The sequence below is a fragment of the Coregonus clupeaformis genome, chromosome 12 (assembly GCF_020615455.1).
Source record: "Coregonus clupeaformis isolate EN_2021a chromosome 12, ASM2061545v1, whole genome shotgun sequence".
In the NCBI taxonomy this organism is placed as follows: Eukaryota; Metazoa; Chordata; class Actinopteri; order Salmoniformes; family Salmonidae; genus Coregonus; species Coregonus clupeaformis.
This window is the reverse complement of record NC_059203.1, coordinates 54,561,405-54,633,493: the sequence shown is the minus strand read 5'-3', so window position 1 is coordinate 54,633,493 and position 72,089 is coordinate 54,561,405. Positions and strand designations below refer to the sequence as shown.

General features: G+C 44.2%; 1 protein-coding gene across 1 annotated transcript; it reads left to right on the top strand.

The window, feature by feature from the left end:
• The first annotated feature begins 38,419 nt into the window (after positions 1-38,419).
• Positions 38,420-45,388, top strand: LOC121577669 (prolyl 3-hydroxylase 1). Its single transcript, XM_041891439.1, has 15 exons — positions 38,420-38,964; positions 40,170-40,322; positions 40,635-40,824; positions 40,930-41,061; positions 41,217-41,356; positions 41,550-41,639; positions 41,750-41,802; positions 42,078-42,199; positions 42,299-42,426; positions 42,596-42,691; positions 42,957-43,107; positions 43,337-43,454; positions 43,624-43,699; positions 43,827-43,967; positions 44,155-45,388. The coding sequence occupies exons 1-15, from the start codon at positions 38,500-38,502 to the stop codon at positions 44,800-44,802; spliced, it is 2,703 nt and encodes a 900-aa protein (XP_041747373.1). The 5' UTR covers positions 38,420-38,499; the 3' UTR covers positions 44,803-45,388.
• Positions 45,389-72,089: the final 26,701 nt, after the last annotated feature.

The window sequence follows — 72,089 nt, the reverse complement described above, 5'->3', positions numbered from 1 at the left end:
AACCCAGACCTGGCGCCAGAACAAATCAGTTGAAGCGGAATTTGATTTCCATAGGCGGGTCCGTTTTTTCACGAGACCTCCTATGTGTGCACACACTTGCACGCATTTTATAAATGGGTGTAATAGTAAAGACCATAGCCAGCTCATGCGTTTCACATTTGGGAAGCTTACAATTTATCCTACAATACCATTTCTACCGATCTGCATGCCAGTTATGAATATTTATATATGCACATTTTCGTGGAACTGTTTCATTTCAAATATAACGTTTTCGTTTCTCAACATCATTGTCACGTGGTTAGGCCTAATCATACAAATCTGAAGGAAAATGATAAAAATCGAAAAGTTCAAATTCAACTATGGCTAGAGCACAAGCCTCTGCCATATGGACACATTGATACACTGTGATCCATTGGCGGCTAAAGAAACGAGAGCATAGAACTCAGAGATAGCATACAGGCCAATGCAGCAGTAGGCCTATAACTTCCATCATCAACTAAGTAAAATACAGTGCATTCGGAAAGTATTCAGACCCCTTGAGTTTTTCCACATTTTGTTATGTTACAGCCTTATTCAAAAATTAATTAAATGAATTTATTTCCTCATCAATCTACACACAATACCCCATAATGACAAAGCGAAAACAGGTTTGTATACATTTTTGCAAATTTATAAAAAAACTAAACAGAAATACCATATTTACATAAGTATTCAGACCCTTTGCTATGAGACCCGAAATTGAGCTCTGGTGCATCCTATTTACATTGATCATCCTTGAGATGTTTCTACAACTTGATTGGAGTGCACCTGTGGTAAATTCAATTGATTGGACATGATTTGAAAAGGCAAACATCTGTCTATATAAGGTCCCACAGTTGACAGTGCATGTCAGTGCAAAAACCAAGCCATGAGGTTGAAGGAATTGTCCGTAGAGCTCCGAGAATGGATTGTGTCGAGGCACAGATCTGGGAAGGGTACCAAAACATTTCTGCAGCATTGAAGGTCCCCAAGAACACAGTGACCTCCATCATTCTTAAATTGAAGAAGTTTGGAACCACCAAGACTCTTCCTAGAGCTGGCTGCCTGGCCAAACTGAGCAATCGGGGGAGAAGGGCCTTGTTCAGGGAGGTGACCAACAACTCGATGGTCACTCTGACAGAGCTCCAGAGTTCCTCTGTGGAGATGGGAGAACCTTCTAGAAGGACAACCATCTCTGCAGCACTCCACCAATCAGGCCTTTATGGTAGAGTGGCCAGACGGAAGTAACTTCTCAGTAAAAGGCACATTACAGCCCGCTTCGAGTTTGCCAAAAGGCACCTAAAGGACTCTCAGACCATGAGAAACAAGATTATATGGTCTGATGAAACCAAGATTGAACTATTTGGCCTGAATGCCAAGCGTCACATCTGGAGGAAACCTGGCACCATCCCTACGGTGGTGGGAAAGATGAACGGAGCAAAGTACAGAGAGATCCTTGATGAAAACCTGCTCCAGAGCGCTCAGGACCTCAGACTGGGGCGAAGGTTCACCTTCCAACAGGACAACGACACAAAGCACACAGCCAAGACAACGCAGGAGTGGCTTCGGGACAAGTCTCTGAATGTCCTTGAGTGGCCCAGCCAGAGCCCGGACTTGAACCCGATCGAACATCTCTGGAAGACCTGAAAATAGCTGTGCAGCGACGCTCCCCATCCAAACTGACAGAGCTTGAGAGGATCTGCAGCGAAAAATGGGAGAAACTCCCTAAATACAGGTGTGCCAAGCTTATAGTGTCATACCCATGAAGAATCAAGGCTGTAATCGCTGCCAAAGGTGCTTCAACAAAGTACTGAGTAAAGGGTATGAAAACTTATGTAAATGTCATATTTCAGTTTTTTTTTCTAAACCTGTTTTGCTTTGTCATTATGGGGTATTGTGTGTAGATTGATGAGTAAAAACAAAACAATTTAATCAATTTTAGAATAAGGCTATAATGTAACAAAACATGGAAAAAGTCAAGGGGTCTGAATAGTTTCCGAATGCAGGCCTAAAGCTGATAAATAAAAACAGTAGAAAATATCCAGATGAAAATTCCGGTTCTTTCAATCCCATTCAAATCTCTTCTCTGCCTGACTGCCTCCCTTTCTATCTTTCTTGATTTGAGCTATTGCTAGTGAAGTTCAACAATGTATCAAATTATCACAGGGTCCGTTCCGAAGCTGTCTCTAATGAACATGCAACATTGTAGGCTATCAACTAGCCTATTCCAGACCCTCTAAGTTTCCTGCGCCAGTGAGCTTGGGACAGAAGGCTGTTTTTTATGACGTTTCCACTGGATAAATGGGATCATCAGATCATTATATTTTGCTCTTCCACACCGAGGCTTGGTGATTATCGAGGCCGGGAGTGTTGGAAAGATTTTTCAAATACTGAGGAACTATCGTTCGCAATGGATGTTAGAAAAACAGACTTTGCTGACTTGTGTGAGGCGAATAAAAAATGAGTGGTGTAGCCTACGTGGTGAGTTAAGACAATCAGAAATAAGACAGTGCCAAATGGGCACTTTCCTACATAAAGTTGAAGTCGGAAGTTTACATACACTTAGGTTGGAGTCATTAAAACTTGTTTTTCAACCACTCCACACATTTCTTGTTAACAAACTATCGTTTTGGCAAGTCGGTTAGGACATCTACTTTGTGCACAACACAAGTCATTTTTCCAACAATTGTTTACAGACAGCTTATTTCACTTAAAATTCACTGTTTCACAATTCCAGTGGGTCACAATTCCTGTAGCACACTAAGTTGACTGTGCCTTTAAACAGCTTGGAAAATTCCAGAAAATGATGTCATGGCTTTAGAAGCTTCTGATAGGCTAATTGACATCATTTGAGTCAATTGGAGGTGTACCTGTGGATGTATTTCAAGGCCTACCTTCAAACTCAGTGCCTCTTTGCTTGACACCATGGGAAAATCAAAAGAAATCAGCCAAGACCTCAGAAAAAAAATGATAGACCTCCAAATGTCTGGTTCATCCTTGGGAGCAATTTCCAAACGCCTGAAGGTACCACGTTCATCTGTACAAACAATAGTATGCAAGTATAAACACCATGCAGCCATCAGACGCGTTCTGTTTCCTAGAGAAGAACGTACTTTGGTGCAAAAAGTGCAAATCAATCCCAGAACAACAGCAAAGGACCTTGTGAAGATGCTGGAGGAAACAGGTACAAAAGTATCTATATCCACAGTAAAATGAGTCCTATATCGACATAACCTGAAAGGCCGCTCAGCAAGGAAGAAGCCACTGCTTCAAAACCGCCATAAAAAACCCAGACTACGGTTTGCAACTGCACATGGGGACAAAGATCGTACTTTTTGGAGAAATGTCCTCTGGTCTGATGAAACAAAATATAACTGTTTGGCCATAATGACCATCGTTATGTTTGGAGGAAAAAGGGGGTTGCTTGCAAGCCGAAGAACACTATCCCAACCGTGAAGCACGGGGATGGCAGCATCATGCTGTTGGTGTCACGATCGTCGAAAGGATTGGACCAATGCGCAGCGTGGAATGCGAACATACTTTATTATATATTCACCACACGAACAAAAACAACAAAACGATACGTGAAGTCCTTGGTAACAAACACAAACCAACACGGAACAAGATCCCACAATACACTGTGCCAAACAGGCTGCCTAAGTATGGTTCCCAATCAGAGACAACAAGCAACAGCTGATTCTCGTTGCCTCTGATTAAGAACCACCCCGGCCAACATAGATACACATGAACTAGATCCTAACATAGAAACACAAACACATAAAATCTACTCACCCTGGCTCAACATATAAGAGTCCCAGAGCCAGGGCGTGACAGTACCCCCGCCCCCAAAGGCGCGGACTGCGACCGCGCCAAACATAAACCGAACAGGGGAGGGCCGGGTGGGCATTCCTCCTCGGAGGCGGATCCGGCTCCGGGCGTGACCACCACCCTCTAATAACCCCCCCGTAGTGCCCCTGGTCTGGTCTGGCCCCGCTGGCTGGAGCTGGACTGGACATCGGTGGAGCGGATTGCTTAGGCTCCGGTGTGGAGCAGCTGACCGGTACCTGACCAGGCACCGGTGAACCGGGCACGGGCTGTGCCGGACTGACGACACGCACCCCAGGCTTGGTGCGGAGGGCAGGAATGGGCCGGACCGGGCTGACGACGCGCACCCCTGGCTTGGTGCGGGGAGCAGGAACGGGCTGGACCGGGCTGACGATGCGCACCACAGGCTTGGTGCGGGGAGCAGGAATGGGCCGGACCGGGCTGACGACGCGCACCCTTGGCTTGGTGTGGGGAGCAGGAACGGGCCGGACCGGGCTGGCGACGCGCACCATAGGCTTGGTGCGGGGAGCAGGAACAGGCCGGGCCGGGCCGGGCTGGCGACGCGCACCATTGGCTTGGTGCGGGGAGCAGGAACAGGCCGGGCCGGGCTGGCGACGCGCACCATAGGCTTGGTGCGGGGAGCAGGAACAGGCCGGGCCGGGCTGGCGATGCGCACCATAGGCTTGGTGCGGGGAGCAGGAACAGGCCGGGCCAGGCTGGCGACGCGCACCATTGGCTTGGTGCGGGGAGCAGGAACGGGCCGGACCGGACTGGCAACACACTTCAGTACCTCTCGCCGTGCCTCTACACTTTCCCTCCCTCTAATCACCAATGGCTCCCGTAACCCGGTGGCCTTCTCTCCTCGTCCACAAACTCGCCCCTTATCTGCCTCCAGCAGCCCCGTCGTCCATGCCATGTGCCCCCCCCTAAACATTTCTTGGGGTTGCCTCTCGCCTGTCCGACGACGACACTGTTGGCGCCGTACCTCCTCTCTCGCCAAGGCTTTAACCTTTGCCCATGGTCCTCTGCCCTCGAACATGTCCTCCCAGGACCACCATTGGCCCACCTGGGCCATCGCCAACTTCTCCATCTCCTTACCCGGCGTTAGCTCCGAAACACGCTGCTTGGTCCAGTATTGGTGGGATCTTCTGTCACGATCGTCGAAAGGATTGGACCAATGCGCAGCGTGGAATGCGAACATACTTTATTATATATTCACCACACGAACAAAAACAACAAAATGATACGTGAAGTCCTTGGTAACAAACACAAACCAACACGCAACAAGATCCCACAATACACTGTGCCAAACAGGCTGCCTAAGTATGGTTTCCAATCAGAGACAACAAGCAACAGCTGATTCTCGTTGTCTCTGATTGAGAACCACCCCGGCCAACATAGATACACATGAACTAGATCCTAACATAGAACACAAACACATAGAATCTACACACCCTGGCTCAACATATAAGAGTCCCAGAGCCAGGGCGTGACAGTTGGGGTGCTTTGCTGCAGGAGGGACTGGTGCACTTCACAAAATAGATGGCATCATGAGGAAGGAAAATTATGTGGATATATTGAAGCAACATCTCAAGACATCAGTCAGTAAGTAAAAGTTTGGTTGCAAATGGGTCTTCCAAATGGACAATGACCCCAAGCATACTTCCAAGTTGTGGCAAAATGGCTTAAGGACAACAAAGTCAAGGTATTGGAGTGGCCATCACAAAGCCCTGACCTCAATCCTATAGAAAATGTGTGGGCAGAACTGAAAAAGCGTGTGCGAGTAAGGAGGCCTACAAACCTGACTCAGTTATTGTCATGAACCCTGCATCCTGAGTCGGTTCCTGCCTGTGTTGCCATTTTTCTGCTCGGAATCTCCAGTTTCCTGAGGGTTCTTGAACGCTCCCGGCCTGGTTGCCGGGCGACGTTGCTAGGCGGGAGATCTCCCGATTAACCGCACCTGCATCTCATCAGCGGTCTGCACACCTGGTCCTGATCATCACCCTTCTTAAGCCCTGACCTGACATCCATTCCCTGCCGGATCGTTAGCCATGAACAGTATGTTTGTCAGAGTATCAGCCTTGGAGTTTCTAGCGTTAGTTTTGTTGTTTTGCACCTTGTTGGCTTGCCGTGTACTTACCTCCGTTTTGTTTCTATCTGCAGTCAATCTCCCGGAACCTTCACCCAACCCCTGCCTGGTTGTCGGCGGCTGCCGAGCCATTCTTGGATCTACCACTGCACCTCCACCAACTCATCTCCGCCGTCCGCTCTGTCCCCTGGATTATTCTACATCGTTTTTTGAATCTGTTAAATAAATACTCACCTTCGTTTCAACTCACCTTGTCCTGGTCTGCTTCTGGGTTCTGGCTTAGTAAACCGTGACAGAACGATCCGGCCAGAAATGACCCAGCGGACCTGGACTCTGTTCGCCATGCCATTACCCATCAGGAGAAGATGTTGGGACAACATAGCACGGCGCTACAGGAGATAGCTTTGTCCGTTCGGAACTTTTCTACCAGTCTGACGAAGATCCAGGCTCAGCTCAGTTTGCCGGTGGAGAATCCACGACCGGTTTCACCCATCTCGCCTGCCGCTTCTGGAGCTGTGCCCTTCCGTGAGCCCAAGGTTCCGACGCCTGATAAATATGAGGGGGAGTTGGGAAGATGCCGTTCTTTCCTTATGCAGTGTGGATTAGTGTTCGATCTACAGCCCCACTCTTATGCCACAGACAAGGCTAGGATAGCCTTTGTCATTGAGTTGCTGCGTGGTCGAGCTCTGGAGTGGGCTTCAGCCGTTTGGGAACAACAGGACACCTGCATGGCCTCATACCAGGAGTTCACGGCCGAGATGAGGAAGCTATTTGACCATCCCGTCTGAGGTATGGACGCAGCTAGGCGCCTGTTTCGCTTCGCCAAGGAACTCGCAGCGTTGCCGACTTCGTGATCGAGTTCAGGACTTTGGCTGTGGAGAGTGGGTGGAATGAGGAGTCTCTGCAAGCGGCCTTTACCAGGGGCTGTCGGAGCAGCTCAAGGATGAGTTGATCTCCTATCCGGAGCCTAGTGACCTGGACAGCTTGGTAGCCTTGTCTATTCGGGTGGATAACCGAGTTCGAGAGAGAAGGAGGGAGAAGCAATGGGGCCCGTCCACTTGTTCCCGGCGGTCGTCAAACTGCTCGGCTCGCTAAAGTTGGGAGGACTTTTAGCGAGCCAGTTTCAACCTCTCAATACCTCTGTCAGACCCCGTTTCCCGGCTACCCTCATGAACAGGAATCAGAGTCTAGCGATTAACGCTTTCGTCGATTCAGGTGCCGATGGAAGCTTTATTGATGCCGAAGTGGTGGAACAGCTGGGGCTTTCCAAGGAGCGATTACCGGAAGCCATTGAAGCTACCACTCTGAACGGCAGTAGTCTGGCACGTATCACGATGAGGACTGAACCGGTTAAGATGCTGTTGTCAGGGAATCATTCTGAGGTGATCTCATTCTTCATTCTGCCTTCTTCCCATGTTCCTCTGGTCCTTGGATACCCCTGGCTGAAGGAACACAATCCCACGTTCGATTGGGTGACTGGCAAGGTAACTAGTTGGAGCCTTGAGTGTCATGCTAACTGCCTCAAGACTGCCTGTTCCCATTCTGTTCCCAGTCAGGTGATTGAGGCTAGACCCCCAGATTTGTCCCTGGTTCCCGAGACCTATCACGATTTGGGGGAAGTGTTCAGTAAGCAGAGGGCTCTGTCACTCCCTCCCCACCGACCATATGACTGTGCCATAAACCTGTTCCCTGGAGCTGTCTATCCCAAGGGACGGTTATACAGCATCTCCCGACCTGAACGTGAGGCTTTGGAGACCTACATCAAGGAGTCCCTCGCGGCTGGTCTCATTCGTCCCTCATCATCACCCCTGGGGGCAGGATTCTTCTTTGTGGGTAAGAAGGATGGCTCTCTTCGACCGTGTATTGATTATCGGGGGTTGAATGATATCACGGTCAAGAACAAGTATCCCCTGCCCTTGATGAGCTCTGCCTTCGACTCCTTACAGGGTGCTACTGTGTTCACCAAGCTAGACCTACGCAATGCGTATCACCTGGTCCGGATCAGAGAGGGGGACGAGTGGTTGACGGGTTTCAATACACCGATGGGTCACTTCGAGTATCAGGTGATGCCGTTTGGACTGACCAATGCTCCAGCAGTGTTCCAGAGTATGGTGAATGATGTCCTGAGAGATATGATCGGTCTCTTTGTGTTTGTTTACCTGGATGACATTCTTATCTTCTCGAAGGAACCTTCCAGCCACGTCCAGCATGTCAGGCAGGTTCTGCAGCGATTGTTGGAGAATCGCCTGTTCGTGAAGGCCGAGAAGTGCGAATTTCACGCCCACACTACATCCTTCCTCGGGTACATCATCTCCAGGGGAGAGATCAGGATGGACCAGGAGAAGGTTAGGGCGGTTCTGGAATGGGCCCAGCCCGGTACGAGATTGCAGCTCCAGAGGTTTCTGGGGTTTGCGAATTTCTATCGCAGATTCATCCGGGATTACAGCCGTGTGGCCGCTCCTTTAACTGCCCTGACTTCCAGTACCAGGACCTTCAGTTGGAACCCTGAGGCGGACCGAGCGTTCCTGGATTTGAAGAGGCGATTCACCAACGCACCGATTCTCTCTCAACCTGACACGGCCCGTCAGTTCGTCGTGGAAGTGGATGCGTCTGATGTGGGGGTTGGCGCCATCCTGTCCCAGCGATGCTCCACTGACGGGAAACTCCATCCCTGCGCCTACTACTCTCGCTGCCTTTCGTCTGCGGAGAGGAACTACGATGTGGGTAACCGGGAGCTTCTCGCGGTGAAGCTTGCCTTGGAGGAGTGGCGCCACTGGTTGGAGGGGGCGGAGCAACCGTTTATTGTCTGGACCGACCACAAGAATCTTGCTTACGTGCAATCGGCTAGACGTCTCAACTCCCGCCAGGCCAGGTGGGCTTTGTTTTTCGGACGCTTTAATTTTTCCCTGACGTTCCGACCTGGGTCTAAGAACGGCAAGGCGGGACGCCTTGTCCCGGATGTTCTCCAAGACGGAGGAGAGTGGGGCCAAGACCGAGACGATTCTTCCCCGGAACTGTGTCGTGGGAGCAGTTATGTGGAGGATTGAGGAGGAGGTTATGGCGGCCCTTCGGACGCAGCCCGGTCCTGGTAACGGTCCACCCGGTCGTTTGTTTGTGCCTGAGTCGGTTCGTTCTGCTGTCCTCCAATGGTCCCACGCCAGCAAGATGGCTTGTCACCCTGGCGTGGCCCGGACGATGGCGTTACTTCGCAGACGATTTTGGTGGCCGGCCATGGGAGAGGATACTCGGAGGTTTGTTGCTGCCTGTCCAGTGTGTGCGCAGAATAAGAGTGACAACCGGCCCAGCTCTGGACTACTTCACCCCCTCCCTATTCCCCGGCGACCATGGTCGCATCTGGCCCTGGACTTTGTCACTGGGTTGCCCTCTTCTGAGGGGAACACGGTCATTCTGACTATCGTGGACAGATTCAGCAAGTTCGCCCACTTTGTGCCCATTTCCAAGCTTCCCTCGGCCTCTGAGACGTCCGAGATCCTGGTTAGGGAGGTTTTCAGGGTCCACGGGTTGCCCAGTGACATAGTTTCCGACCGTGGCCCTCAGTTTACCTCTGCTGTCTGGAAGTCTTTCTGTTTGGCCATTGGAGCTACAGTCAGTCTCACATCTGGTTTTCACCCCCAATCTAATGGTCAGGCGGAGAGAGCCAACCAGAAGATGGAATCCACGCTACGCTGCCTTGTCTCCTCCAACCCCACCTCCTGGGTCTCTCAGTTGCCTTGGGTTGAGTATGCCCACAATACTCTCCCTACATCTGCCACTGGGATGTCTCCCTTCCAGTGCCTGTATGGCTACCAACCTCCCTTGTTTCCTTCTCAGGAGAAGGATCTCTCAGTGCCCTCTGTTCAGGCCCACATTCGTCGTTGCCACCGGACCTGGCATCGGGCCAGAAAGGCCCTCCTTAGAGTTTCTGACCGGTATCAGCTCCAGGCGAATCGTCGCCGGATTCCCGCCCCCACCTATACCATCGGAGATAGGGTCTGGTTGGCCACACGGGATCTTCCTCTGCGGACTGAGTCTAAGAAACTGTCACCGAAGTTCATTGGTCCGTTTGTGGTGGAGAAGGTGATCAATCCTGTGGCGGTTCGACTCAAGTTACCTAGAACGCTCAGAGTCCATCCCACCTTTCATGTCTCCTGCCTCAAGCCTGTTCTCCTCAGTCCTCTGTTACCCCCTCCGCCTCCTCCTCCTCCCCCTCGGATGATCGGAGGTGGTCCTGCCTACACGGTGCGCCGCATTATGGATTCCAGACGGCGGGGCCGGGGTTTCCAGTATCTCGTGGACTGGGAGGGGTATGGTCCTGAAGAGAGGAGTTGGATTCCTCGGCGCCAGATCCTGGATGCTGACCTCCTTCGTGACTTCTACCGCCTCCATCCTGGCGCTCCGGGTAGTCCGCCCGGTGGCGTTCGTCGGAGGGGGGGTACTGTCATGAACCCTGCATCCTGAGTCGGTTCCTGCCTGTGTTGCCATTTTTCTGCTCGGAATATCCAGTTTCCTGAGGGTTCGTGAACGCTCCCGGCCTGGTTGCCGGGCGACGTTGCTAGGCGGGAGATCTCCCGATTAACCACACCTGCATCTCATCAGCGGTCTGCACACCTGGTCCTGATCATCACCCTTCTTAAGCCCTGACCTGACATCCATTCCCTGCCGGATCATTAGCCATGAACAGTATGTTTGTCAGAGTATCAGCCTTGGAGTTTCTAGCGTTAGTTTTGTTGTTTTGCACCTTGTTGGCTTGCCGTGTACTTACCTCCGTTTTGTTTCTATCTGCAGTCAATCTCCCGGAACCTTCACCCAACCCCTGCCTGGTTGTCGGCGGCTGCCGAGCCATTCTTGGATCTACCACTGCACCTCCACCAACTCATCTCCGCCGTCCGCTCTGTCCCCTGGATTATTCTACATCGTTTTTTGAATCTGTTAAATAAATACTCACCTTCGTTTCAACTCACCTTGTCCTGGTCTGCTTCTGGGTTCTGGCTTAGTAAACCGTGACAGTTACACCAGCTCTGTCAGGAGGAATGGGCCAAAATTCACCCAACTTATTGTTGGAAGCTTGTGGAAGGCTACCCGAAACGTTTGACCCAAGGTAAACAATTTAAAGGCAATGCTACCAAATACTAATTGAGTGTATGTAAACTTCTGACCCACTGGGAATGTGGTGAAAGAAATAAAAAGCTTAAATAAATCATTTTCTCTACTATTATCCAAACATTTCACATTCTTAAAATAAAGTGGTGATCCTAACGGACCTAATGTCACGATCGTCTAAGGAGGAGGACCAAGGCGCAGCGTTGAAGGTGAACATATTATTTATTATACTGATCACACGATCAAAACAACAGACGATAACGTGATGTCTACGGTTTAACACAAACCAAATAAGAACAAGAAACCACACACAAAGGAAAAGACAGACAGTTTAAATATGGCTCCCAACCAGAGACAACCAGCTGACACTCGTTGCCTCTGATTGGGAGTCACTCAGGCCAACATAGAAATACAAACTAGACCCACAACCTACAACACAAAACATAGAAACTAACGCCCTGGCTCAACATACGAGAGTCCCCCGAGCCAGGGCGTGACAGTACCCCCCCCCTAAAGGCGCGGACTCCGACCGCGCCAACCAAACACAACAGGGGAGGGACCGGGTGGGCACTCCGCCTAGGCGGCGGATCCGGCTCCGGGCATGATCCCCACTCGCTCTCTAACCCCCCAAAGTACCCCTGGTCCGGTCTGGCCCTGCTGACCGGAGCTGGACTGCACACTGGTAGAGCGGATTGCTCTAGCTCCGGCGTGAAGCAGCTGACCCGTGCCGAACCAGGCACCAGTGGAACAGGCACGGGCTGTGCCGGACTGACGACGCACACCACTGGCTTGGTGTGGGGAGCAGGAGCGGGCCAAACCGGGCTGACGAAACGCCCCACTGACTTGGTGCGGGGAGCAGGAACGGGCCGAACCGGGCTGACGAAACGCACCACTGACTTGGTGCGGGGAGCAGGAATGGGCCGGACTGGGCTGGCGACGCGCACCACAGACTTGGTGCGGAGAGCAGGAACGGGCCGGACAGGGCTGACGAAACGCACCACAGACTTGGTGCGGAGAGCAGGAACGGGCCGGACTGGGCTGGCGACGCGCACCACAGACTTGGTGCGGGGAGCAGGAATGGGCCGGACTGGGCTGGCGACGCGCACCACAGACTTGGTGCGGAGAGCAGGAACGGGCCGGACTGGGCTGGCGACGCGCACCACAGACTTGGTGCGGGGAGCAGGAATGGGCCGGACTGGGCTGGCGACGCGCACCACAGACTTGGTGCGGAGAGCAGGAACGGGCCGGACCGTACTGGGAACACACACAACTGGCCCTACGTGGGGATCAGGAACAGGCCGGACCGGACTGGCAACACACGCCAGTACCTCTCGCCGTGCCTCTACATCTTCCAGTGGCCCCCGTAACCTGGCGGCCTCCTCTGCCAATCCGCTGGGCCGCTCTGCCGCGGTCTCCTGCTGGCCCGTCGTCCACGGCGTTAGCCCCCCCCTAAAAAATTTCTGGGCTTCACTCCTACCCGTGGCCAAGGTCTCCATGTCCCTCGCCAGCCGTTCGCCCTTCTGCCACAATGTCAAGCCCTTCTCTTCCTCACTCGGCTTGACCCAGTCGAGGAGGCGAAGGAGATCTGTTAGGGATCTCCCTGGCGATGGCTCCTGGACACGCTGCTTGGTCACATCTTGGTGGTTTCTTCTGTCACGATCGTCTAAGGAGGAGGACCAAGGCGCAGCGTTGAAGGTGAACATATTATTTATTATACTGATCACACGATCAAAACAACAGACGGTAACGTGATGTCTACGGTTTAACACAAACCAAATAAGAACAAGAAACCACACACAAAGGAAAAGACAGACAGTTTAAATATGGCTCCCAATCAGAGACAACCAGCTGACACTCGTTGCCTCTGATTGGGAGTCACTCAGGCCAACATAGAAATACAAACTAGACCCACAACCTACAACACAAAACATAGAAACTAACGCCCTGGCTCAACATACGAGAGTCCCCCGAGCCAGGGCGTGACACCTAAGACAGGGAATTTTTACTAGGATTAAATGTCAGGAATTGTGAAACACTGCGTTTAAATGTATTTGGCTAAGGTGTATGTAAACTTCCGACTTCAACTGTATGAATGCATTCTGGAGACGCACCATATCTTCGCCACACTCCCCTTCTTGATGCAACATTTTAAATTATACTCAAGACACATTATCAACACACATAGGCTATTTTAGACGCTTTTCACGGACAGCCGCAACTCAATCAGCTAGACCTATTGCCACGCGCACTACCCAAATTGTGGGCTTCCCAAACACACATAAAAAAAAAATAAGCTAATGATCCTCTGTGGCTAAGTCATGCTCCCTGGTGAAGTATTTTTTATGATTTTATTTAGACAGGAGTAATTATATAATTTTGGCGAAACATAAATTTACTTTAGGGCAATCCAGCATCTTAACAGTGCACTGTGCACACGCCAACTTTCCTTTCCAATTCGCAAGAGGCTTAAACCAGAGCTCTGTATATAACGATGAGATGCTCATGTCTCCTCCCTAACAATAGGAGTATTTGTCCCAAAGGCAGTAAGGCAGGCGACAAGCTTAGGTCTGCATATTATTCCAATAGAAACACATTGGGCTTATACTGGACAGATTTTGGCGAGAGTGAGCCCTCTCGCTTCGCCTCTTCGTCTCTGCTGAAACTACAGTACCAGTCACAAGTTTGGACACACCTACTCATTCAAGGGTATTTCTTTATTTGTACTATTTTTTTTATTGTAGAATAATAGTGAAGACATCAAAACTATGAAATAACACATATGGAATCATATAGTAACCAAAAACGTGTTAAACAAATCAAAATATGTTTTATATTTGAGATTCTTCAAATAGCCAACCTTTGCCTTGATGACAGCTTTGCACACTCTTGGCATTCTCTCAACCAGCTTCACCTAGAATGCTTTTCCAACAGTCTTGAAGGAGTTCCCACATAATGTTGCTGCTACTGTCTCTTATGACCGAAAAGAGCTTCTGGACATCAGAACAGCGATTACTCACCTTGAACTGGACGAATAATTTTTATTTAATGAGTCGGACAAGAGGGATTTGCTCGAGACACCCGACAGGGCCCTCATCCCCGTGCTTGGTAAGGAGCCGGCGACGAGTGGCTAATCCACAGATGATGCAATCTCTATTGCACTCCACACTGCCCTTTCCCACCTGGACAAGAGGAACACCTATGTGAGAATGCTATTCATTGACTACAGCTCAGCATTCAACACCATAGTGCCCTCAAAGCTCATCACTAAGCTAAGGATCCTGGGACTAAACACCTCCCTCTGCAACTGGATCCTGGACTTCCTGACGGGCCGCCCCCAGGTGGTAAGGGTAGGTAACAACACATCTGCCACACTGATCCTCAACACGGGGGCCCCCTCAGGGGTGCGTGCTCAGTCCCCCTCCTGTACTCCCTGTTCACCCATGACTGCATGGCCAGGCACGACTCCAACACCATCATTAAGTTTGCCGACGACACAACAGTGGTAGGCCTGATCACCGACAACGATGAGACAGCCTATAGGGAGGAGGTCAGAGACCTGGCCGTGTGGTGCCAGGATAACAACCTCTCCCTCAACGTGACCAAGACAAAGGAGATGATTGTGGACTACAGGAAAAAAAAGAGGACTGAGCACGCCCCCATTCTCATCGATGGGGCTGTAGTGGAACAGGTTGAGAGCTTCAAGTTCCTTGGTGTCCACATCACCAACGAACTATCATGGTCCAAACACACCAAGACAGTCGTGAAGAGGGCACGACAAAGCCTATTCCCCTTCAGGAGACTGAAAAGATTTGGCATGGGTCCTCAGATCCTCAATTTTTTTTACAGCTGCACCATCGAGAGCATCCTGACTGGTTGCATCACCGCCTGGTATGGCAACTGCTTGGCCTCCGACCGCAAGGCACTACAGAGGGTAGTGCGTACGGCCCAGTACATCACTGGGGCTAAGCTTCCTGCCATCCAGGACCTCTATACCAGGCGGTGTCAGAGGAAGGCACCCTAGTCATAGACTGTTCTCTCTGCTACCGCACGGCAAGCGGTACCGGAGTGCCAAGTCTAGGTCCAAAAGACTTCTCAACAGCTTCTACCCCCAAGCCATAAGACTCCTGAACAGTACATATTACTTCAACTACCTCAACTAGCCGGTGCCCCCGCACATTGACTCTGCACCGGTACCCCCCTGTATATATAGCCTCCCTACTGTTATTTTATTTTACTTCTGCTCTTTTTTTCTCAACACTTTTTTGTTGTTGTTGTATTTCACTTTTTTATTAAAAATTAATGCACTGTTGGTTAAGGGCTGTAAGTAAGCATTTCACTGTAATGTCTGCACCTGTTGTATTCGGCGCATGTGGCCAATAAAATTTGATTTGATTTTAATCTGCCTTTGCCATCGATACTATTGGCCAACTTACAATCGCTTGATAAAAAAGTGGACGAACTACAGGCACGAATATTCTACCAATGGGACATTAATAACAGTCCCCTCTGAACAGTTGATGTTGAGATACTCTGTGAAGCATTTATTTGGGCTGCAATTTCTGTGGCTGGTAACCCCACACACACACACACACACACCTTTGTCACAACCCAACTGATTGGCTCAAACGCATTAAGAAGGAATGATATTCCACAAATTAACTTTTAAGAAGGCACACCTGTTAATTGAAATGCATTCCAGGTGACAACCTCATGAAGCTGGTTGAGAGAATGCTAAGAGTGTGCAAAGCTGTCATCAAGGCAAAGGTTGGCTATTTGAAGAATCTCAAATATAAAACATATTTTGATTTGTTTAACACGTTTTTGGTTACTATATGATTCCATATGTGTTATTTCATAGTTTGAGGTCTTCACTACTATTCTACAATGTAGAAAATAGTAAAAATAAAGAAAAACCCTTGAATGAGTAGGTGTGTCCAAACTTGTGACTGGTACTGTATATCACGGGAGAAAGCATCTGTACGAGCGAAACAGCACCCCTCTATATGTAGCCCATGTACAGTGAGGGAAAAAAGTATTTGATCCCCTGCTGATTTTGTATGTTTGCCCACTGACAAAGACATGATCAGTCTATAATTTTAATGGTAGGTTTATTTGAACAGTGAGAGACAGAATAACAAAAAAAAAATCCAGAAAAACGCATGTCAAAAATGTTATAAATTGATTTGCATTTTAATTAGGGAAATAAGTATTTGACCCCTCTGCAAAACATGACTTAGTACTTGGTGGCAAAACCCTTGTTGGCAATCACAGAGGTCAGACATTTCTTGTAGTTGGCCACCAGGTTTGCACACATCTCAGGAGGGATTTTGTCCCACTCCTCTTTGCAGATCTTCTCCAAGTCATTAAGGTTTCGAGGCTGACGTTTGGCAACTCGAACCTTCAGCTCCCTCCACAGATTTTCTATGGGATTAAGGTCTGGAGACTGGCTAGGCCACTCCAGGACCTTAATGTGCTTCTTCTCGAGCCACTCCTTTGTTGCCTTGGCCATGTGTTTTGGGTCATTGTCATGCTGGAATACCCATCCACGACCCATTTTCAATGCCCTGGCTGAGGGAAGGAGGTTCTCACCCAAGATTTGACGGTACATGGCCACGTCCATCGTCCCTTTGATGCGGTGAAGTTGTCCTGTCCCCTTAGCAGAAAAACACCCCCAAAGCATTATTTTTCCACCTCCATGTTTGACGGTGGGGATGGTGTTCTTGGGGTCATAGGCAGCATTCCTTCTCCTCCAAACACGGCGAGTTGAGTTGATGGCAAAGAGCTCGATTTTGGTCTCAGCTGACCACAACACTGTCACCCAGTTCTCCTCTGAATCATTCAGATGTTCATTGGTAAACTTCAGATGGTCCTGTATATGTGCTTTCTTGAGCAGGAGGACCTTGCGGGCGCTGCAGGATTTCAGTCCTTCACGGCGTAGTGTGTTACCAATTGTTTTCTTGGTGACTATGGTCCCAGCTGCCTTGAGATCATTGACAAGATCCTCCTGTGTAGTTCTGGGCTGATTCCTCACCGTTCTCATGATCATTGCAACTCCACGAGGTGAGATCTTGCATGGAGCCCTAGGCCGAGGGAGATTGACAGTTATTTTGTGTTTCTTCCATTCGCGAATAATCGCACCAACTTTTGTCACCTTCTCACCAAGCTGCTTGGCGATGGTCTTGTAGCCCATTCCAGCCTTGTGTAGGTCTACAATCTTGTCCCTGACATCCTTGGAGAGCTCTTTGGTCTTGGCCATGGTGGAGAGTTTGGAATCTGATTGATTGATTGCTTCTGTGGACAGGTGTCTTTTATACAGGTAACAAGCTGAGAGCCAGAAATCTTTCTGATTGAGAGGGGGTCAAATACTTATTTCCCTCTTTAAAATGCAAATCAATGTATACAATTTTTGACATGCGTTTTTCTGTTTTTTGTTGTTGTTGATACTCTGTCTCTCACTGTTCAAATAAACCTACCATTAAAATTATAGACTGATCATTTCTTTGTCAGTGGGCAAACGTACAAAATCAGCAGGTGATCAAATAGTTTTTTCCCTCACTGTATCTGATGCTGTCTGGCCAGAAATAGTATGACATGCCATACTCTTTTGGTCCAGACAGCATCAGATACTTTACATGGTCTACACGTACTGAGACATAGGGGCGCTGTTTCGCTCGCTCAGATGCTTTAACTGAGATTAATGTCAGTCAAATAAATGATCAATATTTCAATATTTTCTTTGGATGGACAAGGAGGTACAGTAGGGCGGACCAGGTCCCATAAGGCCCGCCCATAACGCCCTGGGGGAACCATGCAGTTTATTAGGCTAAATAACACAGCAGTTGTAACTCACGAAACAGCATTTGTGTGACAAACTGTAATTGTATTCATACAGAGAGCTTACTCTTATGCTGATGAACTCTGATCCACCAACAATGGGATCCAAGAACAACACTGACAGTGTCCAGTGATCTATCAACTTTTCCACAACCATTCTGGAGACATCAAAACACAGCTCCTGGTCGAAGGCATCAATAGAAAGTTGGTTTGCAGGGAATGCTGCATGTATACAGAGTAGAGCTTATCTCCCAGCTCAGAGTCAACCTGGCGCAGGTTCTCTTCACAATCAGGACATTTCTTTAAGGCTCGCAGGAGAGCCTTGCTCTTTGGAGCGTTGTCAAACTTGTCTTGGATAACAACCCAAAGATAATGTGCCAAGCAGAAGTGCTGATTTCACATCTTCAGCATTCACTGGCATGGGCAGGGTTAATTGGAAAGATGTTATACATAAAGGTGTCAATGATGTGCATATAGAGGGCATTAGGGACAGTTCCAGTGGACATTATGGTCCAGTAGTTCAAAGTTTTGTGCTCTTCCACTCTGCAGTGCTCTCCACAGTCACCAAGTCTCACAGGGAATCTTCCAGAGTAGCCACTGGGAAGGAGCTTCATCATGGCTCTCATAATCAGACAGGCGATGTCTCTGGACACCATTTGGCTCTTAGAGGAGACATTGTACTGAAGGATCATCTTGTATGCTGAGGGCCTCACCTCTGCTGGTTTCAAGTAGAAATTGGCCTCTGTCTCTCCACTGTCCACTGACATTCTGAGGACGGCAGACAGGTGGTTCTAGATCAGGAGTGTGTCTGCAGGTTTTTGTTTTTTGTTTTCAATTAAGACAACCAGGTGAGGAGAGTTCCTTTCTAATTGGTGATCTTATTTCAGCAATCAAGTACAAGGGAGGAGCGAAAACCCGCAGACACCCTGCCCTCTGTGGAATGAGTTTGACACATGTTCTAGATCATCCAGAAAGGGCCAGTCCTTCAAGAGGAGTATGGCATCCTCGTTTGGTGCATCAGAGTATTTGGCCTAGCAGTTTAGTCAAAATGGTATGCAGGGTTGTAGAACCGATCACAAGAAGTTCTCCATGAAGAAGAGGGGACTTACTGCCAAGATGTGACTCAGAATTCTGGATAAAGCAGAAGTTTACGCAGGAGAAGTGTCCAGTCACGCAGTTACAGTGGGGAAAAAAAGTATTTAGTCAGCCACCAATTGTGAAAGTTCTCCCACTTAAAAAGATGAGAGAGGCCTGTAATTTTCATCATAGGTACACGTCAACTATGACAGACAAATTGAGAATTTTTTTCTCCAGAAAATCACATTGTAGGATTTTTAATGAATTTATTTGCAAATTATGGTGGAAAATAAGTATTTGGTCACCTACAAACAAGCAAGATTTCTGGCTCTCACAGACCTTTAACTTCTTCTTTAAGAGGCTCCTCTGTCCTCCACTCGTTACCTGTATTAATGGCACCTGTTTGAACTTGTTATCAGTATAAAAGACACCTGTCCACAACCTCAAACAGTCACACTCCAATCTCCACTATGGCCAAGACCAAAGAGCTGTCAAAGGACACCAGAAACAAAATTGTAGACCTGCACCAGGCTGGGAAGACTGAATCTGCAATAGGTAAGCAGCTTGGTTTGAAGAAATCAACTGTGGGAGCAATTATTAGGAAATGGAAGACTTACAAGACCACTGATAATCTCCCTCGATCTGGGGCTCCACGCAAGATCTCACCCCGTGGGGTCAAAATGATCACAAGAACGGTGAGCAAAAATCCCAGAACCACACGGGGGGACCTAGTGAATAACCTGCAGAGAGCTGGGACCAAAGTAACAAAGCCTACCATCAGTAACACACTACGCCGCCAGGGACTCAAATCCTGCAGTGCCAGACGTGTCCCCCTGCTTAAGCCAGTACATGTCCAGGCCCGTCTGAAGTTTGCTAGAGTGCATTTGGATGATCCAGAAGAGGATTGGGAGAATGTCATATGGTCAGATGAAACCAAAATATAACTTTTTGGTAAAGACTCAACTCGTCGTGTTTGGAGGACAAAGAATGCTGAGTTGCATCCAAAGAACACCATACCTACTGTGAAGCATGGGGGTGGAAACATCATGCTTTGGGGCTGTTTTTCTGCAAAGGGACCAGGACGACTGATCCGTGTAAAGGAAAGAATGAATGGGGCCATGTATCGTGAGATTTTGAGTGAAAACCTCCTTCCATCAGCAAGGGCATTGAAGATGAAACGTGGCTGGGTCTTTCAGCATGGCAATGATCCCAAACACACCGCCCGGGCAATGAAGGAGTGGCTTCGTAAGAAGCATTTCAAGGTTCTGGAGTGGCCTAGCCAGTCTCCAGATCTCAACCCCATAGAAAATCTTTGGAGGGAGTTGAAAGTCCGTGTTGCCCAGCGACAGCCCCAAAACATCACTGCTCTAGAGGAGATCTGCATGGAGGAATGGGCCAAAATACCAGCAACAGTGTGTGAAAACCTTGTGAAGACTTACAGAAAACGTTTGACCTATGTCATTGCCAACAAAGGGTATATAACAAAGTATTGAGAAACTTTTGTTGTTGACCAAATACTTATTTTCCACCATAATTTGCAAATAAATTCATTAAAAATCCTACAATGTGATTTTCTGGATTTTTTTTTCTTATTTTGTCTGTCATAGTTGACATGTACCTATGATGAAAATTACAGGCCTCTCTCATCTTTTTAAGTGGGAGAACTTGCACAATTGGTGGCTGACTAAATACTTTTTTTCCCCACTGTACATGTGATAATGTGACAGACACTAAGAGTGACAGCTGTCATGACAGTCCCAGAAGCCTCACCATCTCCAGCAGTCAAGGGTTTTCTCAGGGCAGTGGGGCCACATGCCACACTCAGCAGTTCATCAAGTAAGGAGCACACATTCCTGACCCCACAGGCCTGGAGTAGAGAATCTGCAGATGCTTTGTATCAGTGAATTTCATAAAAATAGTGAAACATAAAAAAAGTTATCATTTTTAGATAAAACAATACTAAATATATTCACGTCTCCAAATAACTGATTAAAACACACTGTTTTGCAACGAAGGTCTACAGTAGCCTCAACACTACCCTCCAGGGTAGCACCATCGTGTAGTCGGAGGACAGCTATTTTCCTTCCTCCTTTGGGTATATTGACTTCAATACAAAACCTAGGAGGCTCATGTTTCTCACCCCCTTCCATAGACTAACACAGTCTGGGGGCGGCAGGTAGCTTAGGTGAAAAATCTGTCGATGTGCCCTTAAGCAAGGCACTTAACCCTAATTGCTCCTGTAAGTCGCTCTGGATAAGAGCGTCTGCTAAATGACTAAAATGTAATGAGGACGACCTCCAACCTATCAGAGCTCTTGCAGTATGAACTGACATGTTGTCCATCAAATCAAAGGATCAGAGAATTACTCTAGTACTGAAAGCATAAGCTAGCTAGCTAGCACTGCAGTGCATAAAGTGTGGTTAGTAGTTTACTCAAAGAGAGAGAAAGACAATAATTGAACAGTTTTAACAAATACATTTCTTCACAAATTAAGTAAAAGCAGCAGAGAGAGAGAGCTATTTATATTTCATTATATATTTTTTCTTCTTAGTTTACCTTTCACATACTTAGCTAGTGTCGTGTATTGGGATTATGCCTTTGTTAAATGTTTTTAAATGGAACTGAAAGAATGTTGATTTTAGTATCAAGAGGGAATGTTTTAGTGTAACGCCACATACAACAGACAGGAAGTGTGTTGTAGACAGGGGATTGGACAGTAGAGGGAGCCACCCACATCTTGGGAGTTTATATATACTGGGGGAAAAACGAAGAAGGGTCAGGAGCATTCAGATTATTTTGGACGGTGCTCCTCCAGACACCGCGGGTCTGTAACTTATGCTGTAACCTCGTGATTTTAATAAAAGCCTCTAACACGGTGCAGCCTAAGCGGACTCCTTGATTGACAGCAATAATTGCCACCATTCACCCGATACGACAAATGGCGCCCAACGTGGGGCTGGTCTGCATCTCTCCTTTGCTCATTCGTAGCCGCCAGGCTAACTCAAGCTAACTCGGTCTGAAGTCATGACCGGACAAGGGTGAGTGTTCCTCACAGCTTGGTTTGGATACTGCGTGTGTACACTGGAGGGGTGTACCAGAAATGTGCCTCATGTGGCGTTATTGCTGTCGACTAGGAGGCTGCCTAAAATGTTATTCCATTGGAAACGGCAGATAATTGGAATTTTAGAGCATAAAACGGTAGGAATTAAGTATTGAAGGTGTACAATTAAGGCAGATATGCGCATTCATTAGGGCACTGTACCGCTTAAAGACCCCAGGGGGGCCATTTTAGACAATGGGCCGACAAATCCGCTTGCACGATAGAATGTGCAGTCGGTGGGTTTTAAAGAAAACTCGGTTTGATGGGGTTTATCTGATTGTGATTATGGTTCGACTTTCGTCCGACGGGGGGTTTGATTGGGTCTAATTTCTCGGTGAAATGGTCATTAATCCACGGTAGCACAAAATGGTAGGAAAATATGTTAAAAAGAAAATGGGCAGTGCAGGATGCTTATGTGTGTGGTAGGCCGCAGTTAGCTAAAGGCTAAGGCTAATGTTAATGCTAAATGCTGGAGTGTGGGTCATGCCACATTATACATAGCGGCTAATGCTAAATGCTAATGCTAAATGCTAATTGTGTTGCGTGCTACATGCTAACGTATCCTTAGAGGTCCTATTGCGATAGGATAAGCCTCTTAAACTTGTTTGTGTGTGTGTAGAATTCAAAGTTCTACGCAAATGTGAGCTCTGTTATGTGTAATTGTGTGAGTATAAGGTATAAAATAGTGAAGCTGTAGCGTAATGCTATCGTTCTATTGTTTGGGAATCGTATCATTGGATGCATTTGCGCATATGCGTTTAATTTTATGACACTACAAAACATGGGAGTTGTAGTTTATGGCACGAGATTAGGACACGTTTTGGGTTACGGTACTAAACTACAACACGTTTTTGCTAATGGGTCATATTTCTGTTGGGGGCTGCAGGAAGACAGAGAAACACACAGACAAAGAGATATTTGGACACGAGTCTTCTAGTTGTAAAGCGGCGGTTGGTTAAAGATGAAACTTGGTTTGTGACGTATTGAATTGATAAATGAGAGAGATATATTGACGGATTATAATAAATTGAATTAGAAGACGATTAAAATTAAATAAAATGTTTTTGAGCGATCGATAATTAGTTCTGAGTTTAGTCTTAGAGTGAATAATGGGTGAACGAAGGAATGTTGAATATGGTTGAGATAACTCAGTGATTGCATTAACTACTAAAATCTTTTCCTGTGTCTCTGTTCTTTTGTCGTATGAGAGGAACAAAGGAGAGAGAGAGAGGAGGGGCTAACGTGTGACTGACGTACACGTCTCGTGACGCGGCAGAGGATCAAGTCAAAAAGGTTTTGAGACTGGTCTGGTTACAAAATATTTGATGTTATGACAATTTCACATAGGCTTGGCAAACTGATTCATTAAAAATTGCATTTTGGAGGCTATGTGCATCACTTGGGTTAATTACAGATGTGTTGGGAATCAAGGACTGACATTATTCTGTAAAATTAAGATAAGGGTTTATGGGAATTGTAGTGTTGAAGGGTTAGAGGCTTTGTTTTTGGGATTGCTTTGAAGTTGACTAACTTACATTTGCATTTGATGGGTTGTGGTAAGATAGCCACTAATTGATAAATTGGTGACATAGGATATAGGAATAAAAATTGGTTTTAATTATTCATGATTTTTAATTGATTTATAAAAAAAAAAAAAAAAAATTGGGTTGTTTGGGTTATATTAATAATTGAAGGGGGGAAGCCATAGGCTATATAGTCTAAAATAAAATAATTCACGATAAAGGAATATAAAAGGGTTGTTACAATGGGGAGAAAGGACAGCAAGGCTATAAAAAGTCAGTACACCGGTTGATATAGTACAAAATGGTAATCCTTTAGTTAAGAGTATTGCTAGGTTATCCGGCAAATGAAACAAAAGTTGCCCTTCATTCTCAAACAAAAACTGATAAAAGATTCCAGCGATAAGATAAACAACGGTATAGAGAAGGCGACAGAAAAACTAATGGCAGAAGTTAGTACACCTTTCTCACATACGGATTCAGCGAAAAGACACCCACCTTACGAGAAGGAAGTAGAGCTTAGGGATGTTTATCCTCAGCTTCCAGGGATCATCCAGGAGGGTGATTGTTGCATCCGAGATGAAGATGAATAATAGATAGAGGACAAGCAGAAACGACAATGAAGATGAATCCAAAACTCCAGAAGGAAGAAAATGAGATGTCTGAAAGAGAAGAGTGAGGTTAAGGAAGAAGATGATGAAGATGAAGATCAGAGTGATTGAGAAGAGATCATGGGTGGATATGACTCTGTGATCAGAAGGAAGTTGGCAAGAGAGGAAAGAAGGATACTAGAGATTTGATCTCTGATGGAAGTTGAAGGAAGAAGGATACAAGAGATTCGAGTTCAGATGAAGACAGCGAGAAAGAGGAGACTGAAGGTGCTGTGTATTCAAAAGGAGTTTGTCCTACAAGGACTGGCACAGAAGAAATAGAAGGAGATATAGACCGATGCTTATCAGGCCTGGAGGAAGCAAGGACTTTGGGAGAGGTAAGAGAGCTAGAGGAACAGCTCGAGACGCTGAAGAGACAAGGAGAAAACCTGCTGAGAAAATAATCCCAAGAATTGGAGGAGAAGAAGAATACATTGAGGCCAAGATGCTGAAGAAAAGTAAGAAGATGATGGAAGATGATATTTCGAGGACAGTGCTTAGAATATAAGCTGTTGAAGAATCCTGATATGTCAACAACAAAGAACAGGACGAAGAAACTCTCAGAAAACTCAATCATACAACTGGTGGAGAAGAGAAGCTTTGGTTATGAAGAATCAGAGTGAACCAAATCAACAATCACTGTTACAGCTTCAACTGAACAATATCAAATGCAATTGTACCAGCCAAGGGGGGTACCAGGTGTTCCATATCCACAGACAGTTTTTGGACAGACACAGAATTGGAGAGGAAGAGGACGAGAAGGCTTAGAAGGAGGAGGAAGATTTCAGCTACACTTCCAGCAACTTTCAGAAGACTGTTATAATTATGGACAGGTTGGTTACTTTACCTGTGAGTGCAATGGGCCAGGAGGAAACAACAGAGAACATTTTTAAGGAAGATACAGGGGCCATTCAAGATCACCTGTTCTCCAGGTGAACCCTAAGGATTCTAGAGTGCCTAGAAGATACGAAGGGGGGTGTCAGCTGATAGCACCGATTAGAGAAGAAGAGAAAATATCCAACAATTGAAGTAAAACCAGAGGACTATGAGAAGTGATAGTGAATAGTGTAAAAGCTTTTATCTGTGTTGAGCCTAAAAGAGGTTAAACATCTCACTATGTAAAATTAACTAATTAGGATAGGGATTTGAGGTAATAAAACAGTTAATTACTCTTAGGGAACCAATTGAGCTATGCTATAAAAAATCAAGGAGAAATTAAAATAGACATACTAATATTAGAGCATATACCTATTGCAGTGTTGGGAAGAGATGCATGGTGTAAATTGAACTGTACAATAGGATGTACACTAAACGGCTGTCTGGTAGAAGTTTTTAAAAAGTAGGGTTTTTGGGAATCATATTTGCTTAAAAATATAATATCATAGGAAGGATGATAATCTATTAGACTGCCTATTAGACAATCTGTCTGAAAAATAAAGTTAAAAGGGGTGACTGTTATTCTGGGTTACATTCTTACACTAAGAGATTTCAGGCTAGGCTAAAAGGTGTTTAGTCGTTTGCCAAGTCTGTGTGTAAAGAAGTCAGAAGCAGGGGGACTTTCCCAATCACATATCCTGAAAATTGGTGGTAAAGGGATTTTGTGAATAAATCAGTGGAAAAGGTTTTTAAAGGTTAGGAGAAAAGATTAGATTAAAAAGTTAGGAGAACTAGGTTGAAGGAACTCTAAGACAGTAAGCTAAGTTTCAAAGTTAGTAGTAAGAGAGAGAACAATGGTGAAGGACACTTTAGAGTAGGAAGATCAAGGTAATTGTAGGTGTATTTTTATAATCAAAAGTTTGAAAGTCAGGGATTAGAAGTAGGACTGAGAGTTGGAAAAAGTGACACTAGTGGTGATAGATGGAAGTACAAGTAAAGAGTTCAAAGCTTTGGGGAAATGGATGAAGTAACTAAGGACATTAACACTTCAGTCTATTAAAACAACAGTGAGAAGCAATTTAACTCTTTCAACATTGATAGTTATTAAAGCCATAAATATATCGCATTTGATTATAAGGGAGCCAATGGCTTCAGCACCAATTTTAGAGGAAAAATACTTATTAAGGTTAGGATGGGGACGTTCCTCCCACATGGAGAGATAATTATGGAGAAGAAGTATACTTATCTAGTGCAAGCATTAGAATTTGTTCCGGTTAAGAATTATTGGTTAAAAGGCTATGTAATTCATAAAGTAACGCTTATAATGGAAGAGTTGAGGTCTGTTGTAGCCTCCACAGTCATTGAGGGAGTTCAGGAAGAGTAGATTACAGTAGCCACTCCAACAGTAGATAATACACAGAGGATAACGGGAACTTTCGCACTAGAAGTAATTAAGGTTGATACATCAACTAAATCAACTACTTTAATGGTAACTTTGGAAGGGATTAATGATACGATGGCAATAGCAAATGTAGGAAGTATGACACCGACAACAACTTTTCTGAAATTAAAGGGGTAGCAAGAAGGACTCAGGGGTTTGAGAGTGCTGTCAATGATAGTACGAATAGGGTTAAAATAGGAAAGCAGATAGTAGTAGAGAGAATATAGATTCATCATAGAGGTACAGGATGAGGTCTTTGATTTTAATGACAGACAAGGAGAGGTATCTGCAGTACCGCTCGTTAGGGAAGAGAGAAACTAAATGGATGGGTTTGATTCTTCTGTTGTGAAAATTAGAGATAGATGGGCAGGTTCCAGCAGCTCATTCTGTAAGATCAGTGAGGAATCTTGAGGGTCCATGTCTGGTGAGAATTCCAGCACCAAACATGTTAGAGACGGTCGCTCGACCTCTATCAAGTATGTGTCAATTTTATGCTTTGTCATGACTGTGGTATCAGCAACAGTCAGTAACAGATAAAATAATGTCGTTGTCAAAACATTTGTTTAAGCCTAGGTTTAGGTGTTATTAGGTTAAGTGAATTAACTTGTGTGCATTTGTTAGATGGGAAGGAAACTCAGGTAACAGCGTAACTGAAGCATTTGAGGTGAAACCAGTGAGGGCTAAAAGTTGTTTTTGTTCTAATAAAACATATGATGGAAAGGGTATGTTTATGGGAATATCAGATTGTGATGATTATATGATGACTTTGGATAAGCATGAACATAAGGTTAGAGATGACAAATATAATGTAATTTTTATGTTCCAGTTAGTAAGAAGAGCAGGACTTTGATGGTTAAAAGATTAGCTTTTGCCTGACAATGTGACTATTGGGAATGTTAAAGATATTTAGAGGGTTTGTGGTGATAAAGCATATATATTCTTACCCTATGGATGGACAGGATGTTGTTACATGTCAACGTTGAAGCTTCCATATGAGGTTTCTACCATTAAAAGAGGGGTTGCACCGAACACAGATAAATCTGAAGCTAGGTTTGAAATTGGATGGAAAGAGACATGGCTACATGTTATAGTCTTCAAGCCTATCATTGAAGGATAAATCTAAGGGAGAAGGGGGGACTTTTTCCATGGTATGGTGTAACATTTGGGAAGATCATATTGATAATATTAGGTATACTTTGAGTCCAGATAGTTCAGATATTATCACTAGGGTTATATATGCATTGAAGAATATAAGGGATGCATTTGGGAGATCTGAGGGAGCTGGATGGTCAGCGAAGTCTTGGTTGCAAGATCAATTAGGCCCAGTAGGGGCAGTGATGGTTCAGATTCTAGTTGCAGCTTTGATAACACTGTGTGTGATGTTTGTAATTTGTTACTGACCTTTGAGAAAGCTATGATATTGAGATAGGTTGGAGAGTGATGCCTGGAGACAACACTCAGATGCCGGTGTTGACTGTTCCTGATCTGGATGAAGATGGACAAGTAGAACTGAATAGATAAATATCCTTTTTGATTATTTGATCATTTTTCAAATTTTTTTTTTCAATATTAGTGTGATTTTGGTATGATTTTATGAATCAAAGGGGGGAAATGGGTTAATGTGATTCATACATCATTTATATATCATTTCTATATTCTTAGTTGATATTGATGGTCAATTTGAAAGTGTTGTTTTGCAAAAGATACTGTTTGGTCTTTCCTTTTCTTCCAGAAGCATTTGGGGGACATGTGGAGATTGAAATACTCAAACAAGGACAATATGAAAGGACAATGACTGGAGGAGATAAAACAAGGAGGGGTGGAAAGATTCCGATTCCATCATCAACAGTCCATTGGAAGAGGAGACTACGGGGAGATGAAGTGTAGTGGACTACATTCCAGTGTCTGCAATGAAATATAAACATGTGTAATACATAATTTGTGTCATAGCCTTAGGGATTAATTTTTGTAGAAGGATATTTGATGTTATTGAATACATGTGAGGATCTTAGATGTTTTTGTTTATTTCAGTGATGTTTAGGGACAGGGAGTCTAGGCAGGGAGAGGTCCACTGTAGGGTCCAATGGGTTGACCAGCCTTAGAGTGGATATTTTTTGGATAGGATTTTGTTTGCAGGGGCTTACATGTGTATTTAATTGCATCATAGTTTCAAATGCATTTACATTGTTTATGAGTTTATCGGGAGTACCGAGGTGGTTGCCTGGGGCAGAGGGACCGTGAGAGAATTTTACTGTCTTGATTGATGGATGGATTTGGAACGAAGGTTGCCGGACAGTTTTTCGCTCTTACACTCCATAAAGATTTGTTCATATTTCATAGTAATGTATTCACACTTCATAAACAGTTATTCATATTTCATAGAAAGGTATTTACACTCTAGAGGAGAATGTTTTTTTGGTTTAATGTTAAAGATACTCAATAAGATAAATTGTTACTTGTCATAATCCTATTCTGTTTGTTTTCGAGACTTTTAGTTCGTCTCGAAGGGGGGATATGTCGTGTATTGGGATTATGCCTTTGTTAAATGTTTTTAAATGGAACTGAAAGAATGTTGATTTTAGTATCAAGAGGGAATGTTTTAGTGTAACGCCACATACAACAGACAGGAAGTGTGTTGTAGACAGGGGATTGGACAGTAGAGGGAGCCACCCACATCTTGGGAGTTTATATATACTGGGGGAAAAACGAAGAAGGGTCAGGAGCATTCAGATTATTTTGGACGGTGCTCCTCCAGACACCGCGGGTCTGTAACTTATGCTGTAACCTCGTGATTTTAATAAAAGCCTCTAACACGGTGCAGCCTAAGCGGACTCCTTGATTGACAGCAATAATTGCCACCATTCACCCGATACGACACTAGCTAATGCAGCTAATTTAGCCTACTCAACAACCTGACTCCAACAGAGACGAATGCTGTTTATGTTAGCTAGCTAGCTGGCTAAGGCTATCCAACAGTGCAACTCTTCCAAGTCAAGGTAAGCTTCGGTTTTATTAATTTATTGCCACCAGGGCCAGACGGTGTAACTGCTAAACTGCTTTCTGTACACTGTACTGCGTGATTGTACACATGGATTGGATTGTGGGTTTGCTAATGACTGATGATGCTGTATGTGGCTGCTATGAAAGTGAACTGTGTATGTGGGTGATCAGGGGTGTATTCATTCCGCCGATTCTGTTGCAAAACATTTCTTAAACGGAAGCAAGCGGAACGAAATGGGGAGGGACCTACCTGAATTTGTCCAATATAAACTCTTGTTTTAGTAACGAGTGGCACAGTGGTCTAAGGCACTGCATCGCAGTGCTAGCTGTGCCACTGTGCCACTAGAGATCCTGGTTCGAATCCAGGGTCTGTCGTAGCCGGCCGTGACCGGGAGACCTATGGGGCGGCGCACAATTGGCCCAGTGTCGTCCAGGGTAGGGGAGGGAATGGCCGGCAGGGATGTAGCTCACTTGGTAGAGCATGGCGTTTGCAACGCCAGGGTTGTGGGTTCGTTTCCCACGGGGGGCCAGTATGAAAAAAACAAAAAAAAAACATGTATGCATTCACTACCTTTAAGTCGGAAGAGTGTCTGCTAAAATGACTAAAAAAAATTGCCGATGGTCTTGTAGCCCATTCCAGCCTTGTGTAGGTCTACAATCTTGTCCCTGACATTCTTGGAGAGCTCTTTAGTCTTGGCCATGGTGGAGAGTTTGGAATCTGATTGATTGATTGCTACTGTGGACAGGTGTCTTTTATACAGGTAACAAACTGAGATTAGGAGCATTCCCTTGAAGAGTGTGCTCCTAATCTCAGCTCGTTACCTGTATAAAAGACACCTGGGAGCCAGAAATCTTTCTGATTGAGAGGGGGTCAAATACTTATTTCCCTCATTAAAATGCAAATGAATTTATAACATTTTTGACATGCGTTTTTCTGGATTATTTTGTTGTTATTCTGTCTCTCACTGTTCAAATAAACCTACCATTAAAATTATAGACTGATCATTTCTTTGTCAGTGGTCAAACGTACAAAATCAGCAGGGGATCAAATCCTTTTTTCCCTCACTGTACCTTAACACATACTTTAAAATTATATTATGTGAGCTAAACATAAAAGAATATACAGTACAAGTCAAAAGTTTGGACACACCTACTCATTCAAGGGTTTTTCTTTATTTGTACTATTTTCTACATTGTAGCATAATAGTGAAGACATCAAAACTATGAAATAGCACACATGGAATCATGTACAGTCGTGGTCAAAGGTTTTGAGAATGACACAAGTATTGGTCTTCACAAAGTTCGCTGCTTCAGTGTTATGAGATATTTTTGTCAGATGTTACTATAGTATACTGAAGTATAATTACAAGCATTCCATAAGTGTCAAAGGCTTTTATTGACAATTACATTAAGTTTATGCAAAGAGTCAATATTTGCAGTGTTGACCCTTCTTTTTCAAGACCTCTGCAATCCGCCCTGGCATGCTGTCAATTAACTTCTGGGCCACATCCTGACTGATGGCAGCCCATTCTTGCATAATCAATGCTTGGAGTTTGTCAGAATTTGTGGGTTTTTGTTTGTCCACCCGCCTCTTGAGGATCGACCACAAGTTCTCAATGGGATTAAGGTCTGGGGAGTTTCCTGGCCATGGACCCAAAATGTCGATGTTTTGTTCCCCAAGCCACTTAGTTATCACTTTTTCCTTATGGCAAGTTCCTCCATCATGCTGGAAAAGGCATTGGTCGTCATCAAACTATTCTTGGATGGTTGGGAGAAGTTGCTCTCGGAGGATGTGTTGGTACCATTCTTTATTCATGGCTGTGTTCTTAGGCAAAATTGTGAGTGAGCCCACTCCCTTGGCTGAGAAGCAACCCCACACATGAATGGTCTCAGGATGCTTTACTGTTGGCATGACACAGGACTGATGGTAGCGCTGACCTTGTCTTCTCCGGACAAGGTGTTTTCCGGATGCCCCAAACAATCGGAAAGGGGATTCATCAGAGAAAATGACTTTACCCCAGTCCTCAGCAGTCCAATCCCTGCACCTTTTGCAGAATATCAGTCAGTCCCTGATGTTTTTCCTGGAGAGAAGTGGCTTCTTTGCTGCCCTTCTTGACACCAGGCCATCCTCCAAAAGTCTTTGCCTCACTGTGCGTGCAGATGCACTCACATCTGACTGCTGCCATTCCTGAGCAAGCTCTGCACTGGTGGTGCCCCAATCCCGCAGCTGAATCAACTTTAGGAGACGGTCCTGGCGCTTGCTGGACTTTCTTGGGCGCCCTGACACCTTCTTCACAACAATTGAACCTCTCTCCTTGAAGTTCTTGATGATCCGATAAATGGTTGATTTAGGTGCAATCTTACTAGCAGCATTATCCTTGCCTGTGAAGCCCTTTTTGTGCAAAGCAATGATGACGGCACGTGTTTCCTTGCAGGTAACCATGGTTAACAGAGGAAGAACAATGATTTCAAGCACCACCCTCCTTTTAAAGCTTCCAGTCTGTTATTCTAACTCAATCAGCATGACAGAGTGATCTCCAGCCGTGTCCTCATCAAAACTCTCACCTGTGTTAACGAGAGAATCAATGACATGATGGCAGCTGGTCCTTTTGTGGCAGGGCTGAAATGCAGTGGAAATGTTTCTTTGGGATTAAGTTAATTTTCATGGCGAAGAGGAACTTTGCAATTAATTGCAATTAATCTGATCACTCTTCATGACATTCTGGAGTATATGCAAATTGCCATCATCAAAACTGAGGCAGCAGACTATGTGAAAATTAGTATTTGTGTCATTCTCAAAACTGTTGACCACGACTGTAGTATCCAAAAAAGTGTTAAACAAATCAAAATGTATTTTATATTTGACATTCTTCTAAGTAGCCACCCTTTGCCTTGATGACAGCTTTGCACACTCTTGGCATTCTCTCAACCAGCTCCATGAGGTAGTCACCTGGACAGTGGCGGCTCCTGAAAAAATTCTCAGGGGGGGGCAATTTTTCTGATGATTTAGGTGACCTACACACATTTTTAAAAAGATATGTCCAGCAACAACATGAAGACAGGGGCAGCATATAAGTCAATACCAGAAGCATTTATTGACTGATCTCAAAAGTGTTGGCTTACAAAATCAAAATAAGTTATCACAGTAAAAATAATCAAGGGTGTTCTTTCACATTCCTCAACACTGCATAAACAATATGCATTTCCATAAACAAATGAAATATCAGCTGAAAATACAGCATCTTGGTATTTGTTCAGATTGCAGGATCAACAAGAGCTTTTACCACATCTTTTGCCTCATGGTTGAATTGGAAATATGTGCACCTGAGCATAATTCACAACAAGCAAGCAGGAGCTTTTGATAGAGGCTACTGAAAACATTGATGCAAGTTATTGGTAATAAGACATTTTTATAGACTTCCATATTCTGCCCTCTTGTATAGATTTGTGAAAATGAACAGTGATAGACATTTTGCCTGAAAACAGAATTTGAAAGTAATTTCTAGAAAAGGTAAACACAGCTATCTGTATGGCTTTGTAAAAATTAACAACCATATTCTGGCCAATTGTATAGATTTGTAAATATGAACAACCATATTCTGGCCAATTGTATAGATTTGTAAAAATGAACATTGAGAAAGATCGAATGATATTGTTTAATCTTACCTTATGGCCTGCACACTGCTTGTGAAGCTGTCGAGGGCACGTTTGATAAAGACAGCATCGATGTCCTTCTTCTGTAGCTTCTGGTACAGAATGTCGACGTGGGGCATGATTTTGTGAAAAAGCCGCAGGAAAAAAATAAAATCTTCATCATGTAGCATCCTCACGTAGCCAGTCAAATGAACCCAATGAACCCGTCCGAATGGCTTCAAAACATTCTATGAGGTCGTCTCGATTCTCGTAGACAGTTTTCACGATTCTGCTTAGTAGAAACCTGTTGAATTATTAAATTTGGTCTGGGAGGTCCTAATTGTTTCGTTGCCAATTTATCTTGATTTGTTCGCCGACAAAAAGGAACTTCTTTCAAAGAGACAATCGCGTTGCACTGAAGGCTAGCCATTTTGACAGTAATAGTGAATTGATTGATGAGGCTACCCGCTCTTTTCTTAGTTCCGTTCATGGTTACGTTACGTATGACGAAAGCGCGTAAGTGCAAGCCCTCAGAAACCCATAGAGATTGTATTGAAAGCTCTGATATTTGAAAAAAATTGATTTTACATTAGAGGCTATGAGAGACTTCTGGGCGATTTTCAACCTGACTGAAATCGCCCCAAAACGGGCGGGGACATTTGAAGCACGACTTTAGCCTGATTGGACATTTAGTGGCAGATCGGACGTCTAGATTAGAACACTGATAACTACTGTTGCCGTGATATAATTGATTAGAAAAAAAATCCCTTCCTTTTCCCGTTTGGCAGTGCGTCGCCCATATCGCCCTAATGAACACACTGCCCCTGCACCTGGAATGCATTTCAATTAACAGGTGTGCCTCGTTAAATGTTAATTTGTGGAATTTCTTTCCTTCTTAATGCGTTTGAGGCAATCACTTGTGTTGTGACAAGGTAGGGGTGGTATACAGAAGATAGTCCTATTTGGTAAAAGACCATGTCCATATTAGCAAGAACAGCTCAAATAAGCAAAGAGAAACCACAGTCCATCATTACTTTAAGACATGAAGGTCAGTCAATACGGAACATTTCAAGAACTTTGAACGTTTCTTCAAGTGCAGTAAGAAAAACCATCAAGCGCTATGATGAAACAGGCTCTCATGAGGACCGCCACAGGAAAGGAAGACCCAGAGTTACTTCTGCTGCAGAGGATAAGTTCATTAGAATGAACTGCACCTCAGATTGCAGCCCAAATAAATGCTTCAGAGTTCAAGTAACAGACACATCTCAACATCCACTGTTCAGAGGAGACTGTGTGAAGCAGGCCTTCATGGTCTAATTGCTGCAAAGAAACCACTACTAAAGGACACCAACAAGAAGAAGAGACTTGCTTGGGCCAAGAAACACAAGCAATGGAAATTAGACCGGTGGAAATCTGTACTTTGGTTTGATGAGTCCAAATGTGAGGTTTTTGGTTCCAACCCCCGTGTCATTGTGAGACGCAGAGTAGGTGAACGGATGATCTCCGCATATGTGGTTCCCACCGTGAAGAACAGAGGAGGAGGTGTGATGGTGCTTTGCTGGTGACACTGTCAGTGATTTATTTAGAATTCAAGGCACACTTAACCAGCATGGCTAACACAGCATTCTGCAGCGATACGCCATCCCATCTGGTTTGCGCTTAGTGGGACTATCATTTGTTTTTCAATAGGACAATGACCCAAAACACACCTCTAGGCTGCGTAAGGGCTATTTGACCAAGAAGGAGCGTGATGGAGTGCTGCATCAGATGACCTGGCTTCCACAATCACCCGAATTCAACCCAATTGAGATGGTTTGGGATGAGTTGGACCGCAGAGTGAAGGAAAACCAGCCAATAAGTGCTCAGCATATGTGGGAACTCCTTCAAGACTGTTGGAAAAGCATTCCTCATGAAACTGGTTGAGAGAATGCCAAGAGTGTGCAAAGCTGTCATCAAGGCAAAGAGTGGCTACTTTGAAGAATATCAAATCTCAAATATATTTTGATTTGTTTAACACTTTTTTGATTACTACATGATTCCATATGTGTTATTTCATAGTTTTGATGTCTTCACTATTATTCTACAATGTAGAAAATAGTAAAAACAAAGAAAAACCCTTGAATGAGTAGGTGTGTCCAAACGTTTGACTGGTACTGTATATATGTATATAATGGTGTGATAGACAGTATGGACAATATATGAATAGAGAAGGTGTGTACAGCAGTAGTTATATAGGATGAGCCTTGACTAGAATACAGTATATACAGTGCATTCTGAAAGTATTCAGACCTGTTGACTTTTTACACTTTCTGTTACGTTACAGCCTTATTCTAAAATGGATTAAATTGTTTCCCCCCCCTCATCAATCTACACACAATACCCCATAATGACAAAGCAAAAACAGGTTTTTAGAAATGTTTGCAAATGTATCCCATTATTCTCTGCAGATCTTCTCAAGCTCTGTCAAGTTGGATGGGGAGCGTTGCTAAACAGCTATTTTCAGGTCTCTCCAGAGTTGTTCGATCGGGTTCAAGTACGGGCTCTGGCTGGGCCACTCAAGGACATTCAGAGACTTGTCTCAAAGCAACTCCTGCGTTGTCTTGGCTGTGTGCTTAGGGTCGTTGTCCTTTTGGAAGGTGAACCTTCGCGCCAGTCTGAGGTCCTGAGCACTCTGGAGCAGGTTTTCATCAAGGATCTCTCTGTACTTTGCGCTGTTCATCTTTCCCTCGATCCTGACTGGTCTCCCAGTCCCTGCCGCTGAAAAACATTCCCACAGCATGATGCTGCCACCACCATGCTTCACCGTAGGAATGGTGCCAGTTTTCCTCCAGACGTGACGCTTTCCATTCAGGCCAAATAGTTCAATCTTGGTTTCATCAGACCAGGGAATCTTGTTTCTCATGGTCTGAGAGTCCTTTATGTGCCTTTTGGCAAATTCCAGGCGGGCTGTCATGTGCTTTTTACTGAGGAGTGGCTTCTGTCTGGCCACTCTACCATAAAGGTCTGATTGGTGGATTGCTGCAGAGATGGTTGTCCTTCTAGAAGGTTCTCCCATCTCCACAGAGGAACTCTGGAGCTCTGTCAGAGTGACCATCGGGTTCTTGGTCACCTCCCTGACCAAGGCCATACTCCCCCAATTGCTCAGTTTGGCCGGGCGGCCAGATCTAGGAAGAGTCTTGGTGGTTCCAAAGTTCTTCCATTTAAGAATGATGGAGGCCACTGTGTTCTTGGGGACCTTCAATGTTGCAGACATTTTTTTGTACCCTTTCCCATATCTGTGCCTTGACACAATCCTGTCTCGGAGCTCTACAAACAATTCTTTCAACCTCATGGCTTGGTTTTTGTTTTGACATGCACTGTCAACTGTGGGACCTTATATACAGTGCCTTTCAAAATTATTTGATATTAGGTTTTTATAGTGTTATGGGAAACAAGGTTAGAGTTAGTGGATAAGTGACTTGCTGCCACAGAGTCTGCATTCCTTATGTCAAAGGAGATTACTGATGTTGATCTTAGAATGAGTGATGGACAGGATACTGACTTGAGGTAAAGGGTAATAACATCAAAGAACAGTCAGAACTTGTGGCTAGCATGAGTCCATTTGATGACAGCGGTGAGTTCTGGCGAGTGGGAATGACAAGTCATTGGCTGACAGCGAATCATCTGCTGCTGAACGACAGCGCTACATTGTGTGTGTCGCGGAGTGATCTTCAAGAAAACTGCGGGAAAGATATCCTGTTAACCGCGAAGCCCACTGTTACGGAGTCTAGTTGATAGGTAATCGACTAGTTGGACTGTTCCCCAGACTCCACGCGTAGGGATTTGTACAAGGCTTAACAAGGCTATTGAACTGAACATTGGTGTCTGTCTTTATTCCTTAATCCAACATATCATACAGAAACACCCACGGGCATCTCCCTCTCCCACTCGCGCAGCTGCCAAACTGAACAGAGACCGCTGCTAAGCAGAGAGCGCACTGAATAGAGAGCGCAGATGCACTTGGCCAAATCAATTCAAGTAATTAATGAAATAATTATACATTTACTCTGACACGTCGCGACCCACCATTAACGTAACAAAATGTGGAAAAGGGGTCTGAATACTTTCCGAATGCACTGTATATATGAAGTGGTTAAAACAGTATGTAAACATTATTAAAGTGACCAGTGTTCAATGACTATGTACATTGGGCAGCAGTCTAAGTTGCAGGGTAGAGTACCGGGTGATATCTGGCTAGTAACAGTGACTAAGGTTCAGGGCAGGGTACTGGGCAGAGGCTGGCTAGTGGTGACTATTTAACAGTCTGATGGCCTGGAGATAGAAGCAGTTTTTCAGTCTCTCGGTCCCAGCTTTGATGCACCTGTACTGTGTCTGCCTTCTAGATGGTAGCGGGGTGAACAGGCCGTGGCTCGGGTGGCTGAGGTCCTTTTAGACACGGCCACTGTCTTCAAATGATTCATTGGGACCCATAGGTGTATAGTGACAGATTTGGTTCTGAGTCCTGGCCAGCAACATTCGTTTTGGTGGTGGGTCAGTCACACTGCACAAAATAGTAGATGTCCCTAGCTAGCAAAAAGACAGTATTAGACAACAACAGATAAATAAATAAATTATACGTATCACTCCTGGAGATATCAGGAGTCCTCTAACTATATAATGAAGCTTACTGTATTTACTATATATTATGTGTCTCAGAGAAAATGCTCATGATCTGACACCAGAACCTTTGTAACACCTGCTGTCCCCAAATATGTTTTGTTAATACCAGAGAGCTCTTGGTTGGTCTATTGTTAAATGGACTAGGCTATTTAGAGTGTGATAACATCTTAGAAAAATGATTTATGAGACACATTTTACCCATATTTTTTCTGGGATGTTATCATACTCTAATAGACAATTTAACAATTTAATATGACCTATATACTTATTGATAATTTTTATATTGAACCTTGATGTTGTATGGCCTTCCGGAGACACTTGAAACCCTACCTCTTTAAGGAATACCTGGAATAGTATAAAGTAATCCGTCTACCCCCCCCCCCCCCACATAAAACAAATAAAATAATAATAATAAAAAAGTGGTTGTCTGCTAAATGATGTAGCGTCTGCTAAATGATGTAAATGTAAATGTATGGCCGGCCTGTGATGAGAGAGTGAACGGGGCCACAGCGGCACTATGCGTCCTGGGACGGTGGCGCACCTCACAGGGGCTGTTCAGCTCAGCCGCTCCCGGTTAACTCCACCCCCCGACAGAAGTTTGCAGGCCCCGGCTAAACTTCCAGCTCCCTTGTCTGCAGACGACTGCTCCTTTCCACGTAAAGGTCCCATTTTCCAGAATGCAGTGGCGTTTAGTTGTGGCGATTTTATGCGTTTGCCTCATCCCGTATTGTCTTTCGGACGTGCAGCTCAGTAGTAATGTTATTATGGAACCGTATGATCTGCTGTTCGACACTGCGGTGGAAGCCTACTACAAGGGGGAGTGGATGACGGTCATACTGAACATGGAGAGAGCGCTTCGGAACAAGGCTGCGATCCGCAGGGTGAAGGCGCATTGCCGGATAACTTGTGCCAACCAGAGCGCTTTCGGGGAGCCTTTATCCAGCATGGTTGTGCCAATACCAGGCGCTGGCTCCGTGGAAGATCTTGGCTTTTTCCAGAAAATTATGAAAAGGGCTGATTGTGTAAATACGTGCGAAAGTGAGAAAATTGGACCACCAACTATCCATAAAGTCACTGAAGATGTGGACCTTGAGTTTAAGAAGAGAACCCCCTACAATTACCTGCAAGTCGCATACTTCAAGGTATAAAAAAAGGCTGACCTTATAGGCCCTATAACGTTATGCATTATACATTTGTATATCTTGCATAGGCTTGCAACAAAGTATCTTCCACACAGACAGTATCCCATGTTGTGGAGTAAGATGCGTCTGCATCATATCTTATTCCACAACATGTTCATGTTGTTTGTGTCTCTGTCTACCAGGTGCATATTTATCACACTTGTATGACAAAATAAGGGTCATGTAACTTTTTTGTCCAATTTCATTCAAACTTCCCTCAAGCAATTCGTTAACTGTAAGCTAAGCGCTGTGCTCTGCTTTCCCCAACCCCCAAGCCGGCCGTGCCACGTCTCTAGGTGGAGTCTAGCTGTGTAGACAGACCGCTTACGTTCTGGCGCTGGATTCTTCTCGATTTTTGGGGCTTGTCATCAAAAAGCGCAGCTACTCAGCAGCTTCAGCATGCTATCTATATACGTGCCATTCAATAGTTTCCTTAGCTATTGTTAGAATAGGCCTATACATAAACAGAATAGGCCTAAACCAAACTTTGTTTAAAAGTATGTTTATAAACGGGTTACTACATTGTAGCTACTTAAATAAAGTAAATACATGCAACCTATAAGGCCTGCAGTTCCTGAGATTCACAGGTCATAAAGAGTTTATACATGTTGCCTATTTACTAATATCAATAGATATGAACAAAATATGTACTGATTTACAAACAGAAACACAAAAATCAGTAAAAGAGACACACAGTCCCTGGTGCTAGGCCACATGTATCACAGGAGGTTGGTGGTACCTTAATTGGGGAGAACGGGCTAGTGGTAATGGCTGGAGCGGAATCAGTGGAATGGTATGAAATACATCAAACACATTGTTTCCAGGTGTTTGATGCCATTCCATTTTCTCCGTTCCAGCCATTATTATGAGCTGTCCTCCCCTCAGCAGCCTCCACTGAGATTTGTGTATACTATAGTAAGCCTATAGGATAATGACTAGTTGCCTGAAACAGCATGCTGGTGATTGCAGCTCACACATTTGTTACATCATTCCAGGAGGTCCTGACTCCTAGTCAGATGGCAAAAGACTTCTGAGACGTGGAGCATTTAGGGAAGCCTTTGGAGTCAGAATGTGCTACTTCTCTTTGTTTGCTTGTTGTGTGAGAGTTATTCATATGATGTTGTGTCATTGTTATGTTGGACTAAGTATCTCTCTTACCTGTGTAGATCAACAAGCTGGATAAGGCTGTGGCGGCGGCAAACACGTTTTTCTTGGCCAACCCAGACCACATGGAGATGAAGCAGAACCTGGACTACTACAGGATGATGGCCGGAGTACAGCAGGAGGACTTCAAAGACCTGGAGGCCCGGCCGCACATGGTGAGACTGACACCACTAATCCCTAGTAATGCACCCGTTATTCCAGTAAGAATGCACCCGTTATAACAGTAACTATGCACCAGTTATCCTAGTGACAATGTATCAGTTATCCCAGTAACAAAGGACCAGTTATATACAATTTAGAACAGTTAGAATCACACATAGTCAGACTGAAACCATTTACCCATTTGCCTACTTGGAAAGGGCAGGCGTAGGGCACCGGGGAAGTGACAAGGGACCTAATTGGCACACGGTTGGGGTAGGGTCTAGGCTCTGCTGAATCCCTGCTCTGCTCTCTACTCCATCTCTCAGGCAGAGTTCCTTGCAGGGAAGCGGTATTACAGCTCTGACTCGTTTGGTCTGGCCATCGACCACTTTGAAGCGGCGGTGGAGGAGTACTTCAGCGCGGACCAGGAGTGCCGGGCGCTCTGCGAAGGAGCTTACAACTACGACGGGTACAACTACATGGAGTACAGTGCCGACTTGTTCCAGTCCATGACAGGTGAGATAGAGTGTTAAGACAGACTAAATCCCCAAACAACCCCAAGCTAACGTTTTGGATAAAAGCTTAAACCCTGTACTCCTGTGTTTGCCCTGTCTTTGTCAGACCACTACATGCAGATTCTGAACTGTAAGCAGAGCTGTTCTGTGGAGCTAGCCTCCACTGCGGGAAAGGACAAGCCATTTGAGGATTTCCTCCCTTCCCACTTCAACTACCTACAGTTCTCCTACTACAACAGTGAGTCTAAGTCCCTATTCACTGAAAGAATCAGGATGATTTGCTGTCTGTCTGTCTCTGTATCTGAATGTGCCGGTCTCTCCTCTCCTCTCATCTCTTCCTATCCCTCTCTTTTTCCTTCTCTTCCTTTGCCCCTTCCTTCCCCACTCTCTCAGGTGAGAAGTATGAGCAAGCCATAGAGTGTGCTAAAACATACCTGCTGTTCCACCCAGAGGAGGAGGTGATGAATCAGAACCTGGCTTACTACTCCGCTGTGCTGGGGGAGGACAAGGCTGCAGCCATATCCGCTAGACAGGTGTGCACACACACACACATGCACGCACCACGCACACACACACACACACACACACACACACACACACACACACACACACACACACACACACACACACACACACACACACACACACACACACACACACACACACACCCTACCTAACTACCTGTGCCCCATGCCTCCAACCCACTTCTTCCATCTCTCCTCCCAGGTGGTGAAACAGCACATTCAGCAGTCCCTGTTGGAGAAGGAGCTGCTCTACTTTGCTTATGAAGTGTTTGGAATCACCTTTGTTGATCCAGTAGGTTAACATGTCTCTTATCTTCTCTTGTGTCTCACTGTTTCTACATGCAAGATAGGTGATCAGGTGGTTTTAGCATGTGATCTCACATCCTTTCCTTCCCTTTGCAGGATTCCTGGACCCCTGCAGACGTCATGCCCCTCAAACTGAGAGAGAAGCAGAAGTAAGAGAAACACACTTACAGACCAGTAGAGGCTGGTGGAGGGAGACATTGGAGGACTGTCTCATTGTAATGGCTGAAATGGAATGAATGGAAAGTTATCAAACATACTGTTCCATTCATTCCATTCAAGCCATTACAATGATCCGTCCTCTAATTTAAAGTGACACCAGCATTCACTGGTACATAGTACATACATGTATGCTCTCAATTTCAGAATATGATCTGCTCTCCAATATGATTGAACCTTTTAACCTGTTCTTTGGCGCCCTCTGCAGGGCAGACAGGGAGACTGCGGCAAGGATCACTGAAGAGATTGGGAATCTGATGAAGGAGATTGAAACTCTGGTGGAGGAGAAGAACAAGGAGTCGACTGACATTGCCAAGATCGTACGAGAAGGTAGGGTTTTTAGAGCATGAAGTGTGGGAATGTCAGTGGACTGTGTAGAACACTCTGACATGCCCCTCTCTCTATATTCATTCCCCCTGTCGCTCCCAGGTGGTCCTCTGTTGTTTGATGACATCAACATTACCATGTCGTCTAAGCAGCTGAATGGGTCTCAGAGGGTTCTACTTGATGGATTTATCTCGAATGACGAGTGCAGAGAGCTCACCCACCTCTCTAATGTGAGTGGGAGTCAGGGCTAGTTAGTCTATGTGTTTGACAGTGTTTGCACGTGTTTGACAGTGTGTATGTTGAATGTGTGTTAATGGAGTTTGTGTTTATGATGGCCTGTGTGTTAAAACTGTGTGCATGATTCTGTCATTGTGTGTGTTGACGCTGTGTGTTTGTCAGGCGGCTGCGCTGAAAGGTGATGAGTACCAAGGCCGCCCCTCCCCCCACTCCCCCAGCGAGAGCTTCCAAGGAGTCACCGTCCTCAAGGCTATTAAGGTACATTACTGACCCTACAAACTACAGCCCTGCTTACCAAACCATAACCCAAACACCACCAACCCAGCACTGCCAACTCTGACCCTAACCCAGTACGTTCAACTTCACTCAACCCCAACCCCAGCTAGCTTCACTCCCTAGCCTCAGCTTTATCTCCAACCTATCTAAAGCCGAGCCCCAGCCCAATGGCATCAATGTAAAGTTGTTACCAGTGAGTTAGTGATAAGAAAGCACCTATTTCTGATGATCTTGTCCTGTTCTACAGTTGGGACAGGAGGGCACTGTGCCCCTGAAAAGTGCCCGCCTGTTTTTTGACATGAGTGAGAAGGTGCGTGGGGTCCTGGAGTCGTACTTCCGTCTGGACTCTCCTCTCTACTTCTCCTACTCCCACTTGGTCTGCCGCTCCGCTATCGACGGTGAGAAAGTAATCTATGGTGGGCCCCCAGGACAGTATTGTGCCTGACTGTCAGACAGAATGAGTTTAGGTCATTTTTGGAATTCACCACAATGGGAAAACAACATGTTCTATTTTCTTCAAGTTGTCTATATCAAATCCAGGATGTGTCATTTAACCCACCTTATTCACCTGCCTGTCTGAGTGTATAGACATACAGTAAGTTATGTTTCCATCCTCTGTCTGTACAGAGAAGCAGGATGACCGTGACGACCTGAGTCACCCGGTTCATGCAGACAACTGCCTGCTGGTCTCTGAGCTCAACGAGTGCATCAAAGAACCACCTGCATACACACACAGGGACTATAGGTATACAAACACACACACACACACATGCACGCATACACACACAGAGACTACAGGTACTCACACCATGCATCTGCTTATAACATAGGTATCGGCAACATCTACTGCACTTGCAGGTATCATCATGCACCACTGTCTTTAAAACACTTCTCTTGTTCCTGTTGTGTTTTAGCGCCATCCTCTATCTGAATGATGATTTTGAAGGAGGAGATTTCATTTTCACTGAACTGGATGCCAAAACTGTCACAGTAAGAGTCAATCAATGATGTGGTTTTGAGTGCTGCAAAGTATAAACAGTTGTTTCTCCTTGATTTACTTTAAGGTAGAAGTTAATTGAGCATATGATGACTGATGTCACTGCCCTGTGTTGTCCAGGCAGAGGTGCGTCCTCAGTGTGGTCGTGTGGTTGGGTTCGGGGCTGGGAATGAGAACCCTCACGGGGTAAGAGCGGTCACTAAGGGCCAGAGGTGTGCTGTGGCCCTGTGGTTCACCCTTGACCCCAAACATGAGGAGAAGGTAACACATATCTGTCAATCAGTTAATCTGGAATCATGTATAGTCTTTGTTTCTCTCATTCTATGTTGTGATGGGTTATTTTGTAATCTGAGGGAGAAAGCAACACTTTCCACTTACTGATTAATCTACATTTAATCAGTTTCTCTTGCTTCAGTCTTACCTCGTTTGTGTGTGTGTGTGTCTCCAGGAGCGGATCCAAGCTCAAGAGATGCTGAAGATGTTCTCCACTCCTACAGACACAGAGTTCACAGAGACAACGACAGAGAGCTCAGAACCACAGCTTACACCTTTTGACCAGTATGCGCTTCTTGGTCAAGCTGCACCCCTAGTACAGGAGCAGGCAGACCAACCAGATGACAAACCAGCAGAGAAGAAGCCTGAGGTACCAGCAGAAACAGTTAGTGAAAACCCATCTGATAAACCAGAGGATAAAAAGGATGAGAAGCCGATAGAGAAGCACGCAGAAAAACTAATTGCAAAAGAGGGTGACAAAGCTAAGGTGAAAGAGCTGGTGAAAACGAAAGCCAAAGCAGCGGATGCATCAGAGACCAAAGCGACGACTAAAACAGCGGCTAAAGCATGGGACAAAGCCAACACTAAGACAGCAGACAAGGCTAAAGCAGGGGACAAAGCCAACACTAAGACAGCAGACAAGGCTAAAGCAAAACCTGCAACAAAAACAAATGTCAAACGGGCAGCAGCCAAAACGTACAAAAAAGAGCAGAAGCCAGCGGCAAAAAAGACAGAGAAAGCCCCTGTCAAAAAGGTTTCCAAAGACTCGAAAACTGATCTCAAATCATCCTCGGACTCACAAACAGACAAGGATGAGCTGTGAGTCCAACAGCACCTTTGACTCTTACTCTGTGGTGTCTTTTTTCTACCGTTTGAATATATTTGTCAAGGTTTTCTCTGTGGGTGTGCTGGATAAAGATTTGAGGTTGTTTGCTGTATTGTTATGGATGTTGTTTGTCTGCCCAATAATGGTGGTAAGGAACCAGGATAAGGTGTTGTAATGTAAGCCATACCGTAATACCAAGGGACTGCACACTCACTCTGATGGCTGATCTCAACCAACCAATCAATCAAATCAATAAATCAAATTTGATGTATATAGTGCTTTTCACAAATACATTTGTCACAAAGTGCTAAATAGTAACCACCTTTGAATTCCTATCCCAGACTCATGTGAACAGATCGTTTAAAAAAAAATATATATAGTGTTACTTTTGTTTATGATTTGGGATTTTCAATGTGCTATTTTGTACTGTTTTAAAATGTACTGTTCTTTGCCTCAGGAATTGGAAGATGTAATGTCCTCAACAAAAAAAACAGGAAAGAACAACAATGTAGCGACTGATACCTCTGAGTAGAGACTGATACCTGGATTCATGTGGATACACTAAATAAAAGTACTGTTTTTACATTGGTGTTGCTCTTTCATATAATACCTCTAGAGACCACTAGGTGGCAGAGAGGAACTACCATGGCATCTCATGTACATCACACATATGGTATATGTACCCATTTTCCTTCTGAATATGTTGTAAGTATGGACCCTCAGGGTTTAACTTGATCCTTTACTAAGTGTTCGGTTACTGCTGGAAAGCCTTAAATCAGAGTTATGGTTTTGTGGGGGTCATTTGAACTCCCAGGAGACCAAGAGACAAGTTGAATACAGATGCCCCCTGTGTGTGGTCAACATGTCTGTTGTTGATCCCTGGTTAGTTAGCTATCTCCTCAGTGGACTCTTCTCTTAGGATCCTGTTTATATCAAAATGCTGCTTCACCCTACAGCCACTTTCTTAGTTTTAAATAGTTGAATTGGATCAGGTCTTTGGGGATGTGAGATGAGTTGCTGAGTTTCCCTACATAATTAGAATGAGTAGAATGGATATTCCAATTCAAAGCAATGTTCCATGGTGTTGGTGGTTATCTTCATAGAAATGAATGGAGATACCAGAACAGTCATTTATGTTCCGTGGACATAACAGCAGAACAACCATATTGGTCCAGGGTTCAATGTCAAGACAATCAGCAAGTAATATTGACATACTTGTGTATTGGCCATATTAGGTGTGTCTTGAAATATGATCTAGATTTGAGTTAGTCCATTCTGGCCATTGTGTTTCTATGTTTCCCCTGCCAGCCCTGAGCTTGTGGGTGGAACAGTAATAATGCTGGGTCCTGTGCCGGAGCGTCTGTGTGGGTTTAGCATGTGGATGAAGACATGCTTACATAGAGCAGGCACGGACACACACACACACACACGCACACGCATGCATGCATGCACACACACACACACACACACACACACACACACACACACACACACACACACACACACACACACACACACACACACACACACACACACACACACACACACACACACACACACACACACACACACACACACACACACACACACACACACACACACACACACACACACACACACACCAGTCGACTTTCCACAGAGGCTGTGCATGCACAGTGCCTTCAGAAAGTATTCATACCCCTTGACTTATTCAATTGTTTTTGTGTTACAGCCTGAATTCTAAATGGATTGAATATAATTGTCTACACACAATACCTCATAATGTTTTTAGAAATGTTTGCTAATTTATTGAAAATGAAAATGAAATATCAAATTTACATAAGTATTCACACCCCTGAGTAAATACTTTGTAGAAGCACCTTTAGCAGTGATTACAGCTGTACGTCTTTCTGGGTAAGTCTCTAAAAGCTTTCCACACCTGGACTGTGCAACATTTGCCCATTATTCTTTTAGAAATTCTTAAAGTTCTGTCAAATTGGTTGTTGATCATTGCTAGACAACCATTTTCAGGTTTTGCCATAGATTTTCAATTAGCTTTAAGCCAAAACTGCAACTTGGCCACTCAGGAACTTTCACTATCTTCTTGGTAAGCAACTCCAGAGTACATTTGGCCTTGTGTTTAAGGTTATTGTCCTGCTGAAAGGTGAATTAATCTACCAGTGTCTGGTGGAAAGCAGACTGAACCAGGTTTTCCTCTAGGATTTTGCCTGTGCACGCAGGCATTCCGTTTCTTTCTTATCCTGAAAACTCCCCAATTCTTAACGATCACAAGCATACCCATAACATGAAGCAGCCACCACTATGCTTGAAAATATGGAGAGTGGTACTCAGTAATGTGTTGTATTAGATTTGCCCCAAACATAACACTTTGTATTCAGGAAAAAAAGGTTAATTGCTTTGCCATTTAAAATTCAGGCTGCAACACAACAAAATGTGGAAAAGGTCAAGGGGTGTGAATACTTTCTGAAGGCACTGTAACAGGCCAATCATCCCAGTTATTCAGCAGCACAGAAGAGGAGGTGTTATTGCTGCCGTGCATAACAAGCCCATGTGGAGATTAGTGAGTGTGTCTGTATTTCATTTACATTTTAGCAGATGCTATTATCCAGAGCGACTTACAGTTAGTGAGTGCATACATTATTTAATTTTTTCATACTGGCCCCCTGTGGGAATCGAACCCACAACCCTGGCGTTGCAAGCGCCATGCTCTACCAACAGGGCCGTATGGTTGTAGACTTGCATTAAACAAATGTTCAGAGACAAGGTTCAGAGACAAGGTTCAGAGACAAGGTTCAGAGACAAGGTTCAGAGACAAGGTTCAGAGACAAGGCTCAGAGACAAGGCTCAGAGACAAGGGCTCATGTCAGCTCCGTTTGTAGTGTTTGCACACAGAGTTGAAGGAATTTTTCGCGGAACGTTTGACATAAGCAATACGCACACTCAGGGGGTTGTATGCAGAGGACACACACCGTACAACACCCCACTTCTCTGGGTCATGGCTTATGACTTGGTCATGACACAGAATGATCTGTACTTAGGGGGAAAACGTCCAAAAGTTTTAGGGAACCACAAGCCTATACACTGAGTGTACAAAAGGAAAGCCTTGGGGCTGCTGGGGGTGATTTGGGTGACTTGGATAGGGGTCGTCAAGCAGCTGTGCTGGGTATAAACTGCCCTTCTTCCCCTACTGCCTAGGTGGTGGTGGCATGAACAGGCCTCCTGTGTGTGTGTGTGTTTGTGCGTGTGTGTGTGTGTGTGTGTGTGTGAGAGAGAGAGAGATTGACTGTGTGTGTCTTGGTCTTTGTCTCTGTATCTTTCTCTGTGCTTTCTTTATGTTTCTCTGTGTTCTGGGTTGTGCATTCTGAGCCAGAGCGAGACACAGGCTACTTTGTCTCTCTGTGTGTTTGTGGTTTGACCATTGTTCCAAAGACCTGCAGAGAGCGAGAGAGAGAGAGAGAGAGAGAGAGAGAGAGAGAGAGAGAGAGAGAGAGAGAGGAGAGAGAGGAGAGAGAGAGAGAGAGAGAGAGAGAGAGAGAGAGAGAGAGAGAGAGAGAGAGAGAGAGAGAGAGAGAGAGAAGAGTACAGTAGACATAGAAGGCAAAGCAGAGATTGGTACAGAAGTCTAGCACAGTGCATGCCTATGTTGGAGTCAGCTTTCTGAAGTATCTCTATATGTCTGTGTGTGACTGTAGCTGCTTCTGTGGCTGTCAACCTGTGTGTTGTTGTCCGTACAGTGACTTTATATGTGCGTTTGTGTGCGTGCATTGTTGTGTATCTGTATGTGTGTGTGTGTGTGTTATGAAGTGCATTCCTCTTGCTCCAGGACAAGGCCACAGATGAAAGCCCAAAAGGTTGACAGTTCCCCTTCCTGGTTACCATGGAGACAGAGAGGGCATGGAGACGGCAGTGGCAGGTCTGGGCCTCACACAGCGGGATGCGGCGCTGAGATTAATTACGACTTTCTGTGTGTGTGTGTGTGTGTTTGTTAAAATTGGGCTGGACACAGCAGGAAGAGGTGCTGAGATTAACTTCCACTCTCCTACTCTCTGAGTCTGAAAACTAGAGGCTAAAGCAGCAGGCTAACATGGAGTGACATGACCTCCTGGGACGCCTCCTCTGGGGAAGACAAGGGGATTGAAAGGAAGCTTTCTATTGTTGATGTGGAAGGCTGGGAGGCCTTTTTCAACACCAGTATTGGTACTTGACTTGTCTTGAAAAAGACATTGCCCCAGTGTAGATGTAAGTGTTTAAAGTGTAGCACTAATCTATATTTTTTGTTGTTGATTCTATTCACCTGTTTTCTGTCACAATCTGTAAACTCAGCCTAGAGTCACCAGTGGGGTCCTGCCTCACCATCTGAAAAAACACTGCCCCTCTATCCTGCTGCCTAATCCTGAACAACAGGTACACTCCCTTAAGCTTCACACGGCATCTGGAGACTGTTCACACATGAGCAGTAGCAGTACAGTTGAGGACATCCCAGTCAGTGCAGATCTGCTGTAAGTCATCTCTAAAGCTGCATGGCTGCATGGTCTCATGTCTAAAACAAACCTTGTGTTAACGGAACAGAGGAGCTCATTGTTGGCTGCTTATTCTAACGGATGCCAGCTCGATGACTTCAGCCTTTGCCATGAACTGTCTCCTTATTCCCCCTAAGACTGGGATCACGGCAGTATCGGCCTGGGGATGGGACCAGTGGTATGGGCCTAGATGCCTGGGTCCAGGGGCTGGCCTGGGCCGTCCTGGACTACAGCTCTATGGAGCTGGATTAGAAGGGGCTAGGGGCTGAGGATGGAGAAACTAGGACATAAGGGGCTTTAGGAGCTAGGTCGTAAGGTGCTGGATCATAAGGGGCTGGGGCTGGGATCACAGTGGTATGGCTGGGGCCTGGCTATAGAGGTCTATGGAGGGGCTGGTTCATAAGGGTCTGTTGCTGAAATAGCTGGGGGCCTGGCTGTAGAGCTCAGTTGGGGGACATAAGCGGCGAGGGCTGGGAATGGGGATGGGGCTGGGGCTGGTACCAGGGCAGGATGTCTGTATGGAGGGGCCAGGGGGCTGGGGTTAGGGTTAGTATGGTTTAACTATTCTTCTAATATTGGTTCACTGTGAGTGTACTCTATGAGACAGTGTCTAGTGTACTTGAGAAACAGGGCTGCACAGCATTTGGGGGCCTGACAAAAAGTTGCTAGAATTCCTCTGTGGGTATACATTGTGTGTACAAAACATTAGGACCCCCAGAAAAGCCTCAATTCTTCGGGGCATGGACTACAAGGTGTCGAAAGAGTTCCACAGGGATGCTGGCCCATGATGACTCCAATGTTTTCCACAGTTATGTCAAGTTGGCTGGATGTCCTTTGGGTGTTGGTCCATTCTTAATATACACAGGAAACTGTTGAGTGTGAAAAACCCAGCAGCATTGCAGTTCTTGACACACTGAAACCGGTGTGCCTGGCACCTACTACCATACCCCGGTCAATCTTTTGTCTTGCCCATTCACCCTCTGAATGGCACACATACACAATCCATGTCTCAATTGAGGGAGAGAGGGGGGGTGGGCTTTGTGATATACTGCTGGTATTTCCTGGAATCACCCTCCATCACCAAGCCCAGGGTAGTGTAGAACAGTGTAGAACAGGGCAAAATACCCATAAGCCCCTGGAGAGCAACCCGGGATACTGAGAGCCTCTTTGTTCAACAGGTCCAATGAAGATATCACCACTGGTTGTTATGACAACAGCATGGTAATGCCTGGCCCACCGCCACAGAGCTACAGAAACAGATGGCAGAAAAATGGCAGAGGAGAGGGAGAGATATATATATATATAGAGAGGAAGAGGGTATGTGTGAGACAGAGAAGAGAACATGTTAACCCTAGGCATAGAAAGGTAGAGGGACTTTCACTGCCTCTAAACGTAATCTATGGAAGTATTCGTAGATGTGTTTTTACCAAGCAATTACTACTGGTACCATCAACACCAACACCATTCTGTTTCAGACAGCAGGTACATGACACATATTTGGGATGACAACCAAGAAAAAGGTAGTGTGGAGTGTGTGCACTTGCAAACTGTTATGTCTCAGAGTTGGGTCTCGTTCTCTCTCTCTCTCTCTCTCTCTCTCTCTCTCTCTCTCTCTCTCTCTCTCTCTCTCTCTCTCTCTCTCTCTCTCTCTCTCTCTCTCTCTCTCTCTCTCTCACTCACACACACACACACACACACACATACACCCTCACTAGGGGTCGTGACCTTCTTCTGTTTACATCCAACATATCATATACAGTATAACCCTTCTCAGGGATTGGTGGATCTTTGTAAGTGGGCGGGGAAAGGAAGATGACCCGTGTGGATACACTGAGTGTACAAAAAAAGGACATCCAGCCAACTGTGGCAAGCATTGGAGTCAACATGGGCCAGCATCCTGTGGAATGCTTTCAACACCTTGTAGAGTCCATGCCCCAACGAATTGAGGCTGTTCTGAGGGCAAAAGGGGGTGCAACGCAATATTAGGAAGAAGTTCCTGTTCCTAATATTTTGTACACTCAGTGTATACCCACAGAGGAATTCCACCCACGTTTTCTCAATCTCTCATACTTACTTCATACTACATCTCTTCCTTCTCTGGCTCCATATATCACTCTTCTCCCCCCCCTCTCTCTCTCTCTCTCTCTCTCTCTCTCTCTCTCTCTCTCTCTCTCTCTCTCTCTCTCTCTCTCTCTCTCTCTCTCTCTCTCTCTCTCTCTCTCTCTCTCTCTCTCTCTCTCTCCTCTCTGAAGAGGAAGTTGACGTTTAAGGAGGTGGGTGAGGATAAGAGAGGAGGGTAGGCGGTAGGGTAAGAATGAGGGCGAGGGTGAGGGTATTCCTCTAGTTTCTGGTTAAGGCCAGATGGCTGGAGAATGGTGTCTGTAGCCCCTGGTCTGTGTGTTCTGCTCCGAGGGCAGAGGAATGCATGTCTTTTCTTTGGTCTTTGGCTGAGTGGAGAGGCCAAGGGCTGCTGTATAGCAGTGGATTAGCACCCACATTCCCCCCTAATCTCCCCGTTCTTAGCCTCAGCTACTACACCACCAAGACCTGTGTGTTGATGTTGAGCTAACGGTGAACTAGCTAACCCCCCTCTCTGCTGCTCCCCCTTCCTTAGCAGCGAGAGAGCCAGGTGGACCCACTAGAGAGAGAGCTTCCATAGGTGAAGGGTGGCAGAGAGGGGAAGAGAGGGGCAGAGTGTGTGGAGGAGAGTGGAGAGGGGTGGAGAGGGCCAGAGAGGGGGGCAGAGAGAGGTGGAGGGGGGCAGAGAATGTTGGCGAGTCTGCAGAGAGGGAGGGAGAGAGGCAGAGAGGGGGTTAAGGGGGGCAGAGAGGGGTGGAAGGGGGCAGAGGGGAGAAGTGTCCTCCAGACTAAGAGAGGCTTTTCCGGGGAGCAGGATAAGAGGGGGGGACCCAGGGGCCTCAGATGAACTCTACGCTACAATGGCTCCATCTGGCCCCTAACAAACGCATCTCAGCCTCCCTATGAGAGGGTCCCTTTTCCACCTCTTCCCTTCTTTTTACCTCTCTTATCCTCTTTCCCCCCTATTTCCTCTCCTCCTCTCTTACCCATTCTTCTCTCCTCTTCTCCCCCTTCTACCCTCTTCTTCCCTCTTCTCCTCTCTTCCCGCCTCTTCTCTCTCCCAGCTAGAACAGAATGTTCTGAGAACCATATGTTTCTTAGAGCTTGGTGAGAGCTTGGTTGTCCTATGGTTATTTAGCATACAACCTTCCCACAACTTTCTGGGAATGGTGCAGGGTAGTTGCTTGGCTTCGGAGCATTCTCAGCACATTTAAGGACATTGGCATTACTTTAACAGAACGTTTCCTAAAAGTTCAAACATGGTTACATTTAATTTCAATGTAGGTAATGTTCTAGGAACGTTCTTCAACTGGTATGACATTGGGAATGTTCTCAAATAGTTCAGAGAACATTAAGAAACAAAATTATTCTGTGGGAATTTCAATACTTCAGCATAATGTTTCCTCATGGTTCTATTTAAAGTAATGTTCTCAAATTGTTCCAAGAATGTTAAGAAAACGTTCCATAAAAACCACAAGAAAACTTTAATAACATTCAGAAAACGTTCTAAGAATGTTATTTAAAATCATATATTCCGTTCTCAAAACGTTAAGAATACATTCCATAAAAACCACAAGTAAACTTTAGTCATGTCCAGAGAATGTTCTAAGTATGTTATTTTAAAACATTTATACAACGGGTGGGTCTAATCCTGAATGCTGATTGGTTAAAACCGCATTACAGCCGGTGTTTATTCCACATGTTACCACCAGCTAAACCTATGATGTTAAAATGCCTATTTACTCTGTTCCATCTGACTGCGCAATCCACTGTCTCATCAGCCCAGCCAGGCAATTTATAAACTTGATCTCCACTATAAAAAGCATCTAGACATTATCTCACATTTCTTTTAGACTAACATTTAGTTTTCAACAACGGATATTTGTATAAACCTTGCTGTCTGTCTCTCCGACATTTGCAACATTGTTTCAATATTTAAATTACTAACTGGCCACACCTGATCTTAATGAGTGCTTGTTTCCTTTGAAATGGGGTCTGTTTGAATAGACTGAAATGAACAGCTTTTTATGCGTAAAAAAACATGACATGCTAGCTCCATCCTGTGGCGCAGTGGACTAAACCATGAATAGAGAACAGAAGATTATAGTTTTGAATCTCACGCCTTGTCACAATAAAAAATAAATGTGTTTGGATGATAAATGAATTTCCATGTGTCCTATCTGTGCTTGGAGTTAAAAAAAGTTAACCCAAAATAAGCTAGCAGTGTTATTAAAAGTCTTATTGAAGCATTCTGTGAAGGTTTTAAGGAAGTTATTCAAAAACATCAAAATAATCTATAATTTCCATTCTCAGTGTTAATAAAACCTCCCAGGAAAACCTTTAAGGAACCAGAGTAAAAAGTTCTCAGAACCTCCCTGCAACCTAAAAATAAACATTCCCAGAACAGGCGAAATGTTCACTTCTGTACCGATCAGGAAACGTATGGCTTCGTTCCCACAACCAATGTGAAACCAAAAACATACACTACCGTTCAAAAGTTTGGGGTCACTTAGAAATGTCCTTGTTTTCGAAAGTAATAAAATAACATCAAATTGATCAGAAATACAGTGTAGACATTGTTAATGTTGTAAATGGCTATTGTGGCTGGAAACGGCAGATTTTTAATGGAATATCTACATAGGCGTACAAAGGCCCATTATCAGCAACCATCAGTCCTGTGTTCCAATGGCACGTTGTGTTTGCTAATCGAAGTTTATCATTTTAAAAGGCTAATTGATCATAAGAAAACCCTTTTGCAATTATGCTAGCACAGCTGAAAACTGTTGTGCTGATTAAAGAAGCAATAAAACACCAGTCTCAACGACAACAGTGAAGAGGCGACTCCGGGATGCTGACCTTCTAGGCAGAGTTGCAAAGAAAAAGTCATATCTCAGACTGCCCATCTTAATCTTTTCTTTTTATTGGCCAGTCTGAGATATGGCTTTTTCTTTGTAACTCTGCCTAGAAGGTCAGCATCCCGGAGTCGCCTCTTCACTGTTGACGTTGAGACGGGTACTATTTAATGAAGCTGCCAGTTGAGGATCTGTGAGGCATCTGTTTCTCAAACTAGACACTCTAATGTATTTGTCCTCTTGCTTAGTTGTGCACCGGGGCCTTCCACTCCTCTTTCTATTCTGGTTAGAGCCAGTTTGCGCTGTTCTGTGAAGGGAGTAGTACACAGCATTGTACGAGATCTTCAGTTTCTTGGCAATTTCTTGCATGGAATAGCCTTCATTTCTCCGAACAAGAATAGACTGACGCGTTTCAGAAGAAAGTTATTTGTTTCTGGCCATTTTGAGCCTGTAATGGAACCCACAATTGCTGATGCTCCAGATACTCAACTAGTCTCAAGAAGGCCAGTTTTATTGCTTCTTTAATCAGCACAACAGTTTTCAGCTGTGCTAACATAATTGCAAAATGATTTTCTAATGATCAATTAGCCTTTTAAAATGATAAACTTGGATTAGCAAACACAACGTGCCATTGGAACACAGGACTGATGGTTGCTGATAATGGGCCTCTGTACGCCTATGTAGACATTCCATAAAAAATCAGCCGTTTCCAGCTACAATAACCATTTACAACATTAACAATGTCTACACTGTATTTCTGATCAATTTGATGTTATTTTAATGGACAAAAAAAAATGCTTTTCTTTCGAAGACAAGGACATTTCTAAGTGACCCCAAACCTTTGAACGGTAGTATACGTTCCCACAACTTCCAAGGAACCAAATGTGCTTGCTGAGTCTAGTCCCTTCGAGGGATACCCACTGCTGAGGTCTCTAAGGAACACTGGGAAACAGATGCAGTGTGGACACTTAGCCTGCACATGGTGTATTCAAGGTTTAAAAAGGCTTATAAAGTTTGTAATTTCCACTTTAAGGATTAAAATGTCAGACTTGATTTGCCCTAACAACACAATTATAATCCACATAATAATTCACATGTCCTGTTGCTGCAAGATAATTTTCCTGCTGTAGCAAACTGGCTCAAATTAAGATCCTACATCTGTAGTCTGGAGATGGGGAGGAGAGAGAGCAGAGGAGGAGTGGAAGGGGAGTGGTGGGAACAGGAAAGCGGTGAGGTGATGAGCAGAGTAGGAGAGGGAAAAGAGGGAGGAGATGGGTATACGGAGGGGAGGAGGAAGGGGGAGGGAGGAGGGTAGGACAGGAAAGAGAGTGTCAGGCTCTTTCCCAAGTAAAGGTGCCGGCGGGGCAGTGAGGGGCGACTCAGAACTTAAAACTACAATTAGTATAACTAACATTCCCTTTGAAAACAGTGTTCCATGGTGGGGGGACCTGCTCCACCATTAGGTGTAGCATTCACCTATCAGAATTCAGCTTTTTTCTTAGTATTCTACACCTGCAATAAATATAAATTATATTGAAACGCCACTATTGGTGGACGTAGGAGAATTCACCAGTGGTGTAGTGATATTTTTTTAGGTGAGGGAGTGCATTTTTTTTTATAACGTCATAATTTCCTCAATCAAAGTTTGTACCTACAGATGTAGCCAATTGATTAGCCTATCATTATAGAATATGCATAACATGCATCCTCCAATTGCAACATCTGCATAGTCTAAAGAAATATTTATATCTTTAATACCCTCAAACACCAAGTAAGGCATAGGCTACCTTATTTCATCACTGGTAATTCACATTTGAGTCATTTAGCAGACGCTCTTATCAAGAGCAACTTACAGTAGTGAGTGCATTCATTTCATACTTGTTTTTTTCCTTCTCCATACTGGTCCCCTGTGGGAATTGAACCCACAACCCTGGTGTTGCAAGCACCATACTCTACCAACTGAGCCACACGTTTTAGCAGTGAAATGTCCAAACTGCATCTCAATGGCAATCATTTGATTGATCTCAAACAGTTTCATGGGAATATGCATCTTGAAATACTGTTTTGTGAGTGAATTAGAGAAGATGGTGTTAACAAACTATTAGCATTTCTTGTATGAGAATAATTTTTGGGACTATTCAGCTTCAGCTAAACATCCTAAAATCTCATTAGAAATTAGATGTTTTTGGTGTAACAGTAACGCTATAGGCCTACTATGCTATGGTATCATATTCGGTTCTGTTATGTAAAATCCTAATGAATCATTATGTGATCTTGCAAGACATTGATTCAGCTTTGATCTAACTTTACTAAATGAGCACCATTGTGAGTAGTGATACTCTTTTATTTGTAATAATAATTATAAGTGATGAGTATGACTATTAGGCGTAGGCAACAGATCTTGATGAGATGTCATTTTAAGCGATTGGAGCGCCCTTTGTGGCGATTACAGCTGTGAGTCTTTTTGGGTAAGTCTTTACGCACACCTGGATTGTACAATATTTGTCCATTATCCTTTTAAAAAATCGTCAAGCTCTGTCAAGTTGGTTGTTGATCATTGCTAGACAGCCATTGTCAAGTCTTGGAATAGATTTTCAAGCCGATTTAAGTCAAAACTGTAACTAGGCCACTCAGGAACATTCAATGTCATCTTGGTAAGCAACTCCAGTGTATATTTGACTTTGTGTTTTAGGTTATTGCCGTGCAGAAAGGTGAATTTGTCTCCCAGTGTCTGTTGGAAAGCAGACTGAACCAGGTTTTCCTCTAGGATTATGCCTGTGCTTAGCTCTATTCTGTTTATTTTTATCTTAAAAAACTCCCTAGTCCTTGCTGATGACAAACATACCCATAACATGATGCAGCCACCACCATTCTTAAAATTATGAAGAGTGGTACTCAGTGATGTGTTGTGTTCAGGACAAAACGTTCATTTCTTTGCCACATTTTTTGCAGTATTACTTTAGTGCCTTATTGCAAACAGGATGCATGTTTTGGAATATTTGTATTCTGTACAGGCTTTCTTCTTTTCACTCTGCATTTATGCTATTTGTGTCAGTAACTGCAATGTTGTTGATCCATCCTCAGTTATCTCCTATCACAGCCATTGAACTCTGTAACTGTTATAGGTCGTTATCAATAAAATGTCACGATAGCGTTCCATTTGGCTGCTGCCAGGTTAAAAAAATGTATGCACTCACTAACTGTAAGTCGCTCTGGAAAAGAGCGTCTGCTAAAAAAAAAAAAAAAAAAAAAAGGTTAAGGAGACCCCCAGCTCCGCTAAAACCATTGACAACTACTGTATGTGCCGTTTCAAGGGATTATTAAATAAATGTTATAATTATTTGGTTTTAATATCATCACCTCTTGAAGAGCATAGTCAGAACTACACATTTCTGATTATTCCACATTCAGGTCTATCATCAGAGTTATACAGCAATCAGTAAACATCAATTGATAATGTATTTTCAGATACGTGAGGGTAGCCAGATCCATTTGGCATGTACAGTTGAAGTCGGAAGTTTACATACACTTAGGTTGGAGTCATTAAAACTCGTTTTTCAACCACTCCACAAATTTCTTGTTAACAAACTATAGTTTTGGCAAGTCGGTTAGGACATCTACTTTGTGCATGACACAAGTAATTTTTCCAACAATTGTTTACAGACAGATTATTTCACTTATAATTCACTGTATCACAATTCCAGTGGGTCAGAAGTTTACGTACACTAAGTTGACTGTGCCTTTAAACAGCTTGAAAAATTCCAGAAAATGATGTCATGCTTTAGAAGCTTCTGATAGGCTAATTGACATCATTTGAGTCAATTGGAGGTGTACCTGTGGATGTATTTCAAGGCCTACCTTCAAACTCAGTGCCTCTTTGCTTGACATCATGAGAAAATCTAAACAAATCAGCCAAGACCTCAGAAAAATAATTGTAGACCTCCACAAGTCTGGTTCATCCTTGGGAGCAATTTCCAAACACCTGAAGGTACCATGTTCATCTGTACAAACAATAGTACGCAAGTATAAACACCATGGGACCACGCAGCCGTCATACCGCTCAGGAAGGAGACGCGTTCTGTCTCCTAGAGAAGAACGTACTTTGGTGCGAAAAGTGCAAATCAATCCCAGAACAACAGCAAAGGACCTTGTGAAGATGCTGGAGGAAACAGGTACACAAGTATCTATATCCACAGTAAAATGAGTCCTATGTCGACATAACCTGAAAGGCCGCTCAGCAAGGAAGAAGCCACTGCTCCAAAACCGCCATAAAATAGCCAGACTACGGTTTGCAACTGCACATGGGAACAAAGATCGTACTTTTTGGAGAAATGTCCTCTGGTCTGATGAAACAAAAATAAAACTGTTTGGCCATAATGACCATCGTTATGTTTGGAGGAAAAAGGATATGCTTGCAAGCCGAAGAACACCATCCCAACCATGAAGCAAGGGGGTGGCAGCATCATGCTGTGGTGGTGCTTTGCTGCAGGAGGGACTGGTGCACTTCACAAAATAGATGGCATCATGAGGAAGGAAAATTATGTGGATATATTGAAGCAACATCTCAAGACATCAGTCAGGAAGTTAAAGCTTGGTCGCAAATGGGTCTTCCAAATGGACAATGACCCCATGCATACTTCCAAAGTTGTGGCAAAATGGCTTAAGGACAACAAAGTCAAGGTATTGGAGTGGCCATCACAAAGCCCTGACCTGAATCCTATAGAAAATGTGTGGGCAGAACTGAAAAAGCGTGTGCGAGCAAGGAGGCCTACAAACCTGACTCAGTTACACCAGCTCTGTGAGGAGGAATGGGCCAAAATTCACCCAATTTATTGTGGGAAGCTTGTGGAAGGCCTCCCGAAATGTTTGACCCAAGTTAAACAATTTAAAGGCAATGCTACCAAATACTAATTGAGTGTATGTAAACTTCTGACCCACTGGGAATGTGATGAAATAAATAAAACCTGAAATAAATAATTTTCTCTACTATTATTCTGACTTTTCACATTCTTAAAATAAAGTGGTGACCTAAGACAGGGATTTTCTACTAGGATTAAATGTCAGTTGTGAAAAACAGAGTTTAAATGGATTTGTCTAAGATGTAAACTTCCGACATCAACTGTAGCTAACCAAATGGTTAAAGCAAACAACATGTGTCATTTAGCTTGCTTCATCAGAGATTAGGCTTTTGGAAAGAGTTTGACATCGTCCTGGTAAAGTTGTCAGTTGGACTACTGTCATTACCACTATAGATGGCAAGCAAATCATACAATTTTTTATTTAGCCATCTAGTTTAACCTAAACCACTCATACTTGTCAGGTATAGTTCACGTTTATGTTATATCTCTCAAATATCCAATTAATGGTGGCCAATATTGAGAGATATCGTGAGGCTATCCTCACGTATCTGAAATTACATGATCAATTGATGTTTAAAAAAAATAAAAAAATAAATGCCATTTAGCAGACGCTTTTATCCAAAGCGACTTACAGTCATGCGTGCATACATTTTTTGTGTATGGGTGGTCCCGGGGATCGAACCCACTACCTTGGCGTTACAAGCGCCGTGCTCTACCAGCTGAGCTACAGAGGACCACGATTTACTGATCATGGAAAGCTGTAGGCCTATAACTCTGTTGATAGCAAGGGGACATGTGTGCAATTGTTTCACACGGAATAATCAGAAATATTACAACCCAATAGTTAACATTTATTTAACAATCCCTTGAAAACAGCACACAGTTGTCAATGGTTTTAGCAGAGCATAGTTTAGTTTATTAATTAAACCATGAAAAAAAACAAGCACACATAAAACTTGAAAAAGCCATACATGCATGAGTAAAATCATCAAGGATAACACAAAATAAAGTCTGGGACTGATTTCCATTGTGGTTTTCTTGAAACAAGATGGCTAGGCAAGATTGAACACAGTTGAACACAGTATGACAGAGAGATAATAAAACATAAAAAGCTGAGAGTCTCCTTGCCCCCCAGTAGGCAAATCAAACGCTCTGCACCTTATTGTGACGTTTTATTGATAACGACCTATAAAATCACCATTGGCCTCATGGTGAAATCCCTGAGGGTTTCCTTCCTCTCCGGCAACCATCCAAAGTGTAAAATTAATAACTGCACCCTGTTCAAAGGGATATTCAATGTCTGCTTTTTTAACCCATCTACCAATAGGTGCCCTTCTTTGCGAAGCATAGGAAAACCTCCCTGGTCTTTGTGGTTGAATCCGTGCTTGAAATTCACTGCTCAACTTAGGGACCTTACAGATAATTGTATGGGGTACAGAGATGGGGTAGTCAAAATCATGTTAAACACTATTATTGCACACAGAGTGAGTCCATGCAACCTATTATGTGACTTGTTAAGCACATTTTTACTCCTGAACTTATTTAGGCTTGCCATATCAAAAGGGTTGAATACTATACTTATTGACTCAAGACATTTCAGCTTTTAATTTTTTATTAATTTGTAAACATTTCTAAAAACATAATTCCACTTTTAAATGATGGTGTATTGTATGTAGATCAGTAACACAAAATCATAATGTAATCCATTTAAAATTCAGGCTGTAACCCAACACAATGTGGAAAAGGTCAAGGGGTGTGAATACTTTCTCAAGGCGCTGTTATATTAGCTTAATATCATTGCACTGTTTGCGAGGAGAGCTTTATTGCGAGTAGGCATAGTAGGCATTTCATTGTATTGTGTAGCTTTCATGCTATATCATAAATAAACTTTGATTTGAACACATAGCTACAATATACCCTATTGCAGAATAAAATAAAACAGAGAGGTGAACTATCAATTCATATAATTTATTTGCATAGAATAAACCAGGGGCGGACTGGGACAAGAATGTTCACACCAGCCCACATCACTGCACGCGCCGCCAACTAACAAGGGGACAAAGCTTCCAAAGCTGTGTTTTCCCTGCAATTGCAGTTTAAATGTTATACGATAAGAATGCATGGGGGGAGAGGAGAGTGGCATGCTCGTCACAGCAGCAGGCCTCAGCGAGGGCACAGGCATAAGGGGAGGGCAGACACTTTGATTACAAGAATCATGAGGATAATGCACGTTACCATTTGACCAAATCAGGGTTTTAGCTGCCCAAAAAATAGGACGTTTTGAGTGAGCTGACGATGCAGAATGTGCTCTTTCGACGTTTATAGACACCCTTTCCATTTTTTACGATCCATGATCTTGGCTGTCTAACTGATGACAGAGTCGGAGGAGGTCTCTTTGCTGATGCCTCGTTTGACTTTGAATGTGAGTTTACGTGACTTCAGCTTAGCCTATCAGAAAACCAGGGAGGGCATAAAAAAAAAAGTTTGGCTCATTCATTGCAAGGACATTTTTGGAAGTTAAAGCTCATTTACTGTATTTCTACACAATTTAAAAACTCCAAAATTATATTTAGAGAACAGCAAAAACAAACAAATATAACACCAGACATTAATTAACACCGCAATATTAGGTTTAAAGGTCTGGCAAATACAGTGCATTCGGAAAGGATTCAGACCCCTTGACTCTTTCCACATTTCCACTTTAAAGCCCCCTCATCAATCTACACAAAATACCCCGTAATGACAAAGCAAAAACAGGTTTTCATTTTCTTTGCAAACATATAAAAAATTTAACACTGAAATATCACATTTATGTAAGTATTCAGACCCTTTACTCAGTACTTTGTTGAAGCACCTTTGGCAGCGATTACAGCCTCCAGTCTTCTTGGGTATGATGCTACAAGCTTGGCACACCTGAATTTGGGGAGTTTCTCCTATTCTTCTTTGCAGATCTTCTCAAGCTCTGTCAGGTTGGATGGGGAGCGTTGCTGCACAGCTATTTTCATGTCTATCCAGAGATGTCCGATCGGGTTCAAATCCGGTCTCTGGCTGGGCCACTCAAGGACATTCAAAGACGTGTCCCGAAGCCACTCCTGCTTTGTCTTGGCAGTGTGCTTAGGGTCGTTGTCCTGTTGGAAGGTGAACATCAAGGATCTCTCTGTACTTTGCTCCGTTCATCTTTCCCTCGATCCTGACTAGTCTCCCCAGTCCCTGCCGCTGAAAAACATCCCCACAGCATGATGCTGCCACCACCATGCTTCACCGTAGGGATGGTGCCAGGTTTCCTCCAGACGTGACTCTTGGTATTCAGGCCAAAGAGTTCAATCTTGGTTTCATCAGACCAGAGAATCTTGTTTCTCATGGTCTGAGAGTCTTTAGGTGCCTTTTGGCAAACTCCAGGCGGGCTGTCATGTGCCTGTTACTGAGGAGTGGCTTCCATAAAGGCCTGATTGGTGGAGTGCTGCAGAGATGGTTGTCCTTCTGAAAGGTTCTCCCATCTCCACAGAGGAACTCTGGAGCTCTGTCAGAGTGACCATTGGGTTCTTGGTCACCTCCCTGACCAAGGCCCTTCTCCCCCGATTGCTCAATTTGGCCGGGCGGCCAGCTCTAGGAAGAGTCTTGGAGGCCACTGTGTTCTTGGGGACCTTCAATGCTGCAGACATTTTTTGGTACCCTTCTCCAGATCTGTGCCTCGACACAATCCTGTCTCGGAGCTCTACGGACAATTCCTTCGACCTCATGGCTTGATTTATGCTCTGACATGCAATGTCAACTGTGGGACCTTATATAGACAGGTGTACCTTTCCAAATCATGTCCAATCAATTGAATTTACCACAGGTGGACTCCAAACAGACTAGAAACATTTAAAGGATGATCAATGGAAACAGGATGCACCTGAGCTCAATTTCGAGTCTCATAGCAAAGGGTCTGAACATTTATGTAAATAAGGTATTTTTGTTTTTTATTTTGAATAAATGTCCAAAAACTTGAAAAACGTGTTTTCACTTTGTCATTATGGGGTATTTTGTGTAGATTGATAAGGGAAAAAATTAATTTAATCCATTTTAGAATAAGGCAGTAACGTCACAAAATGTGGAGAAAGTCAAGGGGTCTGAATACTTTCCGAATGCACTGTACAACGTCAGCCACTACTCAACCTCATCATCAATTGACTAATATACTTAGAGAAGTCACAACAAGTTTGACTGCAAATGCTGACATCCGTAGGCGGCGCGTGAGTTTCAAGTTTGGGGAAGATATTTTCTCAGCGTTATAAAACTGCACGTTTCTCTCTGCACCATGGCAAAATCAGTTTTCCTAAAAAAAAATGGGGTTGGGTTGGGGGACCCCCTAGAGATCGTTGCCCCGGGCCCCAAATGCGGTAGTCCGGCCCTGGACTAATCAGAGACGTTTCTTCTCCTTTCTTTGCACTGGAGAAAAGAAAAGCAACATATTTCTTAATACGACACAAATTAGTTTCCTACTTTGCTGACAAACAGATCAGTAAAAACGACCTTGCCTTGAATGCAACCATCTAATCTAGGCCTATGAAAAAGGGAGACACAAATTGAGAATATGACGTCCATCTAGCCTGGAGGAGGAAATTATTTTCCCCCAAAAAACATTCCAGTGGTACTGATCCAATGATAAAGATATTGAATTAACACCCACTCACCGGGGATATCGATATGGCTGCTCTTCGCTTATGCCAATAAGACATGCTGCTGTTTGCTCAATTGGGAGTTGATAATTTTGATAACTAGAGGTAGATTAGAGTCTTTTCTTTGTCTTCTCTTTTCTAAACTCTGTTATTTCTACGATGGTAGTATTTTGAAGTATTAGGATAGGCCTAATTGAGCTAACGTGTGCTATTGTGATTAGCATGACTGTTGTAAGTAACAGCAAACTTTCCAGGACAGAGACATGTCTTATATGGGCAGAAAGCTTAAATTCTTGTTAATCTAACTGCACTGTCCAATTTACAGTAGCTATTACAGTGAAAAAATACCATGCTATTGTTTGAGGAGAGTGCACAACAACAAAAAACTTATCACGGCAACTGGTTTGATACATTCACCTCTGAAGGTAAATAATGTACTTACATTCAGTAATCTTGCTCTGATTTGTCATCCTAAGGGTCCCAGAGATAACATGTAGCATAGATTTGTTTGATAAAATCAATTTTTATATTTAAATGTAAGAATTTGAACCCCTGCTGTCTCTGGCTCCACACCCACCCCGCCCGGCCATCTAGATGTGTGAAAGTTAGTGTATAAGCTAATGATCCATCATTTATGACATTCCTGGGAGTGTGTAAACTTACATTTTGTATTACCATATCATTTTTGTGTGTTCTCTATAGTTATGTACTTGAAAATGTATCAATTGACCAATTCGCATTTGGACAGACTTGATAAAAAATAGTCCAGTATTGCAATGCTTCACTGGCTCAATCTGAAACTTTGCACACACAATGCTTCCATCTAGTGGCCAAAATCTAAACTGCACCTAAACTGCAATATTTTATTGTGGCCTTTCTTTGCATTTCAAAGATGATGGAACAAAACAAATATAAAACACATGTTTTTTTTTATTTTTATTATCTTTTACCAGATGTAATGTGTTATATTCTCCTACATTAATTTCACATTTCCACAAACTTCAAAGTGTTTCCTTTCAAATGGTGTCAAGAATATGCATATCCTTGCTTCAGGTCCTGAGCTACAGGCAGTTAGATTTGGGTATGTCATTTTAGGCGAGAATTGAAAAAAAGGGTAAGATCCTTAAGAGGTTAACTGCTTTTCACTGACTGCTGCAACTCAACAAACAGCTATTTGCCATGCGCTGCCCATATTGCGAGCTTAAAACGATCCACAGCAAAACATTTAAAGAAGCTAATGATCCTCTGTGGCCAAATCATGCTCTCTAGTGTATTAATTTGAATGATTTTATGTATTTCTGTATAGGCACGAGTAATTATACAGCTAATTTTGGCAAATGTATTTACATTTACATTAGGGGAAGCTTAGCCTATTGGACGCGCCGCCTATGCCTACATCAATGTGAAAGTAACCGGTGAATAAAACAGCTGGCCGTGAGGCTTACAAGGCAGAGTTCAAATGCCAACATCAAATTCAAACAATCAGCGCAATGTCTAAATGGCTGACCGGCAAAGCAAACTGTCTGGTACTGTCTCTGCTCTCTGCTTTCTTAAAGTGAGAGAAAGGTGTGCAGGCTGGCAATTTCTCTCAGAGCGATGCTCCGCATGGTTCTAAAGGTAGCCAACCAATAGGCTAAACAGCCATTGCATTTGAATTGAGATTTTTTTGTAGCCTACTTTTACATTTTTGGTTTTGAGCTACGGTATGGCGAATGCGATTTATCATCCAAAGTCCATGTCACCTTTTTCATTGTTTTATTTGTTAAATAAAATACATATTTCTGTGTGTCAATTTCAACCAGCCCACCCAAATAAAAAATGATCGCGCCCATCTGGCATTTGCCAGAATTGCCAGATGGCCGATCCACCCCTGGATTAAACATGCTATAAAATCAATTGACCAAGTAGAGAACATAAATCATTACTATGTAGAATTGCAGGAAATTTGTTTTAAAACAGACATAAAATCAAGCTTTTGGTGTGGTGTATTCATGCAGCTCAATAAACTACAACCTAAATGCATTATTACCTCCACTTGGCCCAATTCAGATTTCCAATTGCCCACCCTGACATACCAAGCTATGTAGGCTAAATATCCCAAGCAGCCCTACAGCAACTTCCAGAGAGAATCAGGCTCCTTGGGCTTTGCGGTGGCCACCCTGGTTTGGGTGTCCTCTGCAGAACAGTGTCACCGTAACCAAGTGGTCACATATCGTTCTGGGTTCCGCTGCGCAAAAGGGGTCCGTGGAGTTTGATGAACATCAAGGCAGACACATAGTATTTTTTTTTCAACGTTCTGATTGGCCAAAGTGGTCAAGCCTCCGCAGTGCACACACGTAGCCTATAGTTCATCATTCTCACCACCGCCAGAGAGAAGACAGTGAAGAAACCACCATTTACCTACCTCTAGGCTAATATTTGGTTTGTCATTCTATCGCTTTTAATTGAATTTTTGTGGTAATTAAATATAATTTATTTAGAATTTATCAGAATGAATTTTCCAGAAATATACTGAACAAAAATATAAACACAACATGCAACAATTTTTTTTTTTTTACTGAGTTACAGGTCATATAAGGAAATCAGTCAATTGAAATAAATTCATTAGGCCCTAATCTGTGGATTTCACACTGGGAATACGCTGTCGTACACGTCAATCCAGAGCATCCCAAACTTGTTCAATGTGTGACAGGTCTGGTGAGTATGTAGGCCAGGGAAGAGCTGGGACATTTTCAGCTTCCAGGAATTGTGTACAGATCCTTGCAACATGGGGCCGTGCGTCATCATGCTGAAACATGAGGTGATGGCGGCGGATGAATGTCACGACAATGGGCCTCAGGATCTAGTCACGGTATCTCTGTGCATTCAAACTGCCATCGATAAAATGCAATTGTGTTCGTTGTCCGTAACTTATGCCTGCCCATACCATAACCCCATCACCATCATGGGGCACTCTGTTCACAACGTTGACATCAGCAAACCGCTCGCCCACACAAGGCCATACATGTGGTTTGCAGTTGTGAGGCCGGTTGGACGTAGTGCCAAATTCTCTAAAACGACGTTGGAGGCGGCTTATGGTAGAGAAATTAACATTTAATTATCTGGCAACAGCTCTGGTGGGCATTCCTGCAGTCAGCATGCCAATTGCAGGCTCCCTCAAAACTTGAGACATCTGTGGCATTTTAGAGTTGCCTTTTATTGTCCCCAGCACAAGGTGCACCTGTGTAATTATTATTCTATTTAATCAGCTTCTTGATATGCTACACCTGTCAGGTGGATGGATATCTTGGCAAAGGAGAAATGCTCACTAACAAGGGATGTAAACTAAAAATGTGTGCCCCAAATGTGAGAGAAATAAGAATTTTGTGCCTATGAAACATTTTTCATCTTTTATTTTAGCTCATGAAACATGGGACCAACACTTTACATGTTGCGTTTATAATTTTGTTCAGTGTATTTTATCAGCTCTGCGTTTTCTCAAATTGCCACTCCTCCGCGCTCCGGCAGCACTACACCCCTGGAATTCACATGGATTAGTCCACATGGATTTTAGCTGCTCAAGGTCAAGATGAAAAGTTTTGTTGTCCATTTTAAATGGAATACTTTGTCTGGTTTACATTACACCACAGGAGGTTGGTGGTACCTTAATTGGGGAGAACGGGCTCATGGTAATGGCTGGAGCGGAATCAGTGGAATGGTATCAAATACATCAAACACATGGTTTCCATGTGTTTGATGCCATTCCATTAGCTCCATTCCAGCCATTATTATGTGCCGTTCTCCCCTCAGCAGCCTCCACTGCATTACACGCCTCAGTCCCATACAGTACATACCAGGACAACAGAGCAGATCTACTGTACGTAGGTTCTAGCAAGTGTAATTCTATGGTGTGGGTCCCTTGGGAGGTCCCTGTGTCGTTGGGAACTCTCGGCTCTTGTTAGCCACTGCATGACTCCAGTCTTTGATCAGCTCAGCTGACTCTTTTAAGCTCAGCTTAGCACTGGAACGGTCTGGAAAATCTGGGGAGATGGGAGAGAGGGATGGGAGACAGGCTTGGGAAAGAGGGGTGGGTTTGTGGAGAAGAATAGAGAGGTGGGGAGAGGCTGAGAGGTTAGAGTGGCGAGGAAACTAACATGGGGTAGGGGTTGAAGATGGAAAGAGGGTTGAGAGGGGAGTGACATAGAGGGAGAGGGGTGGGGGGTTCAGAGGGGTGAGGGAGGGAGAGCAGGATGCGTGCTGGGAAGTGAGAGATGAGAGGAGATCGAGAGAGAGGTGAGGGGTGAGATGGTGGGAGGGGTGAGGGGTAGAGGGGTGAGGTAGAGGGAGAAGAGAGGGGTGGAAAAAGCAAGGGAACTCATTCACCCATGTCTCCCCATGGTGTACAGTGCACTCACGCGCTTCCAGCCCCCCAACCAGTCCAACGGTTAAACTAAAGAGGGATGTGATATGGAAGGTCAGCTACAGAAAGTTTGCTAGGATGAGAGAATTATTCTAAGTAGTAAGGTAAAAACAAAAAGATAAGAGTAAGGGAACGGTGTGGGTTCCAGTTGACATAGTATTTGCAGCTGTGGTCAGAAAGACCCATACAACAACAGTTTAGAATACTGACTGTACTGTTATGACCTAAAGCCCACCCAATCAGACTTCTCAGACAGGGCCGATGACAACATTATCAAGACAATCAGAGCTTTAATCAAAAACAGAATGTCCAACAACCACTCAAGTCTCACATTGCTGATGATTAGTTAAGTGAGAGGTCCAAACTAAAGCCCTAGTCCTTCACTTCAGTCCACTAGCTTCATCTCACTGCACTTGTTGCTGCTCTTCACATTAGTGGAGGGAAACAATGTTGACCTGGTGAATGAACAGAGCCAACAACAGTCTCTTCAGAGCTACTTGACTACACTATGCTCTTCCGCTAGCAGAGGAGAGGAGGCCTCCTCAGGACACAATCATACATTATTCATCACGGGCCTCAATTAGGAAACTGTTCATTCAAATGGCTGCTCATCTACTCTACTGTAGGTTGTGTGTTCTGAATATAATGTTACATTCTACAAGTTAATAACATGACGCAAATATATTTCATCATAAGTAAAGCCAGATTTCCCTGCTGACTACATGGCCATTGCCCTTGTTATAAGAATTTCACAAAGTGCGTAGTACATGTTACACCTTGTTTGTAAACAGCATTAATTAACTGGCTGAACGCTGATACCTACTAGAACTTCAGAGTTGTAGGCCAACCTCAGTATGGGCCATGGTTCAATTTCTAGAACAAAATGTAAAATCAACTTGTAAAGACAGCTCTGTTTTTCTACTATCTCTGATAGAGAGTTCAGGTAATCCAATCAGAATTACCCCTGACCTATCCATAGTAGCTTAACAGCCAGTGAGAATGACCTGGTCGCACACATACCTCAGGCTAATTTGATAGGGCGGTGATTCTGTAACATCATCTGTCTCATTTTTACAGACACTCTTATCCAGAACGCCTTACAGGAGCAATTAGGGCCTTGTTCAACAGATTTTTCACTTAGTCAGCTCAGGGATTCGAACCAGCAACCTTTCAGTTACTGATCCAATGCTCTTAAACGCTTGGCTACCTGCCGCCCCATTAGCTGGTTTCCTGTTTAGAAAAATAAGCTGGGAGAACAGCCTGTCTCCATCACGTTACAGATCTATGTTGGCTGGGCAAACAAGCTAACAGTGTGTGACCACATTACAAGCTTTACTTTAATTGTAATCAGCTGTAGGCCTAAGGGAAAGGCATTGGAAATATCCAACAAGGTGCTGTTGATATCTTGTTCACCAATTAAATTGTGTTCTGAAGTAGTTTGTCTAATAGTATTGTGTTGTTAAGTTGTTCAACCAATTTCATTGCTCTGTCGCATTGTTCAAACCAATAGCAAAATTCCAAAGCTCCTCCTGAGCTGAGCTCTGTTGAAGCCACCTCCCCTTACACTTGTTTTTGCTTTCTTTCATCTTTTCCCGTATTTTATCTCTCTATTTCTACGCTTCTCTCCGTTTTCTCCCTCAACTGAACTGCTGTCTGACCAAAACTCCCCTGAATGTCAGGCAGCTAATTAGGCAGCCGTGAACCTGACCACAGGAACCACAGGCTGGTCACCATGGTAATCCTGGAACCCTGGCAGGTCAGGGGTAGTGAGATGGGGCAGAGGTATAGAGGAGGAAAGGAAAGAAAGAGCAGAGGGATAGAGGGGAGAGAGAGGAGTGAAAAGGTAGAGATGGGGGCTGATGTAGTTGGAGAGGGGTGAGGTGCTAGATGTGTTGGGTTGAACTGGAAGGGGAAAGAGTGGGGAGGAGGGAGGTGGAGAAGATGGTTTGACAAAGGAGAGGAGAAAAGATGGCGTAAAGGGGTGATGAGACAGGAGTGGAGGAGATGGAGAGAAGTTGGAGGAAATAAGGGAGGCAGGTAGGGACAAGAGAATTAGGAGAGTGGGGAGATGATAAAGGGGGGAGAGAGGAGAACACATGGATGGTATTCAACAGGGGGCCGATTCCGACCCGAGTTAAGCGTGCGTAAATGGAACGTAATTCCCTTTTTATGCACCTTTCTCTCTATGCGTATTCTGACCTTGAACTTAAGCATGAGAATCGCTTGCTATTCACCTGCTATTCGTTTTGGGTGGGATCAAATAAGTGAAGGTGTGGCGTAGGTGTGTCTACAGATACACCTTATTCTGACCTTGACTTAATTCCCTAATAAATCTACCACCAGGAAACCATGAATAAGGTCTAGCGAACCTAGCGGTTCCAACTGGAAAAGCATCTACTTAATATTTTTCTTTACAAATAACACCATTCTCCATGCACTGTAATTTACAACTTAATAAGAGCCATTGATAAGAGCTAGGGAAATGAGTAATCCGTTTGGATAAGGGAATTGTAAATATAAATTACACTTGTTTTAGATATATTTACCCTCTAATAGCTGGAAACAAATGTGAAACCAGTCATATGGCAGCAAACTGAAGCATATCAACATATCAACTTTCCCACAGTAAAGTTTATGAAATGCTGTGCCATTATGCAGAATTGTTATTGTACGGCCTTTTAACTTGCAGAGATGGGCACTCTCGATTGTCTTAATTATAGGCTACACTGACTTTCTCTGTTTCCTATTTCTATCATGTTAAATATTAGGCACTATCAGTATCGACTGTCAGTAGACATAATAACAACACATATTCAACTGCCAATTTACTGTTCGTTTCCTTCAGTTGGTATAGCCTACATTATCATTCCATTTCATTCCATTGTTTCATTTACATTAATTTGCTTCCTCTGTAAACGCCGTCACGGCCATGTGGTTGTTGCTGAGGATCATTAGTAACAGTTGATAATATAAAAAAAGACATGCAGGCTAATTAAATCGTTATGGAGCAGAGCGCAGACCAAGCCGCAACAGTTTGAACCCAACGCATGGTGCAATCCTTGGCTGTGTCATCACACAGTTCCATAGTTAGTGCAGGCAATAGACGAGGGTATAGCCTACAATTGTACACTATTCTCCCTATTATAATTCTATGTACACTAATCTTCCAACATTACCATGGGTTAAAGAACTGAATGTGGCAATTTTCAGAATGAATCAAACCACCGTTTTCTTTCTTTCGTGCGTAAAGGCTCTCCAAACCTGTTTTCTATGATTCATAAATACTTTCCTAACCCTAAATTATCTACTAAATCAGATTATTTTTGATGAAACCAAGAAGAGTATGCATGTATTTAGAAGGCTTTCTAGCATTGATCCCTAACATTCTGAATACGTTCTCTCGATATATTCTATTGAGTCTGTCCACAAAATGTGAACTAGAAGTTACACCGTATTTAAAGTGATGGCTTAAGATAAATGTACTGAAAACACTATTGAATGAAAACTCCAAGAGAAAATATGTTGGTCAGCAAGTGGGAAGGTTTTCAGCGGTTGAATGAAATGTATTCAGCGCTCGCAAGAGAACCACGCCTGCAAAGCCCGTTACGCACCTTAATAAAGTAAGTCTGAATACCAACTACTGAGAAGTGCATAGGAAAGGCATGCGAAAGAAAGGCGTAATTTCCTATGTTGGAATCGGGGCCCAGGTGAAGAAGGTCAAGAGAAAACAGTGACACTTATTGCGAAATGAATGACCACCTATTCTTCAAAGAAAAACACAACTAATTTCTGTCATAAAAAGTCAGCCTCCCGCAAAGTCCCATAATGGGTGTGAACACCCAGAGGTCTCACAGTAGCATCACCCATATATCAAAAACAAAAATATGTGAAGACATGTTCAGGTTGTGTGTTAT

Bases quoted from the DNA above. Each gene is read 5' to 3' on its own strand.
- LOC121577669 (XM_041891439.1), top strand. From the start codon at position 38,500: ATGCAGTGGCGTTTAGTTGTGGCGATTTTATGCGTTTGCCTCATCCCG. The intron at 41,803-42,077 runs GTAAGAGAAACA...CGCCCTCTGCAG, and splicing joins AAACTGAGAGAGAAGCAGAA to GGCAGACAGGGAGACTGCGG. The intron at 43,108-43,336 runs GTGAGAAAGTAA...CTGTCTGTACAG, and splicing joins CTGCCGCTCCGCTATCGACG to AGAAGCAGGATGACCGTGAC.